Genomic DNA, 72,089 nt, shown 5'->3' on the forward strand with positions numbered 1-72,089 from the left:
CTTATACAAAATTATTCCTAGAAACTTTACTTAAGGTTGTATGTAGCAAAGAACTGAAAGGAAATCAAATATATATTCATTATTGAATGGATAGACTGTGGCAGATCCTATAATTTAAATTTCAAAAGGAAGAAATTACTTATGGTTGCAACAGCAGGACTTGATCACTTATGCTATGCTAAAGAAGACAAATACAAAACACCAAATGCTATGTGATCTCAGTAACATAAGTAAATAAAGGGTAAAGTGTTTGATTACAAAGGGAAATGCACAGACATTTTAGAAAGATGAAAATGTTCCATACCATCGTGATTATTTCCATGACTTACACATTTAAAAATCTCATCAAATTTTGCTGTTAAAATTGGTGAATTTTATTTTATGTAAGTAATAAATCAATAAAACTGACTAAAAATAAATATTTCTTTGTCTGAAGAATGGCTTCTTAATAATAATAAATCCATATTCATCAAAGTATATTTTTTTGGAAATTTTCCTAAATTTCTGCCTTTCAATTTATTCATAAAGGAATACATTGGGTGTGTGAAATAACTTGACTCCCATTACCAGAAATTCATATGTCAGGGCTGAGCCCCAGACACTAGTATTTTTCACCCTCCTGTATTTGACTCTGATATAGATTGTTCACATATCATAAAGAGCTTCATGACCTCACTGATATTGTTGTTTAAATATTATCTTGTAATTTTTTTCTCCATTTCAAAGAACACTAAATCCCTACATGCATCCCTCTGTCCTACAAATGCAAAGCTGTCTTTGAACAAAAAGCATAAAATTCTATATTTCTCGTTGGTTAGCTTCTTCTCTACTGGTTATCTTCTGGGCAATTTGAGTTCTCTCAAGTCTTCAGTTAACACACTTACTCTCATACTCAATCCAGGTTACCTTTTCTGAATATATATATTATTTTGCTGAGCCATGGACATCATAGCCCAAATGATTCATGGGAAATTCAAATATATGCCTTAAGCATATGGGACAATTTAATCTTTCTCAAATCTTACAACTTTCTCTTGTGTTTACTCCAGAAATATGATCGATGAGCTAACTATTCAATTAATGCCTGTTTATTTTTGTAGTTCTAGGGATCACAGGATCAGAAACCAGAATATCTGGTATTGAATTAGGACCCTACTTCTTACTTGTAATTTTTCTTTGGTTAAGTTTTCTCTCTGGGCCTATTTCCTCATTTATAAAATGGGAATGCTATTGTGTACATTCCCTAGGCTTCTAATGAAAAGCATAAATACTATTTAAGCAGAGAGAATTACTAATAAATCAATCAATTATTTTTCATTTTTATCATCATTGCTTTAAAATTAACTCTGATCTTTTTTTTCTGGTATCTGTCTAAAATATCCATACAATTGTTGTGAGTACATATCAGAGCTCCATCCTTAGATTTTATTAGTTTATGTTTTTACATGTTTGCTCAAGCCAAATACTCTGACTCAATTGTTGGATTCTCCCTCCATCTTTCATAGCTAGTGAATTCCTGATCAGTCTTTAACTAACCTTTCATTAATCACAGATTTTATCTGCTCCAGACAATATTCTCTGATCCTTTGACCTAGAATTAATAGTCTTCTGAATATTTTTGGTACCTTTTCATTATTCTATGTTTGATCATCTTTCTTCCCTATCATTTAGTCTTCAGGTATTTGAAATCATAATTTTTTTATTACCCTGAGATTTTTTTTTCACAAAAATGTTAGGCATTGTACATATTATGACAAACTACTTTTGTGTAAAGACATGATTCCTACCTTAGGTAAAAATGACTGAAATAAGTTACTTGATTTTTTTGAATCCTACTTATCTTTTAAATAAATTTGTAATAATGATACTCTATGTAAATGTGGTTGTGAGGATTTATTCTATTAATAGAACAAAAGTCAATTAATTCCCATTTGTATCTGAGCTTCCACAGTACTCAATTCAATACAAATATAAACATAAGTGAATTATGGAAATTATAAAATAAGATCCCACATTAATTTCACTAGAAATCACAATGAATCATTAAGAACAACAAAATTATTTCTGTAAAACAATAAAATCTCATAGTTTTTATAGTCCAAAATTTCATAAACTAAATTTAAGTAGTATAGAATTTCATAAGCTACATACATATATGATTTATTGAAATTCATAGTATAAAATAATAGTATATGAAAGAAATTCTATATATAACTGAGGTTCTGCATATTTATAACTGAACTTTGCATGTATTATGTATTATCTGTACTTTTGAGAGCATTGTGAAAATGTAAAGTCATATATTTTATCAAGTTCCTGGTAACTAATGGTAGGTTAAATATTTGTTGGATTTTAAAAAAGAGCAGAAGCTATAAAGACAGAAGTAGATACAGAGGAAGAAAAACAAGGAAAAAAGTTTTTTAGAAACAATAATTAAGAGTACTTCATGTCTGGCCCATCTCCATATCTAGTGGTGAAGTTGAAACACATTTACTAGATCCTGGTACTTGAATTTCTATGAAAAAATAAACTATTGTGTTTGTTAACATTTAGGTACTGAATGTTTTATATATGTGTGTATATTTACAGCCTTAAATTTTAAAAAGAATATTATACATATTCCTTTCAGTGAGACCCACCTCCATGGATGAGGTTAAAGCTCTAGACTAAATAATGTTATTAAAATATCTCATATTTGTACATAAGCATGTATATAAACCCACTCCTTCATATATATATACATCTTCTATGCATGCACCTTAGTTATTGGCACAAAGCTTCTTACTTTACCGTAACTTTAGTTTCAAGCAACTCCTTCCTTCTTTCTTGTCTTCCCTTTCTTTTCTATTTCTCCTGCTTCTTTTATATGTTTATGTTATAATATGCATATTATGTTATGTTATACCTCCTTATATGAATTTCTGTATCAGGTAAGGTTCTAAGCACTGAATGAGAAATTCAAACATAAGTGGAAAAGAGCAAGTCTTATGGAAGATTACTATTATTACAGTTTAAATATTAGCTTCATCACCTCATGTTTGTACAGCCCAAAGGGCCACCTGACGTTTCTGAGAACAACATTTCTTATTGTTAAAATATGTGAATCATAACTATTAATGGGTATTTAGAATAATTAATTAAACATAAGACAAAAAATAATCCTAACAATTGAAAAACAGAGCTTATAAAATATCTGATTCAGAGGTATATATCAAATTTATATCTATATCTGGATCACTCTATTTAATTTTAGATTATAAGTAAATCTTCACTAATACATTAAAATTTAACAAAAATTATGAAGAAGCTTCAGTTGGGGAAAGGCACACAGAATTACAAAATTGCAGTGAGTTTAAAGAGACCCTAAAAAAACATAGTCATATAATATTATTCATTGAGGTTTGCAGTTGAATATCAACAAGCCTCAAAGCAAGAGCAGAAGTGTCTTCATGAAGATGAATTTTGTGTATTTTTGAATATTTTAATTTGCTTTTGAATGGTCATGCTCACAAAATATAATCCCCCACTAGATTATACTGGAATTTGTAAAGAAGATGACAAATATCACTAGTAGGCTTAAGTTTAGTATTTAGATTGGGAAAAGCTATTTTTCTTAATGGGGGGAGAAAAAAAACTCTACACTTTACAAAAGCATAGGGTGTTCTCTATAAGCATTCAAACACAGAGCATGTTGATTTATTCAAATCTAATGCATGCTTGCAAATTATATTCATGAGATAATGGTTTCAGGACTCAGGAGAAAGCTATCAAAAGAATCTTTAGGTTTACAAATTCAGCTTTTACAACATAATATGCACATAGTACATTAACAAATACTCTAAATAAATTGTTGATGAATACAATAACTATTACATTATAAAACCCAGATAAAATGTACTAATACTTTAAACTTATGAAACACAAAATTCTCCCAAATAATTTAGTCCTCACAACACACTCATCTTAACTCAACATTATCCATTTGTGTTGGTCCCTTTACCCTCTGGGAAACTAGTTATTATTGTTATTTTTCTGTTGTGAAATTTTAAAATCTTAATTTTAATATCATTTGGTTATTTTTGTACCAATTTACTTGAATGGACAGTCTCAAGGTTAAGATGGTACTTGGTATTACTTATCTCTGAAACTCTTCACTCACTGAACAATGTGTGTGGCCTTTTCAGTTTGGATGTATCTGTCCTCAGGATTGTCCTTCCCTCTAAGAAGGAAAGTGGCCTCTTACTTGAAGCATTTGATAGTGCTATGCAGACCAGCCAGAGACGGATTCTCAGGAGCATGAAAAGCCCCGAGTGAGATTCTAAAAGCCTTGGTAATTCCCAACTATCCTAGCGAAGCTTAGACTTATTTTTCCCCCAAGGAATCTGAGAAAGGAGACGACATATCTCAGGCATTATATTTCTTAACATGTCCTATTATATTCAAGGGACAAAGAGCCATCATTTTATCAGGTACAGTAGGTTTGATCTACTTCTTCATTTATTGTATGAAAAGTAAACTGGAATGAAAACATAACAGAAGCTTGAATAAGATCAGTTGTTTAGGAAGTGTTTAGCTATGCAGCAAATAAAATAATAGATTTTATAAAGTATTTATTATGAATACGTGCACACATATTGTCAAAACTTCAAATATGCAGGACCACTTATATAATTTTGGAGCAAATATTATAGCATTTTTCCCCAGAGGTAACATGACAAACTTTCTAAATGGAAAATAAAATATGCTAAGGTAATTTGGTACATGGCATCCCCTCGTTATTCTATACCATGTATTTTTCTTCTCAAGAATTTATCAAAAGCATTTTCCGTGGCAATACAAAAGTAGCCTTCCAAGTTTTTAAAAGCTAGTTTAAATCATATAACAAAGATATAATATAAAGAATTAATTATCTCCCAAATGATTTTTTGATTTTTTTTGGATTTTATTTGTACATTGTGAATGTGCTTCTATAGGAGAAAATGCTCAAGCTAACCTGCTGAACCAAAGTATGTCAATTTTGCATATTTATATGAGGCCAAACTTCTTCCAAAAGTGTTAAATATATTATATCCATGAAGATCCTTTTCTTTTGCATTTGACATTGTCCAAAATATTATAACATGCTAAACAAAAGTGTGCATTCTTATTATATTAATTTATGTTATTATATTTATTATTTGTATGAGAATTTTGAAAGTATATTGTTGGACATTTGTTCACTATTATAATTTTCCTAACTAGACATTTCAAAGCAATCAAACTGATATATTTAGATGCAGCTCTACCTCATGTCTACCTTTATATTTTAAAAGAGAAAAGCTGATTATATTTTCCGGAAATATGAGTCCATGTAGGTAGTTGGGGAATCATTACTAAATCCAAGCTTCCAAACCATGACATCACCCACAAGGACCCTTAAAATTATTTCTTCTCTTTATATCCTTTTCTGTTTCTACCTCTTCAGTGAAAAAGTATTTTGCATTTAAGATTAGTCTAGAGAATATTAAAGAGTTAAACTAATAGTTAATTACCATTTTTAGGGATAAATTTTGAGGTATAATTTAAATACAGTAAATCTCACAGTTTTGAGGTGCATAGTTCTGAGTTTTCATATCTCTGCCTACAAATAAACACCAATAAATAAAATTGTTAACATTTTAATCATTTGAAAAATGTTCTATGTGCTGCTATGAAGGTAACCCTCTTCTAAAAAGCCCTGATAACCATTTTCTATCACAAGTCTAAGAGTGTAAAAACTGTTCCAAGCTCTTCTCTGAAACTTGATTTTTGGCATTTGAATTTATAGAGTTATATAGGTATACCATGTTTTTTTAAATTTACATGTAATTAGTGACTAATTGTGCTAAACATCTTTTCAAATTATATTTTCTCTTAATACCTATTCTTTGGTAAAGAGGCTGTTAATATTTTTGTCCATTTTAGTATTGTTGTTTACTTTCTTATTCCTGAATTGTGAGAGTTCATTATAAAATTTAGATGTAGATCTTTCTGCAAATATGTCTGTGAAAATACTTAGCACCAATCTCTGAATTACCACTTCATTTTCTTAACTTAATCATTCATGAAGCAGTTTTAATTTGTGAAAAATAGTAGGTTATTTTCATTTTCTATAGGTTGGTGTCTTGTATCACAATGTAGGAAAATATTTTCTAACTCAAAATACCAATCTTTCCTGATATTCTTCTAGAAGTTTGACACTTATAGGTTAAGATCCATGTCTATGTTCTGTTTTTGTTATAATAACTGTCATTTTACATTGAGTTACACAAGCAATTCAGTTGAAAATCAGTTGAATATATACCTATATATAGGTATATATATATATATATATATATATATATATATATATATACACACACATATATATACACACACACACATAATTTCAAAATCTTCATACCTTTTTATCTATCTGTATATACATTGTTTCACCATTACTATACTATTTTAATTATAGCCATTTTAAATATGTTTAAATCATCAAACTAATAAATGATTAAAAGTTTCTTACATGAGCTGGGCGAGGTGGTGCACAGTTGTAATCCCAGTGGCTCAGCAGGCTGAGGTAGGAGTTCAAAGCCAGCCTCAGCAAAAGTGAGGTGCTAATCAACTCAGTGAGACCCTGTCTCTAAGTAAAATATAAAAAGTGGCTGGGGATGTGGCTCAGTGGCTGAGTGCCCCTGAATTCATTCCCCAGTACAAAAAAAAAAAAAAGTTTCTTACATGAATATGATGAAAGGACTAGGGATGTGCATTGAATCCTTTGATTCTTTTTATGATATTTTTATTTTTAGTGCCTTATAATTATACATAATATTGGGGTTTGCTCTTACATGTATTTAAATGCATATAACATAGTTCGCTGTATTTTAATCTCAAGTAATATAGCCTTCTTACCCCTCCTCCTTGACACTGATGCCCCTTCTCTACTCTATTATTTTAATTTTAAATTATTTATTTACTTGCCTTGATGGGGATTGAACCCAGGGTTCTTTACCAATGAGTTATATCCCCAACCTTTTTTGTTTTTTAATTTTGAAAAAGGGTCTTCATAAGTTGTCAATGAACTTGTGATCTTCCTGCTTAGCCTCCTGAGTAGCTTGGATTATAGTGTGTGCCACCGTGCCCAGCTCATATTAATTTTATATACCCGTACTTCACCTTTAGAAAACATTCTTTTTGTATTTTTAAATTGAAATATATTTTAATTGATACATGACATAAAAATTGGCATAGTTTTTGGCTAAGTGACAGATTCCACAGACATTTCATTATTGGGAGATGGAACATTTGCAGACCAGTTTTCTTCCACACCAGAGTAACTAACCTGGATAAAATAGACAAGGTTGAGACAAATTCCATAAGGCTTTTAAGTAGATCCCTCAAGACAACATTTATCCTTTGAAGATGCTATACTATAGAGACATTCGGACATCATTCCTTCAGACCATCTCAATAACACACCTATGTCTACTCTCTTTCAAATGAAATTTGTCCTGTCTACTCACCAAAATTATCAATGAAAACATAGAATGAAGTGGTGCTATTAATAAGTTGAATGTTCACTAAGGGAAAGCTTTCTAGTCCAATTGAATATTAAAGGATTACTTTTTAAAAAGGGATTATTTACAATAATAAATTATAAATCAAGTCAGCATTTGAGAGCTCAATAAAAAGAAATTAGATCTTGAACCCAGTGTGAGACTTGGCTCACTCCTATCGTTATTTAAAGCTCTAAGCAGGAAATCTAAGAGTGGTGGGTTTTGAATCATGATGGGCAGGGGGATTTAAGTTAGATCCAAATTTTATTTCTTGCACTACAAGGCAACTCTACTGTGACATGGTCTTAAGAGTGTTTCAGAATTAGATGATCAGATGGGATACTTCTAGGGTTTTGAGATCTGGGTTCAAGTAGTCTAAGGAACCTCTAAGAGTGTTACTAGTAACTAAGAGTTTCATTTCCCCAGATGTGAAGATTGAACATTTGCCAAGGCAAGAGTAGAAAGCAAGTTTTATTTAAAGGATGGAACCCAGACAGACTTCTCCACAGAGAAGCCATCCCAAGGCTGGGTATCAGAGGAAGTGGAGGTGTCCTGTCTCTTTTATACTTGTTAGAATGCCTTTGTTCTCATGCCCTTCTTCTTCCCCCATTGTGTGCACCTAACCAGGGACCAAAATATAGATGAATCAAAGGTAAAAAAGCCCTCCCAGGGTGCCTCTGAGAGTCTGCCCAAAGGCGCAGGGAAATCGAGGCTCTGGGAGTGCTTCATTAACAAGCTTTTGGGAGGAACAGTCCCCTCACTCCTTACCTCCCCCCCTCCGGTACCCCCCCCCACTGGCAGGTAACCTTGGCAACAGTTTGAGGGGAGAAATGGAAAGAGGTCCGAAAGGATTAGCATTTCAATCCCTCAGAGACAGTCTCCATCATCCCAGACCTAAATCAGCTTCCATCTCACCAACCCAATTATTTATTATTCACATTGACTGTCTTTTTGTCCCCTGGCCTCAAGGGTAGTCTCTGAATGGCAATGGATGAAATTTATGGCATAATAGTTTAGACTTGGTGGAGACAATGTGGTAAAAGTCAGTAAGTGAATGAACTAAGTTGTTTTGCCATGTGAACACTTTTTTTTTTCAAATAGTTTTCACTTTTGCAAAGGACTTTATTGGACATTTGAATAAATTTATTTGCAAGGATTTAGTGAAATGTCTGGTGAAGTTTTTTCTTTATATCTTTATCTTTTGTGGAAGAATTTCTTTGAGTGAGCAAGAAAGTTGGCTTAAGGAGGTTTCATTTACACTCCAGATATTATTTGTCTGTGGGAAATTGATGCTCTCAGTTCTGTTGACCATTATGCTAGTAGGTTTAGAAAACTGTTTTGCATTTAGTAAGCTGGATTTGGGTGTTGTACATTGTGTGGTCCAATTCTAAAATTGTATATAATTTTTAGATATTTTCAAAGGCCCATGGTAGGTTGTATTTACTGAAGAACTCTGTCATACTATTCCATATGATAATTGTCTCAAGTACATAAGCAGATATTAACACACACAGTTATTCAAAACATGTGTTGTATAAATGTCATATTATTGGTTTTGTAAACATTGATACAATGTTTATTAAATTTCTTCTCTGTACTAGCCCTTAATATATTTTCTATATCAACAAAAAATAAGAATAACAATTAGAAACACTTATTTTTCTGAAGGTGGCCAAACTATATATTTGAACACCTCATCTACAATGTGCCTTCAAATTTCAACATTCACCTCTATAAGAGCATCTTCCCCATACATCCTGTCTCCCATTTAATCTATACTTTTCCCAAAGGTTATGGGGGCTCCACAACTTTGAGTAGGAAAAAAATTGCCTGAGCTGGCGTGTAGCTTAGGGTGACAGCACTCGCCTAACATGTGTGAGGCCCTGGGTTCAGTTTTCCAGAATTGAAGGAAAGAAAGGAAAAAAAAAGAAGAAAAAATTATATAATTTATTTAACTCTAATCCACAAAACGGTTAATGAGATGTTACAAATGTAATGAATTTTTCAATATGAGTGCTTTCAATTGAACAAACAAAAACAACAACAAAAGTACTCATAAAAATGGCAAGCTCCTCTTTCATTTTGGATAATGAAATTTTATCTGTGGTACTTCATTTTACATACATTAGTGATTTCAATTCTATATAGTCATTACGACATGAATACAGGTTGAAAATGACCAGTGAAAATAGCTGCTCTATGATAAACCTAGCCTAATTCCCTCTTAAGATCAGGAGCCATCTCGTCAAAAGTTATAAAAGGTTCATTTCTGTTTTCTGTAAAATATTAGGATTTCTATTTGGCCTGGCCATATTTTGATGTTTTAAACTTGCTTGGAATGCCTGCCCATGCCTTGAACTCACCCATGCCTGGCTTTCCCTGACCCGATAACAACCCTCTTTGAAACCTCAGCTGCGTCTCATAAATTCTGGTGTTGGGATCTGAATTGACTCCCTAACTTGAAATGTTGAGCCATTTAGATCATTAACCTACTGTCTGCTTTTGTATTATTCTTGTCAAAATCCTGTTAGCTGTAAGTTCTCAAGACACCCCCCCAACATACACTTTTTGCAGCTTTTTGAACTATAAAATCTCTTCCTTGGGGAGCTGGGGCTGCTGATCTCTAGCCTATGTTAGGGGAGTCAGCAGCTGATCAGCTTCCTCTCTGTACACAAAATACAAGCTTGTTTTAATTTGTTTAAAATTGGAGTTGGTGGTCTTTTCTTTGTGTCAGGGTTTAACAGTCTACTCACAATTGCACTTAAGTGATGGCCATGATTTTCTCCATGGAGCAGAAAAATAAATACTTTGCATCAAAGAAGAGATACTTTGCCAATAAGAGTCAAATCATACAAATTGTAATTTTCATCTTATTTTGCAATATATTTTGATTGGAGGATATATTATAGTTCTCAAGAGAAACAGAAATAAGATGATAGACATAGAAATATATAAAAGGAGATTTATTAGAGGAATTGGCTCACATGGTTATGGAGTTCAAGAAATCCTGCAATATGCTTCATGGGATATGAAAAACAGTTTAATCGGTTCAAGCAGGAAGGTCTGATAATTGGAGGGCAATTGTATAAATCTATATCTGAATCTGAAAGCAAAGAACTGGTGCACCTATCACCTGAAGATAGCAGGAGAGGTGGATGGCTCAGCTCAAGAAGAGAGAGCACATTCATCCCTTGTCAACCTTTTTGTCCCTTGCAGACTCAATGAATTAAAGATCACTCCACACCACCAGAAAGTACCATCTGCTTTACAGAAGTTACAAATTCAAATGCTAATCTCTTCTCAAACACCTGAAAAGTCACATAGTTGTGATATTTTACCATGGATTTGAGCATTTTTAGTCTGGTGAGGTTAATGAACAAAATCCTCACAAAGGCGAACAATGCTCTGGATCATGAATAAACTTTGCATTCTAGTTACCTACATATTAATTGCCTAACATGGGGTCAATAAATCAACTTAAATTTTAGTTTCTTCAAGCATAGCAATGATTTGTCTGCTGGATGGAAAGAGAAAAATGTGTTTCAACATGTGAAAATGTAATCAATAACAATATACAGGACTGCTTTTTTAAAATTTCCAGGCTGAATTGTAATTCATTCCACTGTCGTGTATTTAAAAAAATAAAATCCATTAAAAAATAAACAGTAGTATTGTTCAATTCACATTATGTGTTAAATATGAAACACAGTATTGAGAATCTATTGATATAGTCATAATATTCTTAGCTGAATTTATTAAATTTTGATCACTCCTGGGAATATTAATGTGTTTGTGAATTTGGCTAAGCCCATATTTTTATCTTAAACTAAACAACAGAAAAGGTTCCTTGACATAAGGGGATGCTCATGTGTTTGTGTAAAGTAAGTACTGTGTTTCATATTTGAAATACATAATGTGAATTGAACAATACTACTGTTCATTTTTTAATAGATTTTTTTAAATACACGACAGTGGAATGAATTACAATTCTTATTACACATATAGAGCACAATTTCTCATATCTTTGTATATAAAGTATGTTCACACCAATTCATCTCTTTATACATGTACTTTGTTTTTTTCTTTGCATTACAGTTCTTATTACACATATATACCACAATTTTTCATATCTCTATTTGTATATAAAGTATGTTGACACCCAATTTGAGTCTTCATACAGGTACTTTGGATAATGATGTTCATCACATTCCACCATCCTTGCTAATACCCTGCCCCCTCACTTTCACTCCCACCCCTCTTCCCTATCTAGATTTTATCTAATCCTCTCATGCTCCCCCTCCCTATCCCACTATGAGTCAGCTTCCTTATATCAGAGAAAAGATTCGGCATTTGGTTTTTGGGGGGATTAGCTAACTTCACTTACCATTATCTTCTTCAATGCCATCTATTTACCTGAAAATGCCATGATTTTATACTCTTTAAATGCTGAGTAAAATTCCATTGTGTATATATGCCACATTTTTTTTAGCCATTCATCTATTGAAGGGCATCTAGGTTGGCCCCACAGTTTAGCTATTGTGAATTGTGCTGCTATAAACATTGATGTGGCTGTGTCCCTGTAGTATGATGTTTTTAAGTCCTTTGGGTATGGTTGGAGGAGAGGAATAGCTGGGTCAAATGGTGGTTCCATTCCCAGCTTTCCAAGGACTGTCCATACTGCTTTCCATATTGGCTTACCAATTTGCAGTTCCACCAGCAATGTATGAGTGTTCAAAAAGATGCCTATGATGCAACAAACGTTTGAAAATTCCCAAGACATATAATTTAAGATTGGGCAATCCCATTATGTAGGTAACACATTTGTTGTTGTTGTTGTTTCGTTTGTTTGTTTTTTTAAACTGACTTTAGCTCTTACTGAATGATTTTCCTGTCACTTGATGTAAAGCAGTACATTGTACTCGGGCCACTTATGACACATACCCAGAAATCAATGAAATAGAGGCATCAAATCAAGAAAAAGAGATTTCCCAGGAGATCACTGTCCCCAAGAGACAGTTGCATGAATAATAAGAAAGCTCAAACCAGGTTACAGGCATTTTTGATTTTGATCATTCAAATTGGGTTTTTTTGCTTATAGATCTTTCACAAATACAATTCACTGAGATGCCAGGTAAGAAAAACATGGTTTCCCTATACTTTGAACAGGACTAAGATCAAGGAGACTTTTAAATAAATTATTAGTAGAGCAATTTTATCATGTAGTATAAGGAATCACCGGGGTTTAGATGATGTTTCTGTCTGTGAAATTGTCCTTCATTTGTCTTCTTCAAAGACTTGAGGTATTTGAACAAATGATATTGAGTCAAATAAAAGGAAGTATTCTTAATGTAGTCCTTACCAGAAGAAGAGAGCTGTCTTTGCCTGTGAGAACACTGGATATAAGGTAACTTCATTCCTGAACATAAATACCCTTGTGATGAAAAAGTATAGATTCTAAAAATGCTTAAAAACTCATGGATAAAAAAAGACATAAAAAATACACTTGGCACAAATCCCTTAACAATGGAAGACAGTGATTTTGACTAAGCAGGATGTACTCTTATCAATGGAACTGGATATTCTAGACCCCTTCTCACCTTTTGTGTCCTTATAGCAAATTTCAATATTAGGAGAAAAATGCTAACAAAGCTTCTGTGAATAATAGCTATTTCCTTACTTCTTAAAGGTCATGTGTAAAACTGCTAATCCTTTTTTTTTTATTTCTTCTGAAAGTCTCTTCCAAATTGACAAAATTAAGATTTTGAAATATTCAATAACGTGCCAGGTGAAAGTATAAACAAGTGGATAGGATCATTAAGATTCTAATCCTCCTTGATACTAGAGAAAGGCAGGGGTTTTAAAGGAAATATTTCTGTTATTATTATTATAATAGTCTTTCTCTAAAAATTTTCCCCTGTTGAAAGATTAAACTAAGGTGGGATTTGAATGGGAGTAGCTAGGAAATGATCAGGTCACCACCAACTAGGGTCTATATACCCCACCTGAGAATAGTGTTTGAAAAGTCCTGCTAACAAAAGGACTGTCATTAATGACTGAGGAGAGATGAGCAAGTGGGATATTACTACAGGTACATATTTTTAGGGCTGGCTTGGTGTTTGTAAGGACGACTGCATATACACATGAAGATCAAGTGTGTAATACCTACTATCATAAATACAGAATGTGATGAGAGGTGGGCTCAGAAAAACTATGTGCTTTGCTCTCTATGCAAAGGAGAACCAGTGTGTCCAAAGCTGATTTTATCTTGATAACATAGAGTTTGAAAATGACCTTATCTCTCATGTATATTATAGTGGGATAATGGACAGGCTTCTCATGTCTTTAATAAAAGCAGCTAATTATATCAAAAATAGTACTCAGAATGGAGTGTAATTGTAAATTTATAAATTATTTCTGGAATTTCCCATCTACTATTTTCAGACTATAGTTGAACATGAATAACTAAACCTGGGGAAAGTAAAACCATGGATAAGTGGGGATACAAACTATGTTAATAAACATGATTTATACTAGGCAGATAGAGAAAATAATAAATATTTATTGAATATGTGGATGAAGAAATAACCTATACTTTTATTGAATTAAATCAATAAAATCAATACTAAATAATATTTAATTATCCAAAATTAAATATTTGTTAATATACACATATACATATATACAATGTTAAAAAGTAATTTTTAAAAATGTAGCTAGATCTTATTAATTAAAAACTAAAAAAAAGAGTTCTATAATAGAGTCCCTGAACACAAATTTTTAAATTAAGAATTTATTCAATATTTAGTATTTTCTTATTTTAAAAAGTTTTATTTGTTACATTTTCAATTTTTTAAAAAATATATTTACATTTGATAATGAATAAACTGTGTGTTAGAGCATTATTTAAATTTTCTATCTATAAACTATGTTTTGCAGGGTTATTTAAATTTTCTTTCTATAAAATAGTAAGTTTTTGTTGTTGTTGCTTGTTTTTGTTTGTTTTGTGAAGTTGGGGATGAACCTAGAGCCTTATGCATGCAAAGCAAGCATGCTACCAACTAAGCTATATCCCCAGCCTATAAAATTTTAAAAATAACAAGAATTATTTTTTTTAGCTCTAATAGTTTCTTTGTAGACCCTTTTGGGTCTGCTAGGTATAGAATCATGTCATCTGCAAATAGTGATAATTTAAGTTCTTCTTTTCCTATTTTGATGCCTTTAATTTCTTTCGTCTGTCTAATTGCTCTGGCCAGTGTTTCGAGAACTATGTTGAACAGAAGTGGTGAGAGAGGGCATCCCTGTCTTGTTCCAGATTTTAGAGGGAATGCCTTCAATTTTTCTCCATTCAGAATGATGCTAGCCTGAGGCTTAGCATAGATTGCTTTTACAATATTGAGGTATGTTCCTGTTATCCCTAGTTTTTCTAGAGTTTTGAACATAAAGGGATGCTGTACTTTGTCGAATGCTTTTTCCGCATCTATCGAGATGATCATATGGTTCTTATTTTTAAGTCTATTGATGTGGTGAATAACATTTATTGATTTCCTTATATTGAACCAGCCTTGCATCCCAGGGATGAATCCTACTTGATCATGGTGCACAATTTTTTTGATGTGCCTTTGTATCCGAGTGGCCAGAATTTTATTGAGGATTTTTGCATCTAGGTTCATTAGAGATATTGGTCTGTAGTTTTCTTTCTTTGAAGTGTCTTTGTCTGGTTTAGGTATCAGGGTGATGTTGGCCTCGTAGAATGAATTTGGAAGTTCTCCCTCTTTTTCTATTTCCCGAAGTAGCTTGAAAAGTATTGGTATTAGTTCCTCTTTAAAGGTTTTGTAAAACTCTGCTGTATACCCATCCGGTCCTGGGCTTTTCTTAGTTGGTAGTCTTTTGATGGTTTCTTCTATTTCCTCAATTGATATTGGTCTGTTTAGGTTGTCTATATCCTCCTGACTCAATCTGGGCAGATCATATGACTTAAGAAATTTATCTATGCCTTCACTATCTTCTAATTTATTGGAGTATAAGGATTCAAAATAATTTTTGATTATCTTCTGTATTTCTGAAGTGTCTGTTGTGATATTGCCTCTTTCATCCCGTATGTTAGTGATTTGAGTTCTCTCTCTTCTTCTCTTCGCTAGCATGGCTAAGGGTCTGTCGATTTTGTTTATTTTTTCAAAGAACCAACTTTTAGTTTTGTCAATTTTTTCAATTGTTTCTTTTGTTTCGATTTCATTGATTTCAGCTCTGATTTTAATTATTTCTTGCCTTCTACTTCTTTTGCTGTTGTTTTGCTCTTCTTTTTCTAGGATTTTGAGATGAAGTATGAGATCATTAATTTGTTGGTTTTTTCTTTTTTTAAGGAATGAACTCCAAGCAATGAATTTTCCTCTTAGAACTGCTTTCAATGTGTCCCATAGATTCCGATATGTTGTGTCTGTGTTTTCATTAATCTCTAAGAATTTTTTAATTTCCTCCTTGATGTCTTCTATAACCCATTGATCATTCAGTAACCTATTGTTCATTCTCCAAGTGATATATTCTTTTTCCTTCCTTCTTTTATCGTTGATTTTCAGTTCCATTCCATTATGATCAGATAGGATGCATGGTATTATCTCTACTCCTTTGTATTGTCTAAGAGTTTCCCTGTGACATAATATATGATCTATTTTTGAGAAGGATCCATGTGCTGCTGAGAAAAAAGTGTAACTGTTTGATGTTGGGTGGTATATTCTATATATGTCAATTAAATCTAGGTTATTAATTGTGTTATTGAGTTCTATAGTTTCCTTCTTCAACTTTTGTTTGGAAGATCTGTCCAGTGGTGAGAGAGGTGTGTTGAAGTCTCCCATGATTATTGTATGGTGGTCTATTAGACTCTTGAACTTGAGAAGAGTTTGTTTGATGAACATAGCTGCACCATTGTTTGGGGCATATATATTTATGATTGTTATGTCTTGTTGGTGTATGGTTCCCTTGAGCAGTATGTAGTGTCCCTCTTTATCCCTTTTGATTAACTTTGGCTTAAAGTGGCAGGATATAAAATCAACACGCATAAATCAAAGGCATTCCTGTATATCAGCAACAAATCCTCTGAAATGGAAATGAGGACAACCACTCCATTCACAATATCTTCAAAAAAAATAAAATACTTGGGAATCAACCTAACAAAAGAGGTGAAAGACTTATACAATGAAAACTACAGAACCCTAAAGAGAGAAATAGAAGAAGATCTTAGAAGATGGAAAAATATACCCTGTTCATGGATAGGCAGAACTAACATCATCAAAATGGCGATATTACCAAAAGTTCTCTATAGGTTTAATGCAATGCCAATCAAAATCCCAACGGCATTTCTTGTAGAAATAGAGAAAGCAATCATGAAATTCATATGGAAAAATAAAAGACCCAGAATAGCAAAAACAATGCTAAGCAGGAAGTGTGAATCAGGCGGTATAGCGATACCAGACTTCAAACTATATTACAGAGCAATAGTAACAAAAACAGCATGGTACTGGTACCAAAACAGGCGGGTGGACCAATGGTACAGAATAGAGGACACAGAAACCAATCCACAAAACTACAACTATCTTATATTTGATAAAGGGTCTAAAAGCATGCATTGGAGGAAGGATAGCATCTTCAACAAATGGTGCTGGGAAAACTGGAAATCCATATGCAACAAAATGAAACTGAATCCCTTTCTCTCGCCATGCACAAAAGTTAATTCAAAATGGATCAAGGAGCTTGATATCAAATCAGAGACGCGCCGTCTGATAGAAGAAAAAGTTGGCTACGATCTACAGTCGGTGGGGTCGGGCTCCAAATTCCTCAATAGGACACCCATAGCACAAAAGTTAATAACTAGAATCAACAAATGGGACTTACTCAAACTAAAAAGTTTTTTCTCAGCAAAAGATACAATAAGAGAGGTAAATAGAGAGCCTACATCCTGGGAACAAATCTTTACTCCTCACACTTCAGATAGAGCCCTAATATCCAGAGTATACAAAGAGCTCAAAAAATTAGACAATAAGAGAACAAACAACCCAATCAACAAATGGGCCAAGGACCTGAACAGACACTTCTCAGAGGAGGACATACAGTCAATCAACAAGTACATGAAAAAATGCTCACCATCTCTAGCAGTCAGAGAAATGCAAATCAAAACCACCCTAAGATACCATCTCACTCCAGTTAGATTGGCAGCCATTATGAAGTCAAACAACAACAAGTGCTGGCGAGGATGTGGGGAAAAGGGTACACTTGTACATTGCTGGTGGGACTGCAAATTGGTGCAGCCAATTTGGAAAGCAGTATGGAGATTTCTTGGAAAGCTGGGAATGGAGCCACCATTTGACCCAGCTATTCCCCTTCTCGGTCTATTCCCTAAAGACCTAAAAAGAGCATGCTACAGGGACACTGCTACATCGATGTTCATAGCAGCACAATTCACAATAGCTAGACTGTGGAACCAACCTAGATGCCCTTCAATGGATGAATGGATAAAAAAAATGTGGCATTTATACACAATGGAGTATTACTCTGCATTAAAAAATGACAAAATCATAGAATTTACAGGGAAATGGATGGCATTAGAGCAGATTATGCTAAGTGAAGCTAGCCAATCCCTAAAAAACAAATGTCAAATGTCTTCTTTGATATAAGGAGAGTAGCTAAGAACAGAGTAGGGTCGAAGAGCATGAGAAGAAGATTAACATTAAACAGGGATGAGAGGTGGGAGGGAAAGGGAGAGAGAAGGTAAAATGCATGGAAATGGAAGGAGACCCTCAGAGGTATACAAAAGTACATACAAGAGGAAGTGAGGGGAAGGGGAAAAATAATACAAGGGGGACAAACGAATGTCAGTAAAGGGGGCAGAGAGAGAAGAGGGGAGGGGAGGGGAGGGGAGGGGAGGGGGGATAGTAGAGGATAGGAAAGACAGCAGAATACAACAGACACTAGTATGGCAATATGTAAATCAATGGATGTGTAACTGACGTGATTCTGCAATCTGTATATGGGGTAAAAATGGGAGCTCATAACCCACTTGAATCAAATTGTGAAATATGATATATCAAGAACTATGTAATGTTTTGAACAGCCAACAATAAAAAATTAAAAAAAAAAAAAAAAGAATTATTTTTTTAAAAAATCAAAAATATATCTAAAATATAAAAACTGAATTATCTTACATGAATAGCAATTATTATTATTATTACATTAAAGAAGTTCAGGAGTATTATATCAAGTTGACAAAAGTTTTTATATGCTTATTTTCATTTCTATACTTATTACATGAAGAAAACATGGCATATTAAACATGTCCATAGACTACAGTTTAGATAGAATTGTCTACTTTGCATCATTATTAACCAAGGCACTAAGAAATGTCCTGATCATTACCTACTAGTATAACAGTGGTCAACTTCACCGTTTGAATATAGCCCTCTTTGCTCTAAGGCTTATTTTTTAAAGGACTTTTGTTTTTTTTTTTTCTCTCTTCTCTCCTCTCCCCCTCCCTAACAAGATTAGGGAGACAGTAACTTTAACTGTCATTGTAACTGTCCAGCAGGTAGCTCTTGCAGTGTGAATATGCCAAACAAAGAGACTATTCATGTTCAAGTTGTGGTGAACGAGATGGATCAAAATGGCATGAGATTTCATAATGCTACTAAGGATGAAGTGTAATTTTAAACTTATGAATTATTTCTGGAATTTTCCATCTGACTATAGTTGACCATGAATAACTAAAGCTGGAGAGAGTAAACTGGGATCCTTTACCAGGGCACACCTGGAATGTAACCCTTGAAGTTTCTTTAAAAGCTCTCTGTTTACCTTGATGAGCAGAATCACAGCCTCTGGGACAGGAGTCCCCTGTATTTCTCCTTTGTTAGCAAAGCAATAAAATTTATTTTTCCTTTTTCTCAAAATTGTGTCCTCTTTCTTGGATTGGCATTGGGACAAGAAACAAACTTTTAGTAACACTAGTGAAAACACCATAATAAGAATAAATTTGGATGGGTTTTTAAAAACAAGTTCACTGCAGTCTTCCCCACTTACCTGTGGCAGGTACATTCAAAGATTCCTAGTTAGTGCTGAAACCTGTTTGTTTTTTATAGAGAAATAACTATGATAAATTTAATACTTTTTTCATTTTAACTATGTACTTATCATGGACTGTGGTCATAAATTCTGGGATTCTAAGTGTGAAAACAAAACTAGCAGAAATTTACTTTTTCCTCTTCACAGTTTTGCACATAGAAGTTTTTCGTTTGTTTGTTTGTTTGTGTTAATCCTAAATCTTAACAACTATGAAAGAAATTCCAACATGTCACTTAAAGGTACCACTTATAGCTTCTCATCAACATAGCAAAATTTCCAACATCACTACTCTTGCACTCTGGGGCACTAAGTAAAATGAGGGTTATTTCAACTTAGCATGGTAATTCAGTGACAAATGATCTGAAACTTACTAAGTAACTGGCCATCAGGTAGGTTGTGCAGTGTGAATATGCCAAACAAAGGGACTATTCATGTTCAAGTTGTGATGAGTGAAGTGAATCAAAATGGCATGAGATTTCATAATGCTACTCAGGATGGAGTATAATTTTAAACTTATGAATTATTTCTGGAATTTTCCATCTGACCATAGTTGCCCATAAATAACTAAAACTGAGGAGACTAAAACCATGGATAAGTGGGGACTACACTGTTTAAAGTACTTTATTTATTTTAGAACTTTCATTTTCAAGCATTACTATTTTAATTAAGTGACTTGGGTGGAATAAATGTCAAGATTTAAACTATTAATTTTTTTCAACTCACACTATCTGGAGAGTTGAATCAGGAAGGTCTTGTTCATAGTCTAGAAGGTCAGATGCTATATAATTAAAAAAATTTAATCTCATATTATACACCCATCATTGTCAGTTTAGAATGAGAAACATGATGAGTAGTATATTAAAGGTTCAAATCAAATTTTAACATTTGTCTCTGGGACAACACTTTCCATTCTAGAAAAGGCATGCAGCACTGGCATTGTGCTTCCTGTTAATGGCACCAACTCTGCCTTCTCCACCTTCCTGGTCACAGGCCTTCCAGGGCTAGAGTCTGTGCACATCTGGATCTCCATACTGTTTTGTGCCATGTTCCTTATTACCTTGATAGGCAATGTGAGCATCATGACAATTATTTGGCAGGAGCAGACCCTTCACGTGCCTATGTATACCTTCCTGGCCATGTTAGCTTTCTCTGATCTGGGCCTGTCCTTCTTCACCTTTCCCACCATGCTGAGGATCTTCTGGATGGATGCTCGAGAGCTGACCTTTTCTGCTTGCTTCACCCAAATGTTCTTTATTCACACCTTCCAGGATTTTGAGTCAGCCATTATTCTGGCAATGGCCTTTGACCGCTATGTGGCCATTTCTCACCCATTGCATTATTCCTCCACTCTTACCAATAGCGTCATTGCCAAGATAGGTTTGGCTATTGTTGTGCGAACCTTGAGTGTGCAAGTGCCTCTCCCCCTGCTCTTGAGGAGGCTATGCTTCTGTCACTCCAACATACTTTCTCACTCCTACTGCCTGCATCCTGACATCATAAAGCTGTCCTGCTCTGATACTAGGATCAATAGCATCTTTGGACTGTTTGTGGTACTCTCTACTATGGGACTTGATTTTCTCCTCATTCTCCTTTCTTATGTGTTGATTCTGAACACTGTGTTGTGCATTGCATCTCACAGTGGCCGCCTCAAGGCTCTCAACACCTGCATCTCCCACCTGTGTGCTGTGATCCTCTTCTTCACACCCATGATCTGCCTGTCTATGCTGCACCGCTTTGGCCCAAGCCTTCCATCACACATCTATGTGTCCATGGCCAACATGCACTTTCTCATTCCCCCTGTGATGAACCCCATTGTGTATGTGGTGAAAACCAAGCAGATGCAGGATAAAATTCTGAAATTCTTCACTAAAAAACCTCAGATAAACCCAAAGTCACATTTATAGCATAAAACTTGGTAAATGAATATAATACTAAATGACTGGCAATCCAAATCTTGTGTCTGGTATTTTTTTAAATTTATTTCTATGTAGATATGGAGACAAAGATATTAAAGATCTGAGTAATTGTATTTTTGCAAACTGAACAAGGTATGCTTTTCTCTTTCATCCTTTTCATACTGTTTAAATTCATCATTTAAATCTCCTTTTTGCAATTGTTTTTTATCTCAGATATTTTTTAATCTCATGACATGTCTGTATCTTATGCTTTCTGGAAGAGAAAGTGTTCATTAGATTATGTTGATTCATCTTTTAAATTCAACATTTATATAGATTATATCTACATAAAGCTGGTCTTTATTGCCTTTCCACAATTCTTGCAGTGAAATGATTTGTGACTTCTTATAGAGCAGCATAGATTTGAATAGCTATGGTGAGTAGCATATAAGAGATTTCCTAGTCTGGTTAGATGAAAAAAAAAAGTTGGGATAATTAATTCTTGAAAGTTTTCTTATGAAAAGCCAATTAATAAAATGGTGTAGTTGTTGGTATGGCAGACACTAGAACTCAAAGGACAGAAGAGTAATTTCTAAAGTTCTCATAAATCCAGATGATAATTTTCCCATCTGTATCTTTTTTGTTGTTGTTGTTAAGGCTTAGATATTAGGTATCCCCTAAAAGTTCATGTGTGAAACAATGCAAGAAGGTTTAGAGATGAAATGATCTGTGTTATAAGAAGTTTAACCTACTCAGTGTAGTAATCCTCTGATAGGGATTAATATGGTAGGAACTATAGGCAGGTCGAATGTGGCTGGAGGAGTGGGTTCCCGGAAGTATACCTTTGGGATATATACTTTGTCATTGTTGAAAGAGCTTTCTCCTTCTCTACTTCCTCATGGGATATTCTGAGCCACTCTTCTTCACCACACTCTTTCACCATGATGTTCTGCCTGACCTCAGGCCCTGAGGAATGGAGTTGGCCTCTATGGACTGAGACTAAACTTCCTCTTCTGATTGTTCTTATCAGGTCTTTTGGTCATAGCAGCAAAAAAGCTGACTAAAACAGAAATAAATTAGTACTGAAAAGTGGGGTCATTGCTGTGACTAATCTAACCATGTGGTTTAGAAACTTTTGGAGCTTTTTGGAATATGTGAGAGGACTTTTGGAAGTTTAGAGGTGCAAGCTGGAAAAGCTTTAGAATGTTGTAAATGGAGCTTAATGAGTGATTCTGGTGGGAGTTCAGATCAGAATGCCAATTTTACTAGGGATAGAAAAGAGTGGGCTTATGAGCTTTCAGAGGAGAAAGACTATATTGGCAATTGGACTGGAGGTCATTCTTATTACCTTCTGAATAAGAAGTTTTCCTCTTTGTGCCCATGTCCTGAGACTTTCTATGAGGCTGAATTTGAAGGCAATTGACTTATTAATCTAGTGGAAGAAATTTCTAGGCAGCATACACTTAGGTGGTGGCATGAATATTGCTGGAAGCTTTTAGCCAAATTTATTGTGATATTCAGGAGCACAAAGCAGAGTAGAGAGATCTGAAAAATTTGCACTTGAAATGTGGGAGTAAAACGGGGGCTTAGTGAAAGGAAAGCAAGGAACTGAGAGACGAGAGACGGGCGAGCAAGAAATGAAACACGGAGACCAGGCAGAGATACACAAGAGTTTATTTGTCTGAGCTGACAAATAAAGTCCATTTCTCCATAGACAAAGAGGCTTTGGGTTCACGACTTTTATGGGGGTGGCTCAGGGATTACAGCTGGGCGGTCCCAATGTGGGTGATTAAAGATGGGGCTAGTATGGGGGAGTGGTGAGCCTTTCTCAGAAAGGCCCTTGGGTGGGGAAGTGAAACTTTTCCTTAAAATGGCAGCTGTCACTTAAGATGGACACCCAGATGCTAAGCAAGGACCTTACACTTAGGAAGTTGAAGTTGTTAAAGATACTACCTCAACTAAAGGCAATACTAAAGACTTTGCCCAGAGAAAATAAGAAAGATGGCTTGAGGTATTGGCAAGACCATACCCATCTCAGGCTCAAGAGAGTAAAAGTAAAAAATTATTTTGAGAAGAGATCTGTGGGGCACTCTGCTTGCACAGAGCAGCCTAGGAAGTTCTTTCACCCTGCTCAGTCTCCCACACACTCAGAGGTTGCTGCAGCCAGGGTTCCTAAAGGTTTGACTACTGCTCAAGATGGCAGCAGCCCTTGGTGTCAACCATGTGGTGCTGGTTTTGCAGGAATGCAGGATGCTGGAGTTAGGAAATCAGGGAGGCTTCCACCAAGATTTCAAAAGGAGCCAGGCAAAGTACAGCAGGGTTAGAGTCTCTTCAGGCAGCCCCTGAAAGAGCTGGACATGTGAGGAGGAAGCCAAAGCGGCAGAAGAGAACCTTGAGCTTAAGAAATGTCAGTACCATGGAGTGTCTGCTGAGGAAAGCTGCAGAAATCAATCATAAACAAGCTATGTGTGCTGCCTCTAGTAAAGCCACAGGGGCAGAGGTACCCTTTGAAGAGAATATCATGATGCCACGTGCCCTAGATGCTAAATGTGGAACTACAGGGCTTGTTTGCCCAGCTGGATTTTAGACTTACTTTGGTCCCATCTCTTCTTTTTATGTCCAAATATATTGCTTTTGGAATGGAAATTTTCACTCTGTACCTTTATATATTGCACATACGTAACTTACTTTTGATTTTTACAGGGACTTATACTGAAAGAGTCACTTGGGATTTGCCTTGAGTCTCAGAGAATACTTTGGACTAGAACTTTTGATAATGCTAAAACTGCTAAGACTATGAGGGCTTTTGGAAATGGACTAAATTTATTTTGCATTGTGAGTTAAGCATGATATTTTGGGGCCCAGGGAAAAAGGTTATGGTTTAGATATTAAGTGTCACCCAAAAGCTCATGTGTAAAATACTGCAAGAATCTTTAGAGATGAAATCATTGGGTTGCAAGAGGTTTAACCCTAGTCAGTGCAGTAATCCCCCGATAGGGGTAAATTTGGTGGCAACTACAGGGACGTAGTCTGTGGCTGGAGAAGGTGGGTCCCTGGAGGCAAGTCTTTAGGGTATATATTTTACCCTTGTTCAGCAGAATTCTCTGTCTGCTTCCTTGTGCGATGTTCTGAGTCACTTTCCTCCACCACGTTCTTCTCCTATCATGTTCTGCCTTACCTCAGGCCCAGAGCTATGCAGTTGATCATCTCTGGACTGAGACTTCTTAAGCCATGAATCCCAAATAAACTTTTCCTCCTTTGATTGTTCTTGTTAAGTCTTTTTTTTTTTTTTTGCAGTAGCAAAAAATCTGACCAAAACACTTTTCCATAAAGAAGAATCATAGCTGCATCCTTGACCCAGTCTTAGAGAAAACTCTTAAAATTTGCAATTATCCAATAAAAAATTATTTCACACCCAAAAGAATTGACAATGATTACTGAATTACTTAAACCATAACTAATCTCTCTTACATATAAGGTAGACATCATGCTGAAAATATTCTATGTCCTCTTCCAAATTAAATGGCTGTGATGGCACTGTAAAAGGACATGTGTTTTAGGCTTAATTCAGTATAATGATATGTGCTACATTTAAAACATCTCTAATAATCATGAAGTTATCAATATGCTTAAAATATGTATGCAATTATGTACCATTTTCAATCTATGTATATTATAACTTAGTTTTGATAATCCTATGTGCTACACTTTACATAATTTTCCTCATTATATGTCTATTTATCATAACTGTTCTGTTTACTGTTTATCAATGGACTCCTCTATTGATTAACCAACTTTTCTTTGGAACTTTTTCCTTCAGAAAAAAAATACCCAATGCATTTTGCTGTAATAAAAGTAAAGGAAGCTTACATTTCAATATAGGTCACAGAAAAAAAGGAAATCCCAAGTGACTCTCTTGACAGAGTGTAAATTTTCCCAAGTAATCATCTATATTATGATCACCACCATTTTATTTAATATCATTACCATCAACAGGATGACAGGGTATATTTATACCCAATAGCATAATGCCCAAATGCTTTATTTTTACATTTAGGTGTCACACATAATGTACAAAACAGCAGCCAAAAGTATAACAAATAATTTCATTTTCCAAGATTATTTTATGAGATTAGTTTCATAAAGGGGGAATATTCTGTGAAACAAAGCACTTACTGGTCCTCCAAATGTTCAAAAGGCTCTACTTACCTATTGACTCTTCTGAATCATATGGAATATTAGATTTGGATGAACTATATAGAAACTATTTCTAACTTAAACTTTGAATAAATATACATGGAGCAATAAAATTTTTCAGTAAATTAAAAATTCAAAATGAAGAACTAGTCTCATTATTTCTTCCAAGGTTTTGTATGTTCTACATATTTTGGTTAAAAAAAAATTTTTGAGTCTTAAAATCCATCTTGCAAAGGGTAAGATTTTTGTATCATGTGCATATTTGAAGTGATGTTCATGTACTAAATATCTACTCTACCCTTGATTTTTAAGGACTTGGAGGTCAAATAAATTTATTTTGAATTAAAAAAATGTTTGTGTCCTCAAAGTAGTTTGTTTTCCTGATATTGTTATTTAAATAAAGGCAAGAGGAAACTGACATTGAATGATGATCTCTCTTCTCAACATCTGAGGAAAAATCTCCTTACTTATAAAGATTTTACCATCTTGGGAAGTCTATTATGTGACATCTATAAAAACTTCTTCTGAATTTGTTGTTTATCTGCTCCTTATTTTAGTATATTTAAAGTATGTTACATATGAGTATCCAATAGCATATTTTTTATTATCTGGGATCATAATTATTCTTAAGCCACACTAAAACTAGTCATATTACACACAAGCTGAATGAATACATTACTAATACATATTCAGTGAGGGCATGGCATATTCCTGAAAACCTGTCATTTTTCTCAATGTCCTGTGACCCAACTCTGAGCACTAATTTTCCAGAATACTAAAGTAGTTATGGAGTGATGATGTAATTGTCTATACCCAAAGCAGTATCTTAGGATAAATCAGGTTAGTAGCATGTGTAAAGTACCCATAAAGTTTATTGTGTGCATCCGTTGCCTAGAATGGGGTCTTTGCAGGTCACTTAACATATATGTGCTTATGTAACCAGCTCCCTTTAAGAATTCTGGGCTCTGAAGCAGCTTCCATAGACAGAGATATCTCTCACCTGTCTCTGAGATTCACAGCTCAAATGACATTTGCAGAAAAGACTAAATGATGGAACACCTGCACCTGGCTAAACTTTTCCTGTGTATACTTTTTATCTTGCTGATACAACACAGTTTCCTTTGCAATATTAAATACTAGCCATTAATACTTTTTTACAATGAGTTGGGGAATCCGTTTAGAGAATCATCAAATCAATGTGTGTTATGGTGAACTTGAGATGGCCCATGTGCCCCATTCTCTACACACTCTCTACCTCAATTTTCCATCAGTTCTTCTCTAGCTCCATACCTACTGCAAGCAAAACTGGCTCCTCCTATCATACTCTCCTCAGCTTCAAAACAAAATCCACTCTCATTCCATATGTTCCTAACAAGTCCTTTTAATCTCCACAACCACATTCCTCAGAAAATGTAAAAGCTTACCTTGAAGAAGGCTGTGTGAAAAGAAGGGAGAATACCAGTGAAAAGTAAGCTATATGCTAAGAAAAATTAATAAGAAATTATTTTAGATCAGAGACCATTTATGAATATTTTCATTCATAGAAATAGTGTCATGGGCTGGGCATGGTGTGCATGCCTGTAATTCCAGCTGATCAGGAGGCTGAAGCAGGAGGATCACAAGTTGAAAGCCAGCCTCAGAGAAGGGAAGGCACTTAGCAAATCAGTGAAACCCTGTCTCTAAATAAAATACAAAATTGGGCTAAGGATGTGGCTCAGTGTTCAAGGTCCCTGAATTCAATCCCCAGTACCAAAAATAAAAAAGAGAGAAGAAAAGAAAAAAAATAATAGTGTGGTGGATATTCCATTCTGACCCACATGTTTTCATAATTAAAAACAACAAAACTCTACTGGATTAGGAAGAGAGGAGCACTTTGTTTAGAGGATATGAAGGACTTGTATGTGTGAAGTTCTAAACATGGTGCAAGATATTTCTTGGGCCAACAGAGCTAAGGTTGATGGAATGACTTCTTTCTCTAAGGAGCTGAGATAGTCTTAGACTGGGAACAGAAAAGGAAGCTTGAAGCGCAACTGGTTGTGGGTTCCAACGTTATGTAATGTATTATTCTTGAAAGCTAGTAAAGACCCACAATGGTGGCAATAGCCAGCTCTGTCTGGCTCATGCACATTTGATGCTCTGAAAGCCTGTATTACAGGGATTGGCCGGGGGCTCCAGGGAGGGCCAGACCAGGAATTTATAAGCTTGTTACTCAGCATTACATTCAAGGCAGGGAGCCTCATGAGGCCCCAGCTGCACCACCATTAACAGAGCTTATTTCCTTTCCTTGGAGTCTGGTAAGTGACAGAAACACTTTAGGACAGATTAGCTCAGATTGTGTCACAGATGTACCAAAAATGAAAATTGAAGGAAATTATAGGTTAGCCCAAATATGATTCCAAACTCTATATGAGGATCTCTGAGGCAGAAAAGGCACTTGTTGGAAGCATACAGAATTTATACTCTCCTTATAATATAAATTCTAGTTTGGGGAAACAATCTCTGATACTTCTTCTCTGGCCCAGCCATCACTTGCTACTGCTCTAGGAGTTTAAGACCAAATGTAAGTCAAAATAGATTTATGTGTAATTTACATTGGAAATTGACAAATAGCTGATATAGGAAAGAAAAGAAGAAATTTTTTATAAAAGAAAAAAAAGGAAGAAAATATGGAGGTAGAAATTAAAAAATAGACATGATTTTTAATCCTCATAGAACCTTGAAACAGAGGCAACACCAAATACCCAACAATGAGACTTCCAAGACAGGGAATTAGAAGGAGAGCTTATATCAGAAGAAATAGTTTCTGGGACTGACAGCATTTATCTTAGGCTGTAAGATTCATTCTGAAAATCAGAATAACTCTGCCTTTACTCTCTGAAGAGTTTATGCAACTTTATGTAGTTTACAATAAATTCCAGCTACCTAGGATGCAGGCAATATAGTACTATGTCTCACAATTTTTTAAAACAAAAATTCATAGAAGTTGCACAGTATTAATATTGTTAAAAAAAAGACATTTACTCAGAGTTCATGATGATGAGATGGTTAAAAATGAAAATAATAATTATTATCCAGTTTGCCCTACAATATTTGGACTTTGTCTAAAGGTTTTATGCCTTTCATTCTTTCTTAATTCTGCATTTTAATATTTATGTGTGAGGAAAGCTGAACATTTTATAAGGCATCTTTCATCTCCATGTGTAGATCAATATCAAAGTTATATTGCTGCTCCTTACCAAAGATTAAAAGACAACCATTAAGCATACAAGAATCATTTTAAGACAACAAGATTAAAAGAAGTATCCAGGTGGCTTATCTTACCAGAAAAGAAAGCAGACTGGGATGATTTAACGTAGTTAATAACTAGGCACTCATTCCCAAGTGAGGGCTCAGAACACTTCTCCATCATGCTCAAAAGGCACTGCAGATAGGTGGATGTCCTTAATTACTCAAATATCACAATTGAATGTGTGCTTTCTGAGATGCTTTTTCCCTTAGGAATGCTACAACGTCAGTTTAGCAGAAGTGGAACAAGTGAACTTGAAAAATACAACATTTTGTTCATGAGTTTTTTCTCTATCCAAGCTCAAATAAAAAAGAAAACATTTTCACTGCTCCCTTTGTGACTGAAATTATCTTGCCAAAAAATCATGTGGGAAGAATAATTACTCACTGTCCTTCCACATGGAAATGGAAAATACTGGAAGAAATGCTCAGGTAAATGCATGCTTGCAGCCTCTGCTTAACTGTGTATGTGAAGTTCTTAAACATTCAGCATTCCAGCTAGAATACCTGTCTCTCAATTTTTAAAACTAACACAGGTGAAATCCTGTTGTTCTGATAACTTTGCTCTATCAAAAAAATGCCTTTACATGCACCCCTGCTCCTCTAGAGTCTGGATGTGATTGGCACTAAATTATGTTGAAGAAATTAATTACTACTATTCATAAAATACAGTGTCTGCTCATTTCTTTTCCTGCTTTCCCATCTCAGGTTACTCTCTGCATCTCTAGTGCCCCTCCTTCTTCCCACTCACTAGCATATTTGGGGGAGCCTTTTCCATTGGACAGATGAAATCTTGCATTTGTCATATGACTAGGTGTTTGCATAGCTCAAGACCTATCCTTGGACTGACTCATATTGTGGGGTGAACCCATACCCTGCATCTAAGCTTATGAGTGTGGGAGTAGTGAGTGCTCTTTCTTGTATTCATAAAAGGTAAAGCCAAAATAGAGATTTCTCATTTGATATTTGATTTCTCTATTTGATAGCTTGCCACATATGTTAAGCCTGCCCTTTGGACTTTGTCCTCTAATAAATTGCATATATATATATATATATATATATATATATATATATAGGCACTAGAGATTAAATCCGGCAGTGTTTTGCCACAGAGTGACATGTCCAGCCCTTTCTATTTTTTATTTTGAGACAGGGTCACACTAGGTTGCTCAAGCTAGCCTCAAACTTGCAATCTGTCTGTTTCAGCCTCCCTAGTCACCGAGATTCCAGCTGTCCCACCAGGCTGGACTTTTCTACTCTTCCATGCTTCAGGAAACTGTTTGCTATGTAAGTCAAATTCATTTTTAAAAATTCCTCCTAGAACTGCTAAATAGCAAATGCTTCAATTTTTTTCATGAATACAATAGCAAGCTTTCTACATTTTTGAAAATTTCAGTTTACTGGAAAACATTTTTAAGGTAGAAGGATGTGTTTTCCAAGCTTCTAAATATACATTGTAGTTAACAGTCTACTGGTAAACCTGACAGAGGCAGAGGAATAAATAACAAACCTTATTGATGGCCCATCTCTTCTTCTGTGACCAATATTCAGAGCTTTTCTCACAGCATCGAAGATGACTCCTAATATCCAACCTCCCTGACTCCCTCTAAAGGTTTATTAACAAAAACTGAGTTCTCTTCTATTAATGCTCCTTTCTCAAATGTGATAGGCTTGCCTCTGTTTTTTATCTTCTTTATGGGTGATTATGATTCTTCTTTATCTATGATTTGTCCTATAATAAATGCTAAAACTTGTTTACAGTTCAGTGTAGACACTTGTTTCAATTTTGACAACTTTTCTCATCTTCCAGAATTCTTACTCTTGTTCCTTAGACCAATAGGTAACATATGGAATAGGGATTATAGATATTCTTCATAACTTTATTGGGGCGACATTAGAATTGATCAGTGGCAAACAATTAGGAGATAATGAAGAGTGTCTCATAGATGTCACATAATGGACATTCCAAGGTGGTGAAATCTTTATTAGTAAGGAGATTTTTTTCCTCAGATGTTGAGAAGGGAGATCACCATTCAATGTGGAATTTTTATAAATGACCAAGGTTTTCTTTGAGCTATATGTAACCTAATTTTCACACTTTATTCCTTTCTTTAATACATGTCCTTGTCAGAACCCAGGATCATTTTGAAAAAGATAAGTGTGGACAGCAGGATATAGATTCCCAGTTAAGACCATTTATCCGTCTTTCACTCAAGCTAATTTATGTATTTGTTCTATGTTTAGTGCTGGGTTTTGGACTTTCAAAGATAAGATCTACATACTGTCTTCCATTGTTACTTACATTATGACATTTCAGGAGCTCAGTAAATGTGCGATGACATTGAAAATATATTTTGTTTATCACTACAAAAGTATTTGTAATCTAATCTTCACATTTTGCCCTTCATTCATCTATTACAACTATCCCAGTACTTTAAAAGTGTACCATACCGGGGCTGGGGTGGTGGCTCAGCAGTAGAGCGCTTGCCTAGCACATGCTAGGTGTTGGGTTCAATCCTCAGAACCACATAAAAATAAATAAAATAAAAGGTATTATGTCCAGCTACAACTAAAGAAAAATATTTGGAAAAAAAGTGTACCATACAGAAAGATTGAGAAAGAATTTGAATCAAATATATATATATATATATATATATATATATATATATATATATATATACGTGTGTGTGTGTGTGTGTGTAACCCAAACCATTCCTCATATCTTCCTGCCATAGTTGGTACTTGTGATAACTTCAGTGCCTTTCAGAACAAAATATGTATCCAATAATAACAAAGATTCAGAGACTATATTAATCACTTACAATTTATACTCTAATTCCCAAGCACCCATGAAACTCAAGTCCCATATCTTGGTTTGTTTAGAAACCTACCTATATTCTGGTACTGAAAATAATATAGCTCATGAATGTGGGATCTATATTTTTCAACATGAAATTGTACTTAACTTTCAAACTTTTAAATATCTTCAAGATGGGGAAGGAGTTTTATTATTATTATTTATTATTTATATATCATTACTTATTATTAATGACCCAAATATGGTATTAAAAATAGGGCAAACCATTAAGAAGAGAGTCAGCACTGTTTGACAGTCAAAACCTCTAAAGAAATGAAGTTCAGTACTGTGAGAAGACAAAGGGCAATATTAACCTACAGGCAAGAATGAAGGGCATTTTGTGTGGTACACTAGGTAAATGCTATGAAAAAAAAAAAAAAAACTTTTATTTTTCTTTCTTTTACAATTTTCCTGGCTGATTCCTTCCCAGAATTATGGCGATTACTAAAAATAGCAATGTCAGCAGCTTTTTCTTCATATTGATGGATCTCCCGGGACTGGAGAAGGCTCACTGCTGGACAGCTATTCCTGTCTGCTCCATCTATGTTCTTTCAGTGCTGGGTAACATCACCATAATGCACATCGTCAAGTCTGTGCCCCGCCTCCACACACCCATGTACCTCTTCCTCTCCATGCTGTCAATGGCTGACCTGGGCCTCTCAGCTTCGACACTGCCCTCGATGGTAGCTGTCTTTCTCCTAGGTCGCAGGAGGATAGGAGCTACACCCTGTTTTATGCAACTCTTTTGCATCCACACTTTCTCAGTCATTGAGTCAGCTATTTTGCTGGCCATGGCTTTTGATCGCTGCATGGCTATCCGAGAACCTTTACGCTATGCCACCATTCTCACAACCAAGCGTATCTGGGCCATTGGGCTGGCTGTTGTGACCCGCAGTGTGACCCTCCATCTGCCCCTGCCTTTGCTCCTGGACAGATTGACGTTCCAGCCTGTGAGTGCTTTGTCTCACTCTTACTGTGTTCATCCAGATGTCCTAAGGTTGTCCTGTTCCAGCACCCTTGTCAACAGTGGCTTTGGGCTCTTTGTCATGCTCTCCACTCTGGGGATGGATGCTGTGCTCATTCTTCTGTCCTATGTGCTGATCTTGAAGACAGTATTGGGCATTGCCTCCAATGCTGAGCGGCTCAAAGCTTTTAACACCTGCATTTCTCACATCTGTGCTGTACTTCTATTTTATACCCCATTGGTTAGCCTGTCCATGATCCATCGCTTTGGAAAAAAGAAACTACCAGTTCAGGTGTACATGCTTCTGTCTTATCTTCACTTTCTTATGCCTCCAGTGCTCAACCCAATTGTCTACAGTGTCAAAACCAAAGAGATCCGGGTCTACATTCTAAAGATGCTCCACCCCAGAAAGCTCTGACTCACAGAGATAAAATACTTTTGGTGATTCCTAAATTCTAAACAAAGGCTGGATATAAACTTCTCAAGGAGGCAGAAATTGTGTTACTTCCATTTGACTCATCAGTTGATTCATTATTTAAAAACACTAACTTAAGTCCAATGGGTTATTACTATTTCCCCAGCTATAAGAACCAAAACCGTTCAATGAAAAAACCGTATTTCTTGTTCTACAAAAGTCAAAATCATCCTTAAAATTCTCAGTAGTCATAGGAGAAACTGGTAGACTATTAAGTGAATACACTGACATCTGAAAGTGGGCAGTTTACTAGAGTAGGATTTATTAACATCTCAGATCTGTTCCAGCAAAATCTCTAAAATCTTATAAGAAGATCTCATTTGGTTGTATTTTAATAAAATTTGGCACATATCTGTAATCAAAATGTTTTTCCTTCTTGTTTGCATAACTATAGATGTAGATTAGACTGGAATATTAAACGGAACAAAATCACAAATATATTTAAAGGAAAAAACTTTCATTATTGCAAGTCTTACAATAATGTACATTCTTAAACTCTGAAACATGAAAGATAGACAGAAATCCCCATATTCTCAAATCATTGCTCCTTATTTCCTAACAGATACATGGAAAATTCTGTGTTTTCACAAAGTACTAAAAGATGCTATAACTCTTGAATGACTCCTCTGTACCACTCAATGGTACACTTAATTTGGGGGATAGGATTAAAGACTAAGTCAAGTAGAAATCCCAGAAGACCATTTTTATAAGCATTGGCTAGATTCTGATAAGTCAGAGTTAGAGAAAATGATTTTCTAACTTTTTCATAGTCTCTTTCTTCTTGGACTGAACTTTCAACTATGTTCTCTAAAATGGAATTAGTCTGTATAAGAACATAACTACTAACATGTCAAGTAAGTGTTTCACTTAAGAATTAATACTTTGGATCAGATTATATTATAATGTTATTTGGGATGGTATGATAGAAACTAGAAAATAAATATATTGCCAAAATTTGATTTCCCTCGTAAAACACTCGTTCATTAGAAATATGTTTATTCAACAATACTGAGCCAATTTCTATTCAAAGTATAAAGAAAGCAGAGTAGAATGTTGCTTCCTCAGTGTGAAAGGTTTAAATTATTAGGGGATAAAAGTTTTGTAAACATATAATTATCTAGTTATCAAAGGTGATTTTGTGACAGTTTATTTTATGGTGAGATAACAGCGGGGTGGATCAATTTGATCAGGGGAATTTTAAGAGACACTTCATTGAAGTGTAACTTTTGATGAAAGACCAGCAAAATGAAATACTTATGCATGAAATATACAGATCTCCTTGATCAGATCTTATCTCTCAACTTATTCTGACATAGATTTGTACTCCAGAAATACAAAAATAATTGAATTGCTCCATTATATAATCAGTTTCTTACCTCTGACTTTAAGTTTGACTGTAAGTTAGCCTGCAGCATTCACATTCTTCCTCCTTTAACAGTCTTCTATATTCATGCCTGAACAAACCCTATTCACACACACATATGTGCCCCCCCTACACACACACATACACACACACAAACAATGTAATATCAATGCATTGAAGATACCATTTGTAATCTTCCTATCACACTTTCTTCTGTTGGGTCAGGGAATTCTCCTTCATGATCTCATACCTGATGCATGTCTACTTTATTGGCATTTCATTTTAACAATTTTATTGAGATACTGACATAGAGTAAATTACCCATATTTATAGTATACAATTTAATAAATTAGACATATCTATACGCCCATGAACTCATCATCATAATCAAGATAATGAGCATATCCACCACTCTCATGGATTTCTGTTGTACTTCTTTCCAGATACCCTCAGCCAGTCTCAAACAGGGAAAGTTTGGCTGATACAGATTAGTTTGTATCTAGAACCTTAAATAAATGTATTTATGAAGTATATGCTTTTCTATTTTGTGATCTTTCTTCTTTCACTCAGCAGGATTCTATTGAGGTCCATCCACATTATTTATATTTATTTTTGAATAATACTGTATTTCTCCTTCCATTTCATCTTATGGGCACATTATGATTTGCATGTAAATAAATTACTAAATGAGAAAATTGCCAACAGAATTTAATTCATGAAATACTTTGTGGTCCTTAGAACAGATACAGATTCATAGCTTGTATTATTTTGTTTCAGTCTGAAAAACTTCATTTAACATTTTTTTACTATGATTTTGCTCATTTCAACATCTTTATTTGTTTTCTTCAATTATGAAAGAAAAATTTATTAGATTAGAATTATAAATTGGCCAGGCATGGTCATGCTTATAAATCCCAGTGGCTCAGGAGGCTGAAGTATGAGGGTGGCAAGTTCAAAGCCAGCCTCTGGAACTTAGTGGGACCTTAATCAACGTAGGGAAACTTCTAAAAAAAATAAAAGGCCTGGGGATGGGGATGTGCTGACTGGTTAAGTGCCTTTGGGTTCAATCTCCAGTACAAAAAAAAAAAAAATATATATATATATATATATACACACACACACACACACATATGTTACAAGGTGCTTTTTTTTTCTCTCAGACCTGTTTAAAAATACTACTGCTTGTTCATAATTTCTTTCCATGGCAGAGAGATACCTGTATCCTACTTTTTACAATTTATTTTCCCATCAGCTCAACCCCCGTATCTTCAAAATTGTTAATTTTGAAACAAATTTACCAACTCTAAAGTACAGTTTTTTCATCTTTAACCACTGAATCACAACCTCAGCCCTTTTTAGTTTTTAGTTTGAGACAGGGTCTTGCTAAGTTTCTTAAAACCACACTAAATTTCTGAAGCTTGCCTTGAGTTTTCCATCCTCCTGACTCAGACGTCCAAGCTGTGGGGATTACAGACTTGTTCCACTGTGCCTGGCCCATTTGAGTTTTAAAGAATTGTCAGGCAGAAAGCCTAGACAACTATGAAGGTAATTTCTTTTTATTCTTTATCAGAAGGAATTAAACCTATGCTATATTTTCAAAATCTGATATACTGCATATATATTGCTTGGTGCTAGAGTTGTTATTTGTTAGAAAATGTTCAACATCCCTTGCTTTTTTATTATTGAAGTGGAAAGTTTTGGAGTCCTATTTTCTTGTGTTCATAGTCTGGGATTTTGCATAACTCAAACTGAGTTTTCTGTTTTGTTTTATACTTACATTGTGAAACAGAGTAGCTTGCACACTTTTGTTTTAATACAATGAGAACTTGGGTAGGCTGCCTGTGTGTTCAATGCTGTGGTTAATTTTGTAATTTTTTTTTACACCTCCCTCTTATTGTGTTTTAACTTTACAATAGGCAAACCCAAGGCTAACATTCTTTTGAATGGAGAACAACTGAAAGTATTCCTTTTAAAAATAGGAACAAGACAGGGATGCCCTTTCACCACTCTTATTAAACATTGTCCTTGAAACTCTAGCCAAGCAATTAGGCAAGATAAGGAAATTAAAGGGATACAAATAGGAAAACAAGAGCTCAAATTATCTGTTTGCTGGTGACATGATCCTATATTTAGAAGACCCTCCCCCAAAAAAACTCCACCAGAAAATCTCTAGAACACACAAATGAATTCAGCAAAGTAGGAGGATACAAAATCAACATTCATAAACCAATTGTGTTCTTAAACTCTGATGATGAATCTGCTGAAAAGGAAATTAGAAAAACTATCCCATTCACAATAGCAGCAAAAAAATAAAATACTTTGGTATCAATCTAACAAAAAGACATGAAAGACCTCTATAATTTTGTGATTTTTACTTAATTAGGGAAACATGTCCTCAAAGTTGAAAATTACTTCATTTTATTACTATTAAATCTTTAACATATACTTACAAGGAATAATAGTGACTTGTTATATAATTATATTACAAATTTGAAATATTATATAATAATATTAAAATGATAGGTAATTATTTTACTATTGATAAGTATTGTCCTAAGTCATTTTTAAATTGTTATATTATTTATTTTTAATTGATGAAAGCATAAAAAATTTGTATGCATTATTGTGTACTGTGTTTTGTTTCTATAGATAGATACACTGCATAATGTTTAAATCAGGTTAATATATTTACCTCCTCAAATATTTGTCACTTCTTTTTTGGGGGGGTCGTACCTAGGATTGAACTCAGGGGTACTCAACCACTGGGCCACATCCCCAGCCCTATACTGTATTTTCATTAGAGACAGTGTCTCACTGAATTGCTTAGTACCTCACTTTTGCTGAGGCTATCTTTGAACTCTCGATCCTCCTGCTTCAGCCTCGTGAGCCTCTGGGATTATAGGTGTGCACCATTGCACCCTACCATTTGTCATTTCTTTAAGGTGAAAGCTTTTAAAACACTTTCCTCAGGTTTTTGAAACACATAATACATTATTGTCATCTATTGCTATCCTACTGTGTGACAGCATGCCAGAACTTCTTTTTCCTAAGTCTTATTTTTCTACTCATTGATCAATGTTTTCCCAACCCTCCCTCCCTGTTATTCTCCCTGGCCAGTGGTAACCGCCATTCTACTCTCATCTTGTATGAGACCAGTCTTTTCAGATTCCACATGAGATCATGTATTACTATGTTCCTGTGCCTGGTTTATTTCCCTTAATATAATGATCTCTAGTTCCATCTATCTTGTTGCAAATGACCCGATTTCATTCTTTTTTGTAGATGAATAGGATTCTATTGTGAATATGTCTTCAAAATAATATGATGCATTAATTTCCTTTCTTTCACCATTCCGGTTTCACAGATGAGGAAACAGAATGATTCAGAGGCTAGACAATGTTACCAAATAATTAAGAGATTTTCCATGACAGAGTTGAGATTCAAACCCACACAGTTCAACCTCAGGAACACTGTTGTTAACTATAGATCCATAATCTCCCAATAGTAGTACTACTCTATTTTATAGACATGATAAAAAGAGACTTAAAGGGCTTGTGTAACTTACATAACTATAAGTGGCAAGAATTATTTTCTTCTTTAGTCTTTATGATATTAAAGTTTGTATTATCAAACAGGCCAATTGTTTCCTTAATACAATATGAAGGAAATCATTAATTTAAAAAAGACTTTTATAGCTCAAATGATTTCCAGTTATGGTGGAGAATTACCTCTTGCAAAACTCATTTAGCAATGACATCATTAAAGTCAATTACTGCTGGAAAGCCCATGACACCCGGTTTGTTCAGCCGGGAATGATGTTTGGGCATTGGCTGATTTGCTGTAAAATTACTCTTCATTGACAACTCCCTCTCACTGGATTCTTGAGCAGGAGGAGACATGTTCTCAACTCTTGTCTCCTTGTGGGTGAGTCAATAATGTGGGAGTTAGAGAAGAAAAGGGCAAAGTCATCTGCCAAGATTCTTATTCGTGATCATTTAAGAAACAATGTTAAACTATTTTAAGTTAAGATTATGGAAAAAGGCATGGAAATTGTAGAGGAAGAAAAGGGGCTCTTCCTCTTCAGGTGCCACCTGGGAGGTGTTGGATGAGTTTCCTGAAGAATTTTCCCCAAGTGCTATTATAACAAGCAAAGTCAATAAAATGTGCAATTAGGAGATAGACTAGAAACACATCAGCAAAATTCCCCTTGTCTTAAGTCAACCCTGACCCATGTGTACCTGAACCTTTAGGATACTAATTCTGTGTCCCTCAAGGGAGATAAACTTAAATGAGAAAAAGGTTGAGGAATAAGAATGACAGGGAGAGTTGCTGGTTTGTGAGAGTTCTACTTCTTTTTCTTCTCAAAAAAATGTAAGGTAAAAGAAACATGATCTGAATCAATAAACCCAGGGTGGTCAAGATTAACTGTAGCTCATTTTAAGTCTTTGAAAAATAATCTTTGAATAGCTCCTTGCATTTTGAATGGTAAGTAACCTTAGGAAAAATTAAAAGACAAATAGATATTAGCAATTACTATTTACTTTCTAAATACTTTTAGAACACTAGGAGTTTTCCCTTCCATCATTTTATTTTGTCCATTAAAAACAACCTCTGAGATTTATATGCCATGTGAATAGTACAATTCACTAGTTAGCCTTTTTCAGATGTAAGAAAACTTAAATCAGTAAGGTATTTAAATCAGTGTGTATATAGTGTGAGAAAAGAATCCTTTTTGAACATGAAATTCGTATCTTACATCCTCTTATTTCTATCATGCCATAGTATTGGCTATTAATTATGTGGTTCTGAATTCTGTTGTGGTAGTAGAAGAAAATGGTCATTAGTATGGAAGAAGCAATACAGATTCCTGCTTCAAGTTCTCTGTGAAGCCGCAGACCCATAGCTGATTCAAAATCTGCCAAAAGGAGTAGATATCAAAAGCCTATAGTGGCTGCTTAACATTTTCGGAGACATGGCTAATGCTAAAGTCCAAGGTTTTCTTTTGTTCTTTTCCCCCATGTTTTTTTTTTTTTTTTTTTTTTTTTTTTTGTGAAGCCAGTACAAGAAACAGATGTCCTGCATTTTCTAATATATTCTGGTTTCTAATCACTAAATCCTTTCACTCAACAAGTCTCCTCTAAGCAATCATCTGAGTTCAACTATGCTTACATAATATGTTCCATATGTGTGAGAATATCAGTCTCTTTCATGATTTTTTAAAACCTAAGTGAAATAATGCCAGAAAATCTGACTCTGCCTATACTAAAAATATTTGTTGTTACATTCATCACAGACCTACACCTGAAGAAAAGGACCTTTCAGTTTATTGAAATGTATGTGTGTGTGTGTGTGTGTGTGTGTGTAACTGATTTTCTCTGATCTTAAAGAAACAGTACAAGGTGAATTTAAGATGGAGAATTAAAGGTTAGAGAGTATTCATTAATTTGAATGTCTAGTTTTTCCCCATGTCCTCAAACATATTCTTTTTTTCTTCACTTTATTACACATTTGCTCCATCTCTCAGTAATTGACTAGAAATTCAGAAATCTATATGTAGGAGCAGTAAAGCCACATGCCCCACTTCTAACAGCAGCAGAATTCAGCACCCACTCAGATTACCTTATTAACATTTTGGTACTTTTCATGAAAAATCATCAGGAAAATCATGGTATTCTTTTTTATTAGGATCATATTCCTTGACTCCTGTCAAAGAATCTGTGTTGCCATCTGAGCATCCTTTCTGGAACCACCTCAGAGTTTTCACTGAGAATGGAAGCTTTTCTCTCAGGGAGGCTTTCTTCACCTTAATTCATAACTTTTTCTTCTCCCCACTTCCTTGTTTTAATGGAACTGACCAGCATTATGGTCAGCCATTTACAGAGCAATAATGCACAGCAACGGTTCTCAACTTTGCTGTACATCAAATTCACATTGAGGGATTGTTAAAACTAAATTCTAGGCTTTAACCCAAGAAATCATGTTTTTCAAGGGTCTGAGTGAGGCCTAATAATTTGTAGTTGTTACAAGTTCCCATGTGTCTGCAAGAAGCCACCTGTGAATTACTTGAGGGTCTTCTTTGGGTATGGCAGCCAGGGAGATTTAGGTCTAACCTTGGGAAATATCTTTGGCTCTCCCATGCAATAGATTGCCCAAAGCACATGAACTTTATCTCCAATCTACTATGAAGATCCCTTCTACTAGCTCCGGAGATGAGTGCAATCTGTTGGGAACTGGACAACCCACCTTTAACCTTTTTTGGTGAAGAACATTCTAAGGAAGGCCTTTGATGTTCCCTGATATAAATAAAGCAGGCACAGGCTCCATTTTTTCTATTTTAGTCTAGAAACTTGATCTGTCTGGTCAGCTTGCCTCTCTTGCCCCTGCTTTAAAAAAATACTTTCTGTGTCCTGTGGTTTTTTTTTAGTTGTTCTATTTTTCTTAGCTTTCATTTCTCAGCCAGCCCATTCCACCAAGGGGAACTCCATTTCCACCGCCTTTGTGGGACCTGGGCTGGATATGTCCACACTTTCAGAGTCAATAGACATGTTAATCACAGAAAGCAGTGGTCCCCACTTTGCCATGTTTTCTCAAATGATTGACTGGACTCTGGTCATCTATATTCTCTTATCCCAATATACCTTCTTCAGAGACCTATTTATTATTTAAACTTTCAATCTTATATAATACCCCTGTCTCTTTCCACTTTGTTCTCTTTTATTTAAATATTTGAAATAATATTTATTCTGATCTTTCTTTTATATTGGAACCTTATTATTATTATTATGTCATACCTTTAATCCTTGCATTTAAAAGAGCACCCAGGAGACTTTAATTACTGAATGAAGCAAGCATCTAATTTGGGTAGTTTGACAGATTACAAAAAATAAATAAATAAATAAAAATTTAAAAAAATAAGTTACCATCATATATGAAACTAAAAAAGAATGAAAAGAATTCCTGGGGGCGGGGGGGCAGGCCAAATGGTTGACCTAAGAAAAAGTTTTGTGCCTATCTAGAGTCTTTTCTTCAACAGCTGGTATTTGTCTTCAACATCAGTTGTTACAGGACTCATTATTCAGAATACAAAACAGGAAGTTGGCCAGAATAATTTTCAAGTCCTAATTTCTTCCCTTTTAGTTGAAGTAACAAACTTATAGACTTGAATTTTAAATGGTTAAATTTCTTAGCCTGGAAAACCACTGTATCAGTGACTGAGGGTTAAGATGCTTTAAAATGGTACATGTGAAAAAGCTTGATAAAGTTCTTAAGTGAAATAGTGGTGTAAAGACTTGTGCTGGGTAAAGTGACAAAGTGATAGAACAAAGTGATACTTGTATGTTTTTATCTGCAGAAGAAAAAGTGACACAATTCATTGTGGGCTTACTCAAAGATTACATATCTTAGGACCATTGAGAGGAAGGGTGATAGGACTAAGAGAAAATGGAGAAAATCAAACCACTACCACCAAAAAAAACCACTGACCTCTAAGTATATGATTGTCTGATCCTCAAATTTAAGTTTTCCTTGCTTATTGTTGTTCTGTAATGTTTTGCATTTCTGAAAAGAATATACAGAAAAATCTATTCTTTGATTAGGATTAGGAGGAAGGGGGAAAGTGTTGAAATCGTGTTGTCTTTTACTGTGTTTTCTACAAATATAAAACTCATAATGGGTTAAATATAGGAAGGTGGGCTGAAGTTCAAGGGAGAGAAAAAGTTTTATACACGGATTATTGTATATCTCTGGAAATTAGTTTAAATTGGCTTAAGCTCTGGCTTCTGAGTAAGTAAATGCAATTTTCTGTTTTTAAAAATATTCTTATTAATATAATGTTAAATAGTTATAGATTACCATATATATATATATATATATATATATATATGTATATATATATATATTTTTTTTTTTTTTTTCAAACTCTGAGAGTTAAGAGTCATCCTGTTTAATTTAACTGGTCCACATGAACATAGTCACTCAGAGAATGAATCATATTTGGATAAAAGTCTAAACCTTTTGCCATTCCTTGGCATTTTAAATTGCAAACGTGATGAAGTTGTATTTGTGTGCTCATATAGGTAAGCTGACATGGTAAAGGGACTTGCTTTGTTGTATGTTGTTATTACTGAAAGAAGATGCCTCTGAAAAATTCTCATATTCAGTGAATTGGAGAAGTACCTGTTACAAGGTAGTTTGAAAATAATCTTCATAGGAATAATGAACACCTGGATTCTAGTCCCAAATCTAATATAATAAATGGTGGAAACTAGAGTTAATTTCCCATTGGGGTAATGGCATATTGGAACCAATATTGCCTTAGTCCCTTTTAAGACTCACATGTTATACTATTTATAATATTTCATCTCTTTTTTTAAAGACCCTTCTTCTTGAGCTATAAAAAATAATTGGATAAATAATAAGACTAGAAAAACATGTTGAGAGCTTTCCTAAGATCATCGTGTACAAAAGATGTTGTGACCCAGCAAACCATTTGATTTTAGAGCCAGTGACTACCTTCACCTGGAGCTCTGCAGTTCTGGGTCACCATGTCACACTTCAACCACACGAGCACCTCCTTCTTGCTGACTGGCCTCCCAGGCCTGGAGGCTGTGTACATCTGGCTCTCCATCCCTTTGTGTGCTATGTATGTGGCCTCTCTGGCAGGGAACAGCCTGATCCTGTGGGTAGTGAGGTCGGAACCCTCGCTTCACCAGCCCATGTATTACTTTCTATCGATGCTGGCAGTGACAGACCTGGGCCTATCTGCCTCCACGCTGCCCACTATGCTTCCCATCTATATACTGGGACTCAGAGAGGTGGCGGTGGACTTGTGCTTGGCGCAGCTCTTCTTCATCCACACCTTCTCTGTCATGGAGTCCTCTGTGCTGCTGACTATGGCCTTTGACCGTTTTGTGGCCATCAGCAAACCCCTGCGCTATGGTACCATCCTCACAAATCCCCGGATTGTCAGTTTGGGATTGGCCATCATAGTGCGCAGTGTGGTTCTCCACATCCCAGCCCCCATCATGCTCAAGAAGCTGCCTTACTGCGGGAACCACCTGCTCTCCCATTCCTACTGCCTGCACCCGGATGTCATGAAGCTGGCCTGTGCTGACACCCACATCAATAGTGCCTATGGCCTCTTTGTTGTTCTCTCTACGCTGGGTGTGGACTCGGTGCTCATTATTCTCTCCTATGGGTTAATCCTCCAGACAGTGTTGTCCATTGCCTCTAAGGCTGAGCGTTTGAAAGCCCTCAATACCTGTGTGTCCCACATCTGTTCTGTTCTGCTCTTCTACACACCTATGATCGGCCTGTCCATGATCCACCGGTTTGGGAAGTGGGCTTCCCCCTGCAGCCGTGTGGCGCTCTCCTATCTCCATTTTCTTATACCGCCAGTGCTCAATCCAGTCGTGTATACCATCAAGACCAAGCAGATCCGACTGAGGATGCTGCGCATCTTCTTGTCATGTGGAGCTGGCATCAGTGACATAAGGAGTCATTAAATATTTGGCAGAAAGAGAAAGTAAAGGTGAGACATTAATTGTGCTATTGATTAGTGAGCCACCGAACCCATAGTGAGTCCCTTAGTGAGGAGAAGAATGTAAGAAAGAGGCACCATCTGTCTTCATGGATCCTCAAGAAATCTCATCATGGGAAGAAATGATCTATTTTGAAGGAAAGGTACATATGGTTTAAGACTCATGAAGGGAGCAATTCTAAATGGAAAAGAGACAAACATCAGTTAAGGAATTTTACAAACATAGAAGTAGTTAGATAATGCTGTTTTACAACGTAGGAGAAGTATTTTTTTGGCGAATAGAGTAATGGATAGATTTGGAATTCACTGATATTAGAAGAACTCTTAAAATCATCCATCAAGTAATAGTACTCATGGGGCTGGAGCTGTAGTTTAGTGGTAGAGGTCTTGCCTAGCATGTGTAAGGCACTGGGTTTTATCCTCAACACCACATAAAAACAAACAAATAAAATAAAGGCATTCTGTCCATCTGCAATTAAAAAAAAAAAGATATAGTTTCATGAAGTCAGCTAGTGTATCTCTCAGGTTCACCATTGCATCCCCTCCCCTGAACATGGCACTTTCCATATATTAGTTGTTTGGTTTCATTATTGGATGGAAGATTGAGTGGATGAATAGGTTACTCATTTTAGGAAGACTCCTGGCAAGGGCAAAGTGCTCATGAGGCAATTAATGCAGGTACAGCTGTGTGCTGGTCGTCATGCCTATATAAGGACTTTTCAGTTTCACTTCTAGTGAAACTTTCTAGTGCATTCTAAGATTTTGCTGATTTTATTTTCTTTTTCTCAGTAGAAATTTTGAAGATTTCTGATAATAACTGAATTGTTATTCAGTTCTTAAATTGCTAGTTTATTTGGTCAGAATTGCCAACTAACCTTTTTAATCCCAAGAATGGAAACAATCCCAAGCATAATTTTCTCAGGTGTCATTTTTTTTTAATATCCTCAACCTTGAACACAACTAGTTGCTCAACTGTAAATGAAAGATGAATTTAAGATAAAATTCATGGAATTTTTTATAGTAGCTTTCATACTAAATGCAGTAGTAATTGTTTTATAATTACTTCATAAAATTTTTGCTCTTCAGCTCCTCATTATCTTGCCTTATGAGGAAAACAAAAGGGACACAAAGTGAGATTGAAGCAGCAAAGAGATTATAAGTAATACCAGAAAACAAAATCATAATTTTGAAAGGTAGCACAAGTAAAAGAAGGAATTAGCCTAACAAGTTTCTATAGTCTCAGACTGTTTGCTTATTCCCTGAAATACCAGGAGGCACACTACAGTAATTATGTATTATAATTGGAGTTGATAATGATGAAACAAAATCTTAATGAAAAGCCAAGTACATCATGTATTATTCAAGAAACATCACAGAGAGACATCTTTATTATATGATTATTATTAACAAAAAATGTTTTGTTAACTAAAAAAAATAAGCCTTTCACCTATATGTGGCACCCACACTAACAGCATTAATTCACAGAAGAATCACTGCATTTTAGCGTTGACTACACCTATCCCACAATCTATTCTAACTGGAATTTGTTTTTAATTTTTACTTTTTATTCACATATAAAATGGTACATATTTATGGGATGCAATGTGATGTGTTTTTTGTTTGTTGTTTTCGTGATGGATTTATGGGGTGCAATGTGATGTGTTTTTTGTGGTGGTGAGTATCAAACCCAGGGTTGTGCAAGTGAGGCAAGCACTCTACCAACTGAGCTATATATCCAGCCCCAATCTGATGTTTGGATTCATGTATAATGATCAAATCAGGGTAATCAGCATGTTAATCACCTTAAATAATTAGCATTTTTTGTGTGATGAAAGCATTTCAAATCTTATTTTCTAGCTATTTTGAAATATACATGAATTACCATTAACTCTATTTACCCTACTGTGCAATACAACACCAGAGAGCTTACTCCTTCTGGCTAACTGTACCCATTGACCAAATTTGTTTGCCCTTTTTTTCCCCTTTTAGTTTCCCAGCCTCTGGTGACCTTTATTCCACTCCCAATTTCTATAATCTTTTGGTGATAAATTAGACTTTTATTTTTTAATTTCAATGAGTAGGTAGATGGTGGCATTTTACTGGCACTGAAATAAAGGTAGATAAAAGATGATGAATTCAATTTTATATCCACATAATGCAGAATATCTGCAGGAAATCAAACAATTATATACAACTCACCTAATATATACTGCTGAAACTCAGAAAAGATATCCAAGCTTCAAATATAGCCTCATTAATGATCAGTATAAAGATGACAACACATGGACAACACATGGTCATGGCATGATTTTTCCTTGTAGTTAGAAGGTATTCTTGGATCTATAGTTTTATTTCACTTATTAAATTTGGAAAATTCTAGAACATTATCACTTTGTGTAGTTCTTTTCTTTTTCTGGTATTCAAATTATCTGTGTTAAACGATTTTATATTGTCACATTGTTCTTGAATACTCCCCATCTTCCATTCTTTTCTTTTCTCCCTTCACATTTCAGTTTGGGAATTTTTTATTAAAACTGATGCCTGTGAAGTGCCTTTACTCTTCCTATGATGCTAGTTTTTAACAGCTCTTTTAAGACCTGAATCTGACATAACTTTCCTATGTACATGTATGAGTACACCACAGTGAATCTCAATACTGTATACATTCACAAAACTGGATTCTAAATAGAATAAGGTATAGTTCATGTTTGTATAAATATATCAGAATAGATTCTACTGTCATGTGTAACAAAAAGAACAACAAGGGAAAAAGTTTCCTATAACTGAACAGAGTTCTTTTAATAGTTAGCTTATGGTCCCTACTTACAAAATGTGATGGAGAATTTCTGCTCACTAGTCACCTTTGCTATAGGTAAGAAATGGTTCATTCTCAAGCCTTAAACAGCCTAATGGGGACATTTGTTTAAAAAAGTTGTATTATATATTTCACAAAATATATGTCCTGAATAATTTCTAGGAATCTTTTACCATACCAAAATTCTCTTCTGATCCTTTTATTTCTTTTAACAAAAAGAAAAAAATTGCTTGTAAACAAAAGTCATCTGTTCCCATTAAGTACTGATAAACATAAGATATACAAAAATAATGAAAACATGTTCCATGCATTGGTTATGTCAAATCTTTGTTTTATAAATCTCATTCTTTTACCTTGGTTGGACAATAAAAGTAAGTTTACTGATTTTGCCCACTCAAGTGCCTTCCCTTTGTATCTCCACATGAGAAATCTGAAGAGATTGTTTATTACTCATAAACAGCCTAAACTGCTTTTATAAGTTTAAGAAATTGTGCAGGGGTGAAGAGTGGTAGGTAGCGATATAGCATTTAAAGCATCCTTCTCCTGAGTCTAAGGTCCAAAAAACTCCCTTGCTTTATTTATGTTATTTCTCATACTTCCTTCATCTTTCAGCAAATTTCTGAAAATTCATAACAGGATAAAAGAACTTGTCCAGTTTCTCACTGCAACAGAAGCTACCCTAAAATAGAGATTATCTGAACATCAGCTTGATTTTCTTCTAAATATATTTCCACAAATAAAATTATGGCTTTGGTCATTATGACCTCCCCATTGGTGATTCTGTGAAGAACAAATTTCATGATTCTGTTATGTATCTGTGCCTGGATAACTGTGTGTATGTTTGCCACCATTATTTCAGGCTTCACACTGGGGAGTTTTCCTGTGTCACCTAAGGACTCTTGATTGCAAGTCTTCTCTCTTGATTATTTTTTGTTGTTGTTATTTTTTTTTTCAGCTTTATGGAGGCATAATTGAAAATCATTGTATGCATTCAAGTGGTACAAAGTACTGATTTGATAAATTTGGATCTCCCAATCTCAGAAAATGGAAATGATCTGAGGAATATGTACAAAGGTGATTATAAAGTACCGAAAAGTAACATACAAATCTGAGGTTTTACATCTGCTGTCACAACCTTCGGAGGAGTGGCAGGACCCACAATATTTGGGGGAAAACATTTGAATGGTAAAGCATATATATCAAGACAAATAAGTTGAAGTTGAAATGAAAACTAAAGTCTATAGTCATACCACCCTGAACATGCCCAATCTCATCTGAAATGAAAACTCAAGTCAAATGAAAACTGAAATCTGAATGTTTTTAATAAATTTCTTCAAAATTCAATTGCTCTTACTAGCTCTTGTTACTTAAGCATTTGATTATTATCAATTTTCAGAAAGTTCCTGGCTTGTTTTGTGTTGAGAAGGGGGTGGAAAATACTTTAAAATAGAGAAAAGGAGCCCATTGTGAAAAGCTTAGTGGTTGCCAGCAGAGAGGGCACTGTGGTCAGGGAAGACAAAGCTTGGAAGTCAGTAGTTCTATTCCAAAACTGTAGTATTCACTTAGGTTAACACAGATCTGATTTGTGACCAATTTTTGTCATGTGGCTACTGGACTCTCATCAATAGAATGCTGAGGAATATTAGAAGGTCTATAGCTTTTTCTAATCCCAACACTCTTGAATTTATACTTGTACTTTTACATCTGTGAATCAATACGCATGCATATATACACTCAGAAATTTAAAATAAAAGACACAAGTAGAAAAATATGTAAAATATTTTGTGCAGTTTAATTTACTAAAAATTAAAAAATGTGCATGCACATTTTAACATTTAGAATAAATTTCTACTAATATTTGACAATAAGACTCTCTGCATAAATTTTCTGTTTGCTATAGTGTTGTAATACATATTTGCTGTCTAATGTCATGAAAATATGAAAGAGACTATAACAGGAATTTAGGAGGTATTAATTGAGGTCGCAACTCTAACATAAGAACTTGTGAAAGGAGCAGACTTCATTTTCAGGGTAAAAACAATGAAAAGTTGAAATCAAGGTTGACCCAGTCCCTCTTTAGGCCTGTGATTCCAACCCCAACATTTTAAGTGGCTGCACATGGAGGAATTACCTATGGTTCATGGTAAAAGAGATCCGTTTCCTCATGATGATTCTCCAACTAAGAGGTACACTTTATGAAACAGTGAGCTTCCTAGAACACCAGAGCCCCATATGGACTCAGTTTGATCATAGACTGATCTGCAATCTTAGGGAAAATGGGTTTAAGCAAATTTTATTATTTGAATGAAAAGTATAATTACTTTTGTAGATTAGAACAAAAATTAAATTAAAATTGTGCTCAACTTCTCTTGTCCAGTGGTTTGCATACTCTCTTGAAGTCGATTGTTTGGAATTATGTATGTTGAAAGTTCGCACAACTATGCTTTTGGTTCCCTGTACTTTTGGTAGGACTATTGTACATATTGAATACCTTCTGTGATAGTTAAACTGGATTGTAAACTTGATGGGATTAAGAGATGCTTTAGATTAAGAGGCTCTGGGTTGTCGATGAGGGTGTTTCCAGGAATGATCAGCACATGGGAGAGCAAACTGAGGGAGACCCACTCCAAATGTAGGGGGCACAGTGCAAGAGATCCTGAGCCTAGATGGAATTAAAAGATGGAACCTGAGGGGGCAGATGCAGAAGTAGGATGGATTCTTCTTGTGCAGGTGCTTTGATTACTACTTTGTCACTCAAGAACATCAGACTCAAAGTCCATCGTTCTTCCAAAGTGCTCCCTGCCCACATACTCTCCACGAGGTTACCAAGCTTTCTATCCTGGACTGGGCTGCAACACTGATCTTTCTTCAAAGCTCCAGTTTCTTAGACTAAATAACTACTGGCTCCTCTGGGTCTCCAGCCTAGAGACAGCCATTGTGGGACTTCCCAGCTTCTTATCCTGTAAGCAATAAAATGAATCCCTTTTTAATGTACATAAATGTATATACATATTCTCCATTGTGTTGATTCTGTTCTTCTAGAGAACCCTAACTAATACACCTTCTATAATCCTGGCGCTAACTTAAATGCACATAAATATGAGTTAAACATAATAAAATGAGAAAAAAAACAATTAATGAAAGTATTAATGGATTATCCCAGGAGTGGTTTTGTTATAAGAGCGCACACTCTGTTTTGTCTCACAATTTGATGCCCTCCACCATGTAATAATGCTGCGTGAAGTCCTCCCCAGAGGCTAAGCAGATGCTGGTGCAATGCTCTTGAGTTTATCTTTACAGACTCCAGAACTGTAAGTCAAATAAACCTCTAGTCTTTATAAATTACCCATTCTATGATGTTCAGTTATAGAAACAGAAAATGGACTAAGACAAAGGTGATAATAGGAAGACATCAGATATATCTCCCACTTTTTCTCTGCCTTGAGTGAAGTATCAAGCAGTCACTGTGTCTTCTCCATTGTCCTATTCCATAGTGGGAAAGCTTTCCCTTTGTGACTTCAATTCCCCTGTTTTAGTTTGAATTTTAGCCTCTAAGAACCTTCCTTCATTCCACTAGTTTTAGGTGTTTGTTTGTTTATTTTGTCATTGTTGATTTCTGGGCTATCATATTTTCTTATTTTTAGTTCTCCCTACCTCTGTTTTCAAAGGGTCTCAAAAGATTGGGTTCTTGGTTATTAAAATAATCCTTACAAAATATCCTCAAAATAAAAATTTGAATTTGAGTTGCTAATTCCTCTGTAATTCACACATTGTGCTTTTGTCTGTTGAACTAAATGGCTTGGATTCTGTTTCCTTGACTGTACCCCAACTAGTGCTGTTAACCTATATACCTCTCATGTAGGCAAATAATCACACTTTTGTGATATTAGGCTTCTTTTTTCATCAAATTGTTACTTTAGAAAAAAACCTATAGCCTATCTCAAACTTTGGTGTTTTATTCCCATTATATTTTTGCACAGTATATTTCAAATTACAATGTACTTTCCAAGATTCATACTAAGAATGTAGCCACATCAACTCACTTTGAAAGTTTTTTAAGTTATCTTCATTAATAACTAAAATTTTGGGCCCTTGGGTTGGGAATATATCTCAGTTGGTAGAGTGCCTGCCTCACATGCACAAGGCCATGGGTTCAATCCACAGCACCACACACATAATAATAATAATAATAATAATAATAAGAAGAAGAAGAAGAAGAAGAAGAAGAAGAAGAATTTTGGAATCATCCAGTCTACCTAAACTACTATAAATGTTGTTAGTCAACATCAACCTACTTGACATCTCATCACATATCTTGAACACCTAAAATGTTTATGTGGCTTTTTAGTGAGATTGGCTTTATAATCTTCATATCTACCATAAAACAAAGAGCAAAAAGAGCAAGCTAAAAAAGCTTTAAGAACAAGCAAAATGCTTGCTTATCTACTTACTCTAGCTAATGTAATAAGGAGGTAAACATGAGTATATATTTAACATGATACTATCCATAGCACCAGGACTTGATTAAATAAAATTTTTAATAAGAGATGTGGATGAAGATTCCGATGTGAAGAGATGAATACTGTGGGTAAAAGCACAAGAATCAGATCTTTATATAGGGTGATAAAAGAAAATAGCCAAAGGAATTTTGTACACTCTAGGGAATGACTCACAGTAACAGTGACTTGGAAGACATGATTCTCTTGGGGAAAACCATTAAAGAATTCAGATGCAGACCAAAACACACACACACCACATGCATGCACACATACACACAAATAAATACTGACTCCTAGACATAATTTTAGAAACATTCCCTTTATGCATCTGCTCCTGAAATACTGATATATTATCTATGGTGGGAAACCAGGTATCTCCTTTGTTCCTAACTGAAATGGAATGAAAGTGGAAGTTTTAAATGGTAATTTTATAATTAAATTAATTTCAATACATTTATTTATGAGGTATCACATGATGTTGTTTTATATATATATATATATATATATATATATATATATATATATACATTATCTAATATATAAAACAGGTCAAACATAATCTTTTCAAACATTATCTTTTATCTAAGGTGAAAAAATTTCAAAATACTTCTAGCTCTTAATACTATGCAGAACATTATTGTTATCTATAGTCATCCTACTATACATTAATACACTAAAAATTCTTACTACAACAAAAAATATAACTATAACTTAGTACCTATTGATAACCCTCTTCTCATCTTTCCCTCATCCCATCAGCTTCGGGTGAAGACCATTCTACTCTCAGCTTCTAGGAGATCAACTTTTTTAAGATTCTACATTTTATTGAGATCATATGATAATTGTCTTACTGGGCCTGGCTTAATCCACTAAGCATCATGAGCTCCAATTCCATTCATGTCATCACAAATAATAGGGTTTCATTTTTTTAAATAGCCAAACGACATTACATTGTGTATATGTAGCAAAAAATGGTAGTTCTTTTATCCTTAGATGTTGTTTCTACTCCAAATCTGTTTGTATAACTAGACAAACATCTGTGGAATGCTACCTTGTTTTGAAGTCTCTGGTTCACTCTCCCATTCTAAAGATACACTTTTCTCTGACTCACCAAGTTTCTAAAATGAGCAGTGAAAGTGTTACTTGCCCAAAATAGATAATAAATACATATGGAATGATGTGCTATTCTTATTGGAAAAATTGTTGGGATCTAATTTAGGAAATTCATATCCCTCAAATTTCCCTTAATTACTTCTACAGGCAGCAACCATGGAATCAAGAAATCTGGTATTTTAATATAACAAAGAAACAGATGGCACTTTCCTGAGAAAGAGTATTAATACCCAATATTTCTTTGAAATTTCTCAAAATAAAGCAATGTTTTAAATTCTTGATATGAATTATCTAGTCTAGTCTTCACAGCACTCCTATGATGACATTATTACTGATATTGTCTAACATTTGTTGGCTTAAAATCTAATCCTGAAGCAGTTAGATGATTTTCCCAATTTCATGCAGCCATTGAGACCAAGCAGAGAACCTTTGCTTTTCATTTTCATGTAATGAAACGGTTAGTTAAGGAAATCAATACCCAGTGTGTCAAAACTGATTGGCTGCATACTCTTTTTTCCACTAAATCACTGACTTGCTACCCAATAGTTGTTGCTGAGGAAAGTTATTTCATTTCTTAAAGCCTGATACCTGGCCTGCAAAAGAACTGCATTTTTATATAAATTTCATGAGATGATCTTATAAAATGTTATAGTTCTAAGTATATGGTATTATTCCTTTCAATAAGAATTTCTTATTATAAATTATAGCTTTTATAAGCAAGAAAAAACATTATTGTGAATAATATAATGTTCCTAATATAATGCTTCCATGCAATCAATTCATCAAAATTTAACTTATTAAAACATGATTATGATCATTTCATTGGCAATCTCCAAACACATGTGCTCACATATATACACACTCAAAATTAGTACTTTTACCTATATTTCATTATTTGGATATTAAATAAAAACTTAAAATTTTTTACCTCCCCAGCTCTATTTCATGTTACCTGTTAAGCCAAACCTTTACCAACACATGGAATCTTTTATGAAAATTAGTATAGATTTTGACATGTTCCTCACTTTTTGCTTAATGACTTTTACTTTTACACTGTTCTCCCTTTCTGGTAAATTCCTTTCTTGCTATACAACCCTGTATGAACACTTTGTTTTCATCCTTAGGATTTCAGTTTAAACATTACCTCCCAGAGAGCTTTCCTTAGTGTGTGGTACTATATGTGACTCTTTATTATTGATCAGTAATTTTATTTACTTGATATTTTATCTACAAGGGACTGTGTCCAGGGTGGGCAGTTTCTTTGGCACATAATCATTTTTAAATATATTTATGATAAAAGAGATTTATATAGTTAACCAAATAGATATGTATTTGGAGACTTTAAAAGATAATTTACTCAGCTCTACATCTTTACAATATTAAAAAAAAATTCAGAGAGCAGAAGCAATTTAGCCAGGATCACATAGCTTTTGTCAGAGGCAGAAATAGAATATGTATTTCCTAATACTCAATTTTGATATATGGTCAACACTCATAAGATACAACAAGGAAAAAATATAGAAAAAGTGGAACCAGTAATTTATCCTATTTGACCTTGGGATGATATTGGTTGACTAATTTCAGTTTAATCAGGGGAATGAGACGGTGCTTCTCTCTGCTAGAATTGGAATCCTGTCTGTATATATGACATTACATTCTCTGTTTCTGTCATCTAACTTCCTTGAGAGAAATACCAAGTATTTTTCCTATCTGGATTAAAAGTCTAGTGTGGGTAAATTAAATTAAACAGTTGATACGAGTTTCATATTATGATCCTTGTACAGTAGTTTGCTAGTTTATGCTTCTCTTTTACTATAGTTTTAGAAATGTGGTGAAGAGAATGTAGGTAGTAACTTGCATGAGTGCTTAACGTTGGCTTCATGAAGTAAAGATAGTGGTGATGGTATCCTAATCCATGCTCTCTTATTCTAGGGGGAGAAGACTATTGACCTCAGTAATCAAATAGGACATCATGATTTTTTCCGACATCACTACCTACAGATCCTTCCTTCTAACTGGCTTCCCTGGCCTGAGGACTCTCATCTGGTGATTTCCATCCTGTTCTGTGCCCTCTACCTAGTTGCCCTTTAGGTAACAGCACCATCATATTGGTGATCCGGGTGGAAGAGTCACTTCATGCACCCATGTACCTTTTTCTTTCCACACTGGCTGCTGCTACCATTCCCACTCTTCTTAACTTTTTAGGTTTAATGTTCATGAGATAAACTTTGATGCCTGCTTGATCCAGATGTTCTTCATTCATGTTTTCTCCCTAATGGAGTCAGGCATCCCGCTCACCATGGCTTTTGACCGTTATGTGGCCATTTCCAACCCACTTAGGTACACTACTGTTTTGACTAATGCAACCATTGCCAAGATACTTGTGGGGCTTTTGCTACCAGCTGTGGCTGCTGTCTTCCCAATACCATTTTTCATTAAGTGGCTGAGGTTTTGCAAGGCCAACATGCTCTCACACTCCTACTGCCTGCACCCAGATATCATCAAGCTCTCTTGTTCTGACTACTGCATCAATAACATTTACCGCCTCATCATGACCTTCCTCACCTTTAGAGTGAACTATGTATTCATTATTCTGTTCTATTTGAAGATTTTAGTCACTGTATTAAGCATTGCCTCCCAGATAGAACAATTTAAGGCCCTCAACACTTGTGTCCCCACATTTGTGCGGTGCTACTGGAGGTGTCTATTATCCATCATTTCAGGAAACTTGTCCCACCATTAGTGCATATTATTATGGGTTATGTATATGTCTTGGTCCCTCCTATTCTCAGTGCTGTTGTATACTGCATTAAAACAAGGGAGATATGCACACGTATTCAGAGTAATCTCCTGAAATGGTTACAGAGAAGAATTGAGAGTTATAAATTTATAAAATAATTTCTCTGAAATTAAATTCTAACTTGACCAAAGAAAAAAACATACCATTGACAAATTTTTATATGTCCACAGTTCTTATGCAAATGGTTTATTTCTTGCTATTCTGGAAATCTTTAAAGCTTTAAAAATATTTTTATTGGCAAATAATAATTGTACATAGTTATAATTGTGGGTACAATATGATGTTTTGATGATGTTTTGATCATTGTGTGATGATTAAATCATGGAATTTAGCATATTTATTACATCGTACATGTATCATTGTGATGAGAACATTCAAACTCTTCTAGCTATTTCAATACAAGGCAAAATTCTTTTTTATTTTAAATTTATTTTTTTTATTTGTTCTTTTTAGTTGTACATGACAGTAGAATCTATTTTGATATATTTATACAAGCATGGAGTATACTTTATTCTAATTAGCATCCCAGGCTTATGGATATACACAACATTGAGATTTTTTGTGGTGAATTTGTATTTGTACATATTAAAGGTACATGAGATTTACTCCACTTCTTTCCTTTGAATATTGTCACCTTACTGTGCAATGGAATACCAGATCTTCTTCTTCCTATAATGTATTCATAGATTTTTTCTCCCACATCCCCTACTTTTTCTAGCCAATAGCAACAGTATCTTATAACATTTCAAGGAGCTCGCCTAAAATCAATGATTAAAAATTGTATTAAAGCTAGGCACAGTAAAACATATCTGTAATTCCAGTGGCTCAGGAGGCTGAGACAGTAGGATCATGAGTTCAAAGCTTGCTCCAGCAACTTAGTGAGGTCCGAAGCAACTCAGTGAGACTCTATCTCTAAATAAAATACAAAAAGGGCTGCAGATGTGGCTTACTGGTTAAGTTCCCCTGGGTTCAATCCCTGGTATCCCTCTTTCCCCCCAAATTGTATTGATAATAGGCAAGTACGTCATAATAAATGCAGTCAGATAATGCCATATATGTATGGAAATTGGTGGATGTACTAGAAGTTTTGTAATATAAAACACAGGCATCCATTGTAGGTTGTGTCATAATGTGACATTATATTAAGTTTGCATTCTAAAAATGCTTCTTCTGGAATTTTTTAAACTATTAAGCCTTGAAATTGTATTTTATTTTCTTAAGTTTCATTTGTTGGAGTTGAGCTTTTTTATATGCTTATTTACCATTTGTATATGTTTCTTGGTGAGAAGTTTGGGTATTTTATTCATATTTTAATTGGGTTGTTTGCTATTTTTTTTAATCTTTAAGAATTCTATGTGTATTTTTCACAAAAGACCTTTATCACACTTGTTTTTTACAAACATTTTCTCTCAGTCTATTGTTTCTCTTTTCATTTATTTGGCAGTATCTTTTACAGAAAAGAAATTTTTATTTTTCATGAAGTCTAACTCATTAATTATTTCCTTTATGGATAATGCTTTTAGTATTATATCTGAAAAGACATATTATAACCAAGTTCACTTAGTTTTCTTTTATATTTTATTTTTAAATTTAGGTTTATGATCTCTTTCAAGCTAATTTGAGAGCAGAGTGTAAAACCAACACCTAAAGTCCTAGAATCATTTTCCTAACCAGCCTCATACCAGAACACTAACACACTCTGAGGCTGGATATAATATGTCAAAGAATGTCCAATACTGTGAATGGAAAATGGCAATGATATGATATCTGGTGGCCCGGTGTCTGGATTTGTTAAATTTGTTCTTTTTGAATAATTAAGTGGGTATTTTGAACTCTTTCCATCTTGCTTATCTCAAATTATCCAAATTCAAGAGTTATGGATTAAAGAAAAATATATTCCATTCCTGCTTCTGAAGTTCATTCCAGTTTTCTGTTTTTGCCATGAAAAGTCTTGTGATTACAGTTAAGTGAAAAGAATTGAAAATAATACTCAAAACTGATATTTTGATAAATTGAATAAAACAATTTAAAAAGCAGTGACCTATAGATGAAATATGTGTGTGTGTGTGTATATATATATATACACAAATATATATATATATGTGTGTGTGTGTGTTTGTGTGTGTGTGTGTGTGTGTGTGTGTATCTTTTCCTCATCACTGGGTCAAGCAAAGTACCATTTTAAAGAGGAGGGTATATATAATTGTATAGCATAGGACATTCCCTTTAATAAAAGATTATTAGATTCAGGAAACATTTGAATGGCCATCTCAGCCAAGTTCCTATATCACATTTTAAAAAATGTATCCTCAGGAATTTGGGGGAACAATGAAGCTGTTGCAACACTGATCATGAAAATGCTCTTATTATTGCTATATTATGGATTTTACCTAAGCATTCATTTTTCAGATTTCCCCCCATTCCCTAATTCAATGCAAGCAGAGGAGTATGCCCAACTGGATAATTGCTGTATCATTATAAGTTAGTTCAAATGGAGGTCTTTGAAATTTATTTCATAAATTAATGAGTAAATGATTGATAAGAACAAATGATCTATGTATAATTAATAAAATAAAATAAAATGGTGGGCAGATGTTTCCTAATTTTTGCCTTTAATTGTAAATAAACTAATCATATATGAAAAACAAATATGTACAACAACTCCAAAGATCTTACTGATTAAATTCAAAGATTTCTAATTCTTTCATATTTGGTAAAGGATGCAAATATTATTTTAAAATTTTATAAAAGAGTTGGCAACAATTTTTCTGTATCACATTATTTTCATGCATACAACTCTTACAAATCCTGTTTTAAGGTGAAACAAGATGTAAAAAACACTTGTAATAATGTAGCACTGTAAGCTCAGTGAGAAGCATATAATTTAGAGTTTCATTTAAACACAAATGCATCCATGGATTTGCTTATTAAAAGTAGAATTCATAGATTTTTTTTAACAAATTTAATAAAATGTAGATATGATTTTTAAAATTGAGGCTATATCATTTGAGGAATTAATAATGTTGAGTAGATCTCCTTCTTAGTTTTAGAAGATCAAAATGTATATAAACTAATATAGGATGTTATCTTTCATTGGCAGAATTAGCATCAGTTAAAAATGCATTGAGTAGTAATTGAATTTACAGTGTAATCACAAATGATAAAACTCCACATTAAATATTAACAGTTTTACTTCAGACAATGTATTTCATTTACAGATAGATATGTTATCCTATCATGTTTTTTTTTCTTGTCAATGGTACCAACTCCCATCTTCCTCACCTTCCTGGACAAATGGCATCCCTGGGCTAGAGGCTGTGCACATTTGGATTCCCGTACCCTTCTGTGTCTATTTCTCATTACCTTAGTGGGCAACATGACCATTCAGACCGTTATCTGGCAGATGAAGATCCTCCATATGCATATGTACCTCTTCCTGCTATTCTACCTATCTCTGATTTGAGACTTTTCCTTTCCATCTTTCCCACCATGCTGAGCATCTTGTGTCTGAATTCTCTGAATACTCCTTATTCACACCTTCCAGGATTTTGAGTCAGCCATCATTCTGGCAGTGGCCTTTGACCACTATGTGGCCATTTATCACCCATTGCATTATTCCTCCTCCTTTACCAATAGCATCATTGCCAGGATAGGTTTCGGTATTGTTGTGTGAATCTTGACTGTGCAAGTGCCTCTCCCCATGCTCTTGAGGAGGCTATGCTTCTATCAATAGCATTTTTAGACTGTTTCTTGTACTCTCTACTAGGGAACTTGATTTTCTCCTCATTCTACTTTCCTATATGTTGATTCTGAACACCGTGTTGCACATTTCATCTCACAGTAGCCACCTTAAGGCTCTCAACACCTGCATCTCCCACCTGTGTGCTGTGATCCTCTTCTTCACACCCATGATCTGCCTGGCTATGCTGCACCACTTTGGCCCAAGCCTTTCATCACACATCTATGTGACCATGGCCAACATGCACTTCCTCATTCCCCCTGTGATGAACCCCATTGTATATGTGGTGAAAACCAAGCAGATGCAAGATAAAATACCAAGGCTTTTCATTAAAAAAAGGACTTGGAGAATCAAGGTGCCATTTATAAAACCCTTTTTAGATTGATAGTATAGAATTAAATTAAATCAGCACCTGGCAATTCTACGAGGACAGATAAGTAGGGAGATCTAAGTATGTATTTTGTCAGATATGTCTTTTTTTTCCTTCTAGAATTATCTTACAATTTAGTTACAGAATTTTAAAATATTTTTTTAATTTTTAATTTTTTAAATTTTTTATTTGTTCATTTTATATTTACCTTACAGTAGAGTGTGTGTGTGTGTGTGTGTGTGTGTGTGTGTGTGTATATATATATATATATATATATATATATATATATATATATATATGAAAAGACAAGCTGTCCTGACACTTGCATGGCTTTGTCCACTATCACAAAATACTGAGCTCCAGGGCTAGGTTTCCTGACATTGTGACCCCCTTTCTCTCACCTCTTCCAAATCTAACCCAGATGATACTTTGTGTTTCCCATGTTCATGTTCTATGAAAAATTGACTTGTTAAACTATCCCATCTCTCTCTATTCTGGTAGTATTTCTGACACAAAATGTCATTTAATAACTTTAAATGATTGACTCTCACCTTTCGAAGTGTTCAAGGGTCATTTTATTTTTCTCCTCTTGCTTTCCCAAGTCTATATATTTAACATTATATATATTTAACATATATATTTAACATCTATATATTTAACATTATATATATATGTGTGTGTATATATATATATATATATATATATATATATATATATATATAGAGAGAGAGAGAGAGAGAGAGACAGAGAGAGAGAGACAGAGAGAGAGAGACAGAGAGAGAGAGACAGAGAGAGACAGAGACAGAGACAATATATATCTTATTCTAATTGGGATCCCAGTCTTGTGTTTGTACATCCAGAATCTTGGAATCAACTGAAGGAAAAACAATAAACAGTGCATTAATTTTCTTAACGCTGGAAAAGACAAATTTAACACTAGTGTTTGTTTAACATCATGTTTACTTGTTATTTTTATTCAATACCCGAGCCTCTTATTTCATAATATTTTGTTTAATTTTATTTTATTCCCCCAAGACTTTCTGAATATGACTTTTCCTTTCAGTAAAACTAGATTAATCCAGTTCTGGAGAAAGGTTTGAGACTTCCTAAACAACTTGAGTGAATTATTGATAAAAGAAAGAAAGGAAGGAATAAAAGAAGAAAAGGGAAGGAGGAAATCAGGAAGAAACTTATAAAGAAAAGGTAGAAGAAATAAGAATATTCACTGTTTAGACTTCTGACACAGGATTGCAACAGATGCAACAATGTAGGTCTCCACAGATAGAAATTATGATCTAAAAATAAAACATTTTTTGCAAAGGGGATTCATAATATTTATTTCAGATTGTGAAAAACAAAAAAGATGACTTAAGGCCTCTGTATTTATTTTTTGTAGGAATGACAGGAGTTTACTTAGAGCTGCAGGCAGTTTGAAACCTCACAGCTCTGTTATTGAAAGGAGAAGTCTTGGTGTTAAACTAAAAAATCCAGAGTTTTGTGACTTATAAAGTTGAATTCTTTTGTTTTCCTGTTTGTTATCAGAAAAAATGGACAAAATAACAATTCAGGAATTGAAAAGACATATGTTCTTGAAAAGATGTATAGAATTTATAGATTCCTCACCTCTGCTTATCATTGCACATTTTATCCAAATTGGAAATTCTTTTCAAAACATTCAGTGAGCACCCAGATTCTCATGTGGGCACATAGTATATTTTCCTATGGGATGGTAGCATAAATCAATTGAATTTAAAGGACTTCCCTTGCTTGGCCTAAGAGTCTCTCCTCTCTTTTTCTCTATAATCACTCCTGCCAATCTCTCTATAACAATAGCAGTCCATCATCACTAACCTATCTAGGCAGAAAGTAACATAGGTGTTTCCTAATGAGGTGGGATAACTAGAACACTTCCTTGACATCCATAAACAGAGTAAAATAGGAATTACAGAAAGGAATTACAAATTAGATAATTTCCTGCATATTACAATGCTTCCTGAAGTTTTTGATTCATATAGGTTTTTACAAATCTGAGTATGATTTTTCACATCAACAAAATTACACAATCTATTCAACATGTAGGAGTTTGGTATTAGTTAGCAGGATACTCTTGATAAATGCCTATTTTTTTGCTGCTGTGCTTTTTATCTGGAAAGCTCTGGCTTTCTCTGTGAATCCTATGCCTGGGTACACCTTGTACAGTTTCCATATGAGGAATGATGATCCCTTGGCTCACTCTCAGAAATGGAAGAACAGCTGGGAGAAAAGACAAGCTGTCCTGACACTTGCATGGCTGTGTCCACTGTCACAGAGTACTGAGCTCCAGGGCTAGGTTTCCTGACATTGTGACCCCCTTTCTCTCACTTCTTCCAAAACTAACCCAGATGATACTTTGTGTTTCCCATGTTCATGTTCTATGAAAAATTGACTTGTTAAACTATCCCATCTCTCTCTATTCTGGTAGTATTTCTGACACAAAATGTCATTTAATAACTTTAAATGATTGACTCTCACCTTTCGAAGTGTTCAAGGGTCATTTTATTTTTCTCCTCTTGCTTTCCCAAGTCTAGATAGTAATTTGTTCCTCCTTGTCCCATTGTACTGCCATCTAAGCTCCTATTTTATGCTCATATGATCCTTTTGAGATTGTTACACAAGACATACTGCCACTTTTTTGTTTTGGATGCGAAGTTAGAAATAATATAATAAATAATTCTATTTGCATATACTTGTAAGAATCTATTTCATTGATGGATATAACATTTATATTGTGACCATTAGAGTATTTGTATTCTATTATCATTGATGGATATAACATTTATATTGTGACCATTAGAGTATGTGTCTATTTTCATTTAAATCCTATTATGGTTGCAAAGAGAATACAAATGTAATTCTAAGACTGACAGTTATTTCACAATCTACTCACCTTGAGCAAGACAAGACCCTCTAAACAAGAAACTAGTAATTAATCTGTGGAGAAAAACTGCCTGTCTCTTCCTCCTGCTACAAAGGATGCTTCACAGGCCTGTCAGTGCAACATGGTAGTGTTGATGATTTTCTAAAATTGTATTACATATGAATGATGACATTAAATTTTTAATATTTGGTACACTGACAGATTTTTTTCCTCTCTGTGTTAAAACCATACTACCTTGGTTACTGTAGCTTTATAATAAGTCTTGAAATAATGTGATATGAGTCCTCTTACTTTGTTATTCTTTTGGGGGGATTGATTTAATTCTTCTTGTTCCTTTGTTTTTATATATAAATTTTAGAGTTAGCTTGCAAACATATGAAAGGTACAAGTTGGAGTTTGGACTGGTATTGCAATATATCTACAACTGAATTTTGGGAAATAAATAATGCATTAAAATCATAATGTATGCAACTAGACCTCGGTCTTGCAGGAATTCTGTTGGTTTTTACTGTTCCTCTGTTTTCTTTATGATGTTAGCAACAAAGCAGTTTAGTGTTGTCAGGGAAAAAAATACAAGTTTGATTTTGAGGAAAATGATGAATTTTAATATCAAGTACAAGGAAATATATGCCAAATATATATTTCACTAAATATATATTTAACAAATATATATTTAACTTGCTGAGGATGTTCAATTTACATATCTTGCATGTTATGAGATTTTTCAACTATACCATGCAAGTATCCATATGTATAAGTAGAACTTATTTATTTGGAGTTAAATTAAACAACAAAGGTTTGTCAGTGGGATTTTATAAGAAAGAATCAGTATATATCAGTATATATATAACCAACTATGTTGGTTTCAAAGTAGTTTATTATGTTAAATATAAGGTGAAATCAATTCTTGATAATATGCAAGGCATACAAAATGTGTAGTTGACAAAATTACTTTTTTATTACAACTAACTTTAATTTTCCAAGATTATCTATTAATAAACTATATAGTTAAATAAATATATATTTTAATGAGATAAGACCACTATCATTACTTTCTTTATAATTTGTCTATAAATATGTGTATAAGTATCAGAATGCTTAGTAAGTGAAGGCACAGTCATATGAAAAAATAGTGTAAATTATTTAAATATAAACATAGTTCATGACTCAGAATGTGCCCATGTGGTTAAAAAAGCATGATATCAACACATGGTGACAGGATGGAATATAAGTTGATTCATTTTTCTTGGCTGCAAACATACAATTGACGATTTCTTTGTGAAACTCCTTCACCTTCAATTTGATTTAATTTTTCTGTAAACCTAAAACTTTGCAAATGAAGTAAAATTTACTGACTTTTAAAATGCTGTATTTGAAAAGTGAGAGTTCTCCAAATTCCCTATCATACTTTTCCCTTGGTAAAATCTCAAAACATCATATAAATAACTTTTTAAAGTAAATTTAAATAGCCTCAAAGTATGGCTTTGTCGGAAGAGAGGTTTGTGTTCTAGCAGAGTAATCCCAACAGAAATGCCCTATTTCTACATCATTATAATTAAGACATAAATATTGAACTAGTGAAAATTTGCAGATACATTGCTCAGAGACTCGGTCAGGCATGGAAAATTATCAGATGCAGTTCAGATCTGGAAACTACCATTTCCACAATTATGAAAGACTCTGATCTAGTGAGCTGAGCCATACTTTAACTGCTGTGTCTGAGTACGAAGGTTGTCACTCAGCATGCAAAATTCTCTAAAGACTTCTTTCCAAGAGGTTATTCCCTGGGGTATTATGATAAATATCATTGTGCAATACAGATGAATATATATACTTATCTCCCTGAATTCTTCTTACAAGCTAGGTTTGACTGTTTTTCCTAAAATTTATGAATATCATTGTAGGGCATTAAGAAAAAAAATCAAGATCTACTTGTTTATGTTTCTAATGATTTAGAAATCATGCATCTAGAAGGTAAATTAGAGTAGCTCAGTAGTTAAAAGTGTGGATTCTTTAGTTAGCATGTCTGAATTTAAAAGTAGGTGTTATGTACTGTGACATAACATTCGAAAAGTTAATCCTTCAATGCTTGAGTTTCTGTTTCTGTAAAATTGGAATAATAATGATAAATTCATAACAATGATAAAATAGAGGAGTTGTAACCTTCAAATTAGAAAGTAAATATAATGTTCATAGAATATCTTTTTTCAGGAAAATGTAAGTATTGATAAATATTTTTAATTATTGTTATTATGTACTATTTCTGCTGTATTTTCAACACCTACACTGATACATGATCTATCTTCTACTTAAGTGTGCTGAAGAACAGCATGCTGAGTAAAATAAGCCAGATGCAAAAAGCCAAGTGTTTGATGTTTTTTCTCATATGCAAAAACTAGATATAAAAAGGTGATGTCGTGAAATAGAAGAATTGTAGGGTAAGGGGAGGATCAACATCATAAAATTCACTAAAATATGTTATGTGCATTTATATCACAATGAATCCCATTTTAATGTATAATTATAATACATCCTCTTTTTAAAAATTAGGTAAAAACAAGGAAAACCGGTAGAGTGGAGGAAAGGGATTGAGGGAGGGAGGAGGGGAGGGAAAGGGAAAGTACTGGGGAATAAAACAGAGGAAATTATGTTATGTGCATGTAAAAATATGTCACAGTGAACATCACTGTTAAGTATAGCTGCAATGCCCTAGTAAAATAAATAAATAAATAAATAAATATGCAGATATTGAAATATCTGGTGCTGCTAAGACACACATATGCTAATGAAGTAAATTATCAGTCTTAAGTGACAAATAAAATTGTGGTTATAACACTTTATTTTTAAAAATAACCATTTAAAAGAATCTCTCTTAGTGTTTTCATTAAAAACTATGTCTATGCCATGTGTCTGTACTTGAGCCCTTAGATCTGGAATTTTTCATTTCCTTCCTCATCTGAATAAGGGCAGGGGGAGACAGAAATGGAAAGTATATAAAGTGTAAGGGGAATAGACTAAATATAGAATATGTGTTGATAGTGTGATCATGTACCCTACTTCCCTATTAAAGGAAAAGATTATCTTAACAGGAAAATTGCAATTAATGTAGGGTTTTTTGTTTTTTGTTTTTTTTTTTGAGATAGTGTCTCACTGAATTTGATAGAAAAATGAATAATTTAATATTTGACATATATTATAGAATGTTTATTTGTATTTTAAAATATCATTTGGTATTCTAAAAATAAGAATAATGGCTAAGAAAAATTACAGTTTGTTCTAGCTCTTTTGTTGGTGGGTATAAAAAAGGCAGTCTTTGAATCTTTTCTACTTTGTGGAAGGCTCTTTCAAAGCTAGATATTGAGTAATTATGGGCCTTGACATTTTTTTCAAAGATTTTTTCTTATTCTAAATAATGACATATTATACTCTTAATTTTTATTTGTCTTCACAACTCCATGTCATGGTCTTTGTGATTGGCACATATTTTTGTTGGGGCATTATAGCTGTACATAATGGTGAGATTCATTGTTACCTATTTGTACATGAACACAGTATAACAATATACTTTGGCCAATATTGTTCCCTGGTATTTCTACTTTCCCTCCCCTCATTCTTCCCTTAGTCCCTTTCCTCTACTCTACTGATATCCCTTTGCTTTTCATAAGTACCTCCATCACACACACATCTTTCTTTTCCTTTTTCCTCTCTAGCTTCTGTGAGAAAACATATGACCATTGACCTCTGAGTTTGGCTTATGTTACTTAGCATAACATTCTCACATTCCATTCATTTTCCTGAAAATGACACAATTTCATTTTTCTTTGTGGCTGAATAAAACTCCATTGTGCATATGTCACATTTTCTTCATTCATTCCTCCATTGACAGATACCTAGGCTGGTATAATTTGGCTAATGTGAGTTGTGATGCTATAAACATGAGTATGCATATGTCACTATAGTATGATAACTTTAATTCTTTAGGATAAATACCTAGAAGTGACAAGGCTGGGTCATGTCATATGGTGATTTCATTTCTAGTCTTTTGAAGAAACTCCATATTGATTTCCATAGTGCTTGTACTAATTTACAGTCCCACCAACATTGTAAAAGTGTTCTGGTTGTTCCACATCCTTTTCACTATTCACTTTAGTTTGTATTCTCAATGTCAGCCATCCTAACTGGTTACATGGTTATTTTATAACTTATCTCAGACCATGTTATTCATGGTCCTCACTTCTTCCACTTCTTTGTGCCAAAAGTAATAGAACTTGAATAGTATTAATAAATTTTCTACTTTTGTTTATTTTAGATATTTTCTGTTTTTCTTTTAATAGACTTTGGTCATTTCTTTGTAACAAAGCGCAACTATACATCCACTCAATTCACTTCCTTTCTGCTGACTGGTGTCCCTGGATTAGAAGACTTTCAAATTTGGATCTCCATCCCTTTCAGCTTCATGTACCTCTTGGCTGTGATAGGCAATGGCCTAGTTATTGCAGTGGTGGCCCGTGACAGGAGCCTCCATGAACCCATGTATCTTTTCCTGACCATGCTGGCACTCAATGATGTCCTCCTTTGTACTGTCACAGTGCCTAAAATGCTTCTCATCTTCTGGCAAGGCCCCTCCCTGTCAACATTTGCTGCCTGCCTCACACAAATGTTCTTCGTTCATGCTCTGTTCCTCTCTGAATCTGCCATTTTACTGGCCATGGCTTTTGATCGTTATGTGGCTATCTGTGCACCACTCCATTATGCAACTCTGCTTACAGGTTCTCTCATTGGCAAGGTGGGTCTGGCTCTGGTGGCTCGGAGTGTGGTTGTTGTCATCCCCGGTGTCCTCCTCATTCTCCGGCTACATTTCTGCAGGAGCAATGTTATTCACCATACATACTGTGAGAACATGGGCATTGCCAAATTGGCCTGCAATAGCTTTACCCTTAATAGCATTTATGGACTCACTGCAGCTCTTCTTACCACAGGGCTGGACTGTATCCTTATCTCCCTCTCCTACTGGCTAATCTTGAGAACAGTCTTTCAATTGCCTTCAAGGGAAGCTCGGAAAAAGGCCTTTGGAACCTGTGGAGCTCATATATGTGTCATCCTGATATTCTATACTCTGGCTTTCTTTTCCTTCTTTACCCATCGCTTTGGGCACCATGTGCCCAGGCATGCCCTTATCCTCCTGGCAAACCTCTATCTATTGGTGCCACCTACCATGAACCCCATTGTTTATGGGGTAAAGACCAAAGAGGTAAGGATACGAGTACTGGCACTTGGTACCTAACCAAATTTATGTAAGAGTAATGAAACAAGGACCGGGGGACTCTAGAATGGATAATCAAACTAAAATATAAAATCTGAATCAATCAGGGCATATCTATCCTAGATCACCTAAATATTGGTTAGAGCCTAAAATATTCATATTTACAAATGCTATCTTCCTAAGATGGAGTAAGTAAGAAGTTTACAGGGAATTTAGACACCATCAAGGAGTATATCAATAAATTAAGGAAATTGGAAAAATGTCAGAATAACAGAGTAGGGGAATTAAATACCACTTTTGCAGTACATATGCTTCTTCTCTATCTATTTTCCAAGAATAAGATAAAGTGAAAACTCCATGAAGTAAGGATTACTTCTGATCTAAGTTTCACTATTATATTAACAATACCCAGAATATAAAAGTAATTTAATAAACAGTTGCAGAGTAGATAAACATCTCAATTAATCAAATAATAAATACATAAATAGCAAATTTCCTGGTAGACCCTCATAAATAGAACCTGTATGTAAAATTCTTCTTTTTATTTTCTCTCTAAAAAAATTCTTTTAATTTCCAGAAAATATATATTTCTTATCTCCTTTGGTAAAATAAATATTTGTAACATTATTCAACAATATGAGAAAAAATTTCTCCTAGATAAAAATTCATATACAAATGAGATATATCCTCAATCATACTATTGGAATTCTAAGCAGGAACAGGCAGGCTTCCCATGTTAGAAGCATTGCTTACCAGAGGACTGGACACCAGCCTTCAGTAAGTTTTCAATGGCAAGATAAAATTTCTGACCTTAATCCACAATGCTATGACATGACCATCTACTTCTTTATTTAATCATATGTATTCAATCACTCTTCTCTTCACCAAATGTATTTTGCTAGGAATTATTATCTTAATTTTGACAATATATATTTTTAAATGCTTTTGTTGAGATAAATTTCATGAACATAATGTAATTCTAACACCAAATTATAATACTTACCACAGAAGATGGTAATTTACAAATCCCCAAATTTTGATAATCAATGTAAATATCCATGCTAAAAGAGTTTTACTTGCATGTAAATTTAAAAATATAGACTCTAAGATTTTAAATGTATTTTTCTTTTTTTATTAAATTATTTGTTTATTCTAATTAGTTATATGTGATGTCAGAATGCAATTCATTTCACATTATATAGAGAGAGCACAATTTTTCAAGTCTCTGGTTGTACACAAAGTATTTTCACACCATTTGTGTCTTCACATATGCACTTAGGATAATGATGTTCAACTCATTCCACAGTCTTTCCTATCCCTGTGCCCTTTCCCTCCTCTTTGCCCTATCTAAAGTTCCTCCATTCCTCCCATGCTCCCCCATTCCCATTATGAGTCAACATCCTCATATCAAAGAAAACATTTGACCTTTGGTTTTTTGGGATTGACATACTTCACTTAGCATTATATTCTTCAACTGCAGCCATTTATCTGCAAATGCCATGATCTTATTCTCTTTTAATTCTGAGTAATATTCAACTGTTTATATATACCAAAGTTTCCCTATCCATGCTTAAATGTATTTTTTCAACAAAAAGATAAATAGTGTATTTTGAATCATAGTCACTAAGAAAAGTATGTTTAATATTCAGAAATGTAAAATGTAGTTTGCATTTTAAAGTCTTATTTCAAAGATGATTATATATAGTTGAATATTACTTGTATGAATGATAATAATGTTCAGTTTCTCAAAATTTTCTTAAATTAATTTTTAATTATTTATTTATCCTATCAAGAGAATCATCTCACTCTGATGTTTCTATTTCTTGCATTATTCTTAGTTGGTATTTCTTTGGTCAAGGTGAATGTGCTGAAAGAATGTGGTAATGAGATGTAAATTCAGGAAAGGGGTAAATAAATACTATTGGGAACAGACATGGTTGAATCAAAACCAGGGAACAAACAAAAGTTCATGGATTTTCCAGGAATGCTTTATGTACTTGTAATTTGCAGTACTAATTACACATTTCTAAGATCAATTTTATTGTATGAAATGAGACTTCATATCAGCTCCAGGATTTAAAAAAATACATATACATGCAAGTCCTTCTTTGTTCAATGATTGGTTTATTTCTTAATATTTATGCATCCAGTATTGCTAAGTACCTCTTTTACACCAAGTATAGTCTAATTCTTACAGATCCTGTGTAATTGTAGTTAGAATAAAATACATTATATTATATTAAGACCAACATCAATATTAGAAGTAATAAAATAAAATATGCCTAAAGTCTTCCTTTCCTTCTTGGTTTATTTTACTCCTTCAGCCATTGTATACATGTGAATTAAGACAATTCAATTAACTTTGCAAGTATTATAATGCAATCTTATACACAAGCATGTCTGGTCTATTATAAAGATATAAGAAAACAATTTTCTGTTTTGAAAAGAGATCTGGGTAAAACTTGTCTAGAATTTTGTATTTCTTGCTACCACACACTTGTAAATAGTTATACCTCACTGCATTATCTTTTTATATTTAAAAGTATAATTTAACCTAAATTATTATTAAAATACAGTATAACCATGGTTTATAGTTAGTAATTTCAAATGATACAGCCTGGGAGCTTTAAAATTTCTAAGTCTAATATTTCTACAAGATTAAAGTTATTATCACAAAATTAGATAAAATAAACATGGGAGATGCCCTTTGTTTTCCTGAAGAAACCAAATTTTCCCAGATAAGGAAGATCATACATATTAATGTTTAAAAGATGATTCTGATATACTGTGATGGTTGATAACTTCTGCTTTGATCCAAAATATATTTTTGGATCAAGATGTTAACATCTGTAAGAAAGAAAATAAACATATATACAAAAACAATAATATAACAGAAAAGGAAGTTAAAATTTTATGCCAAATGTTATAGAATAATACAAATCAAAGAAATGAGTTTGGAAAATTCAAGGAAAATTTCATAGGTAAATCAATACCTTGGGTAAAGGTTAAGATTAAAAATGGAAGATGGGAGGAAATGATTTAAAACACATCCTCTGCAAAATATTCATAATTAAAGGGTTTTTATGAAGCATGTGTTAGGTCAGGCTGTCTAATCCTAGTGAATGTCAACTTTCTCTTCTATAGCTCTTTTTTCATGCTTTGTTAGATTTTCTTTTATGCTTTCAGTAGTCTTTTGTTGACAAGGTTGGTTCCAACATACCTAGAGCAGATAATTAGCCAGGAGTTCTTATCATTAGTGCTGATGCGATTGTTACCTTGAGGACATTCTACATTGAAGAAAAGATTTTGTGGGGGAGAATCAAATGGAGGACTCCTTGGCGGATCTGTTTGGTTTTCACACTGTAGATGATTGGGTTGAGCACAGGTGGGACCATTAAGTAGATATGTGCCATAAAGATGTGTGTGAAGGGAGAGGAATGTTTGGCAAAACGATGGACAATAGATAAGCCTATCATGGGCACATAGAGAATGAGCACAGCACAGATGTGGGACGCACACGTGTTAAGAGCCTTAAGCCTCCCCTCATGGGATGCAATCCTCAACACTGAATGAAGGATGAAGACATAAGAAACTAAAATACCCAGAGAGTCCATGCCCCACAGCATGGTAATCACAACCAACCCATATATGACATTAAACTTGGTGTCAGCACAGGCAAGGCGGATGATGTCCTGGTGCAGACAGTAGGAATGAGAAAGGACATGGGAGTGGCAGAAGGGAAAGAAGGCCAAACGGGTCAGAAGTGGAATGAGTGGAAGAGCACTTCTGAGCAGGGCTGCAATTCCAATCTTGGCAATAAGCTTTGGGGTGAGAATAGTAGCATATTGCAGGGGGTGACAGATAGCTACATACCGGTCAAGGGCCATGGCCAAGAGCACAGATGATTCAGTGAAGGAGAAAGTATGAATCAAAAACATTTGGATGACACAGATATTGAACGGGATCTCCTTGGAAATGGACCACAACACCCTTAAGAGTGATATCATTGTGGGCAGGGACATGCCCATGTCACTGAGGGAGAGCATGGCCAGGAAGTAATACATGGGCTCATGGAGCCTGGGATCTGTCCGGACAATATGCAGGATGATGCAGTTGCCTGTTATTCCAACAAGGTAGAAGAGGCAGAAGGGGATGGAAATCCAATGGTGGAATTCTTCATAGCCAGGAATCCCTGTGAAAAAGAAAGTGGAGGACAGGGTACTGGTAGAGTTTGATGCTCCCATAGGTCTGACTTTTAAGCCACAACCCAATTCCACAAACACTCCAATGGGTAAAGCATTGATAAGACCAGAATTTGCATCATGGAAAACTGAG

General features: G+C 34.4%; 5 protein-coding genes and 1 pseudogene across 5 annotated transcripts; 5 read left to right on the forward strand and 1 right to left on the reverse strand.

Annotated features, from left to right (window-relative positions):
- The first annotated feature begins 19,890 nt into the window (after positions 1-19,890).
- On the forward strand, positions 19,891-21,568 carry LOC114098571 (olfactory receptor 51L1-like). Its single transcript, XM_071616975.1, has 2 exons — positions 19,891-19,903; positions 20,580-21,568. Exons 1-2 carry the CDS (start codon positions 19,891-19,893, stop codon positions 21,566-21,568), a joined length of 1,002 nt encoding a protein of 333 aa, XP_071473076.1.
- A 10,764-nt stretch (positions 21,569-32,332) lies between these two features.
- On the forward strand, positions 32,333-33,280 carry LOC114098573 (olfactory receptor 51G2-like). The gene has a single exon (XM_027942817.2). It carries the CDS (start codon positions 32,333-32,335, stop codon positions 33,278-33,280), a length of 948 nt encoding a protein of 315 aa, XP_027798618.2.
- Positions 33,281-43,243: 9,963 nt separating this feature from the next.
- LOC114098574 (olfactory receptor 51G2-like) lies at positions 43,244-44,203 on the forward strand. The gene has a single exon (XM_027942818.2). It carries the CDS (start codon positions 43,244-43,246, stop codon positions 44,201-44,203), a length of 960 nt encoding a protein of 319 aa, XP_027798619.2.
- Positions 44,204-54,964: 10,761 nt separating this feature from the next.
- LOC114098575 (olfactory receptor 51L1-like) lies at positions 54,965-59,589 on the forward strand (annotated as a pseudogene).
- A 4,863-nt stretch (positions 59,590-64,452) lies between these two features.
- On the forward strand, positions 64,453-69,616 carry LOC114098576 (olfactory receptor 52Z1P-like). Its single transcript, XM_027942819.2, has 3 exons — positions 64,453-64,465; positions 66,826-67,754; positions 69,593-69,616. Exons 1-3 carry the CDS (start codon positions 64,453-64,455, stop codon positions 69,614-69,616), a joined length of 966 nt encoding a protein of 321 aa, XP_027798620.2.
- A 1,425-nt stretch (positions 69,617-71,041) lies between these two features.
- Positions 71,042-71,998, reverse strand: LOC114098347 (olfactory receptor 51L1-like). Its single transcript, XM_027942534.2, has one exon. The coding sequence runs from the start codon at positions 71,996-71,998 to the stop codon at positions 71,042-71,044; it is 957 nt and encodes a 318-aa protein (XP_027798335.2).
- Between the last annotated feature and the right edge of the window lie 91 nt (positions 71,999-72,089).

Source organism: Marmota flaviventris, chromosome 9, assembly GCF_047511675.1.
Source record: "Marmota flaviventris isolate mMarFla1 chromosome 9, mMarFla1.hap1, whole genome shotgun sequence".
NCBI lineage: Eukaryota > Metazoa > Chordata > Mammalia > Rodentia > Sciuridae > Marmota > Marmota flaviventris.

What these genes read in the sequence shown, in the direction of transcription:
- LOC114098573 (XM_027942817.2), top strand. Translation starts at nt 32,333, where the DNA reads ATGGCGATTACTAAAAATAGCAATGTCAGCAGCTTTTTCTTCATATTG.
- LOC114098574 (XM_027942818.2), top strand. Translation starts at nt 43,244, where the DNA reads ATGTCACACTTCAACCACACGAGCACCTCCTTCTTGCTGACTGGCCTC.
- LOC114098576 (XM_027942819.2), top strand. An exon ending in CCAAAGAGGTAAGGATACGA is followed by an intron (nt 67,755 to 69,592) that starts GTACTGGCACTT and finishes CATTATTCTTAG; the next exon opens with TTGGTATTTCTTTGGTCAAG.
- LOC114098347 (XM_027942534.2), bottom strand. Translation starts at nt 71,998, where the DNA reads ATGGGAGCATCAAACTCTACCAGTACCCTGTCCTCCACTTTCTTTTTC.